The sequence below is a fragment of the Triticum aestivum genome, chromosome 5D (genome assembly GCF_018294505.1).
Source record: "Triticum aestivum cultivar Chinese Spring chromosome 5D, IWGSC CS RefSeq v2.1, whole genome shotgun sequence".
NCBI lineage: Eukaryota > Viridiplantae > Streptophyta > Magnoliopsida > Poales > Poaceae > Triticum > Triticum aestivum.
The window spans coordinates 236,845,337-236,917,425 of NC_057808.1; the positions used below are offsets into that span (position 1 = coordinate 236,845,337).

Below are 72,089 nucleotides of genomic sequence, written 5' to 3' on the forward strand. Positions count from 1 at the left end.
TTGATCACACTATCAAAGCGTATATTCCAACTCCGAGAGGCCTGCACCAGTCCATAAATGGATCGCTGGAGCTTGCACACTTTGTTAGCACCTTTAGGATCGACAAAACCTTCTGGTTGCATCATATACAACTCTTCTTTAAGATATCCATTAAGTAATGCAGTTTTGACATCCATTTGCCAAATTTCATAATCATAAAATGCGGCAATTGCTAACATGATTCGGACAGACTTAAGCATCGCTACGGGTGAGAAAGTCTCATCATAGTCAAGTCCTTGAACTTGTCGAAAACCTTTTGCAACAAGTCGAGCTTTGTAGACAGTAACATTACCGTCAGCGTCAGTCTTCTTCTTGAAGATCCATTTATTCTCTATGGCTTGCCGATCATCGGGCAAGTCAACTGAAGTCCATACTTTGTTCTCATACATGGATCCCATCTCAGATTTTATGACCTCAAACCATTTCGTGGAAGCTGGGCTCATCATCGCTTCCTCATAGTTCGTAGGTTCGTCATGGTCAAGTAACATGACCTCTAGAACATGATTACCGTACCACTCTGGTGCGGATCATACTCTGGTTAACCTACGAGGTTTGGTAGTAACTTGATCAGAAGTTTCATGATCATCATCATTAACTTCCTCACTGGTTGGTGTAGGAATCACTGGAACTGATTTCTGTGATGAACTACTTTCCAATAAGGGAGAATGTACAATTACCTCATCAAGTTCTACTTTCCTCCCACTCACTTCTTTCGAGAGAAACTCCTTCTCTAGAAAGGATCCATTCTTAGCAACAAATATCTTTCCTTCAGATCTGTGATAAAAGGTGTACCCAACAGTCTCTTTTGGGTATCCTATGAAGACACATTTCTTCGATTTGGGTTCGAGCTTATCAGGTTGAAGCTTTTTCACATCAGCATCGCAGCCCCAAACTTTAAGAAACGACAACTTAGGTTTCTTGCCAATCCACAGTTCATATGGTGTCGTCTCAACGGATTTAGATGGTGCCCTATTTAATGTGAATGCAGCCATCTCTAAAGCATAACCCCAAAACGATAGCGGTAAATCAGTAAGAGACATCATAGATCACACCATATCTAATAAATTATGATTACAATGTTCGGACACACCATTACGCTGTGGTGTTCCAGGTGGCGTGAGCTGCGAAACTATTCAGCACAGTTTTAAATGAATACCAAACTCATAACTCAAATATTCACCTCCACGATCAGATCGTAGAAACTTTATTTTCTTGTTACGATGATTTTCCACTTCACTCTGAAATTCTTTGAACTTTTCAAATGTTTCAGACTTATGTTTCATCAAGTAGATATACCCATATCTGCTCAAATCATATGTGAAGGTCAGAAAATAACGATACCCGCCGCGAGCCTCAACACTCATTGGAACGCATACATCAGTATGTATTATTTCCAACAAGTCAGTTGCTCGCTCCATTGTTCCGGAGAACGGAGTCTTAGTCATCTTGCCCATGAGGCATGGTTCGCAAGCATCAAGTGATTCATAATCAAGTGATTCCAAAAGCCCATCAGCATGGAGTTTCTTCATGCGCTTTACACAATATGACCTAAACGGCAGTGCCAAAAATAAGTTGCACTATCATTATTAACCTTGCATCTTTTGGCTTCAATATTATGAATATGTGTATCACTAGAATCAAGATTCAACAAAAATAGACCACTCGTCAAGGGTGCATGACCATAAAAGATATTACTCATATAAATAGAACAACAATTATTCTCTGATTTAAATGAATAACCGTCTCGCATCAAACAAGATCCAGATATAATGTTGATGCTTAACGTTGGCACCAAATAACAATTATTCAGGTCTAAAACTAATCCCGACGGTAGATGTAGAGGTAGCGTGCCGACCACGATCACATCGACTTTGGAACTATTTACCACGCGCATGGTCACCTCGTCCTTATCCAATCTTCATTTAATCCGTAGCCCATGTTTCGAGTTGCAAATATGAGCAACAGAACCGGTATCAAATACCCAGGCGCTACTACGAGCATTAGTAAGGTGCACATCAATAACATGTATATCAAATATACCTTTCACTTTGCCATCCTTCTTATCCGCCAAATACTTAGGGCAGTTCAGCTTCCAATGACCAGTCCCTTTGCAGTAGAAGCACTCAGTCTCAGGCTTAGGTCCAGACTTGGGCTTCTTCACTTGAGCAGCAACTTGCTTGCGTTCTTCTTGAAGTTCCCTTCTTCCCTTTGCCCTTTTTCTTGAAACTAGTGGTCTTGTTAACCATCAACACTTGATGCTCCTTCTTGATTTCTACCTCCGCAGCCTTTAGCATTGCGAAGAGCTCGGGAATTGTCTTATCCATCCCTTGCATATTATAGTTCATCACGAAGCTTTTGTAGCTTGGTGGCAGTGATTGAAGAAATCTGTCAATGACACTATCATCGGGAAGATTAACTCCCAGTTGAGTCAAGTGGTTGTGGTACCCAGACATTCTGAGTATATGTTCACTGACAGAACTATTCTCCTCCATCTTGCAGCTATAGAACTTATTGGAGACTTCATATCTCTCAATTCGGGCATTTGCTTGAAATATTAACTTCAACTCCTGGAACATCTCATATGCTCCATGACGTTCAAAATGTCGCTCAAGTCCCGATTCTATGCCGTAAAGCATGGCACACTGAACTATCGAGTAGTCATCAGCTTTGCTCTGCCAGACGTTCATAACGTCCGGAGTTGCTCCTGCAGCGGGTCTTGCACCTAGCGGTGCTTCCAGGACGTAATTCTTCTATGCAGCAATGAGGATAATCCTCAAGTTACGGACCCAGTCCGTGTAGTTGCTACCATCATCTTTCAACTTAGCTTTCTCTAGGAACGCATTAAAATTCAAGGGAACGGTAGCACGGGCCATTGATCTACAACAACATAGACATGCAAAATACTATCAGGTACTAAGTTCATGATAAATTAAAGTTCAATTAATCATATTACTAAGGACCACCCACTTAGATAGACATCCCTCTAGTCATCTAAATGATCACATGATCCATATCAACTAAACCATGTCCGATCATCACGTGAGATGGAGTAGTTTTCAATGGTGAACATCACTATGTTGATCATATCTACTATATGATTCACGTTCGACCTTTCGGTCTCAGTGTTCCGAGGCCATATCTGCATATGCTAGGCTCGTCAAGTTTAACCCGAGTATTCTGCGTGTGCAAAACTGGCTTGCACCCGTTGTATGTGAACGTAGAGCTTATCACACCCGATCATCACGTGGTGTCTCGGCACGACGAACTGTAGCAACAGTGCATACTCAGGGAGAACACTTATACCTTGAAATTTGGTGAGAGATCATCTTATAATGCTACCGTCGTACTAAGAAAAATAATATGCATAAAGGATAAACATCACATGCAATCAAAATAAGTGATATGATATGGCCATCATCATCTTGTGCCTTTGATCTCCATCTCTAAAGCACCGTCATGATCACCATCGTCACCGGCTTGACATCTTGATCTCCATCGTAGCATCGTTGTCGTCTCGCCAACTATTGCTTCTACGACTATCGCTACCGTCATACAATAAAGCGACAACCATATGGCTCCTGCCAGTTGCCGATAACTGTTACAAAACATGATCATCTCATACAACAATTTATATCTCATCATGTCTTGACCATATCACATCACAACATGCCCTGCAAAAACAAGTTAGACGTCCTCTACTTTGTTGTTGCAAGTTTTACGTGGCTGCTACAGGCTTCTAGCAAGAACCGTTCTTACCTACGCATCAAAACCACAATGATTTTTCGTCAAGTGTGCTGTTTTAACCTTCAACAAGGACTGGGCGTAGTCAAACTCGATTCAACTAAAGTTGGAGAAACAAACACCCGCTAGCCACCTGTGTGCAAAGCACGTCAGTAGAGACTGTCTCATGAATGCGGTCATGTAATGTTGGTTCGGGCCGCTTCATCCAACAATACCGCCGAATCAAAGTAAGACATTGCTGGTAAGCAGTATGACTATTATCGCCCACAACTCTTTGTGTTCTACTCGTGCATATAACATCTACGCATAGACCTAGCTCGGATGCCATTGTTGGGGAACGCAGTATTTCAAAAAAATTACCTACGATCATGCAAGATCTATCTACGAGATGCATAGCAACGAGACGGGAGAGTGTGTCCACGTACCCTCGTAGACCGAAAGCGGAAGCGTTTAGTAACGTGGTTGATGTAGTCGAACGTCTTCACGATCCAACCGATCCAAGTACCGAACGTACGGCACCTCCGTGTTCAGCACACGTTCAGCACGATGACGTCCCTCCAGCTCTTGATCCAGTTGAGGCCGAGGGAGAGTTCCGTCAGCACGACGGTGTGGCGACGGTGATGATGCAGTTACCAACGCAGGGCTTCGCCTGAGCACTACAACCATATGACCGAGGTGTGTAACTATGGAGGGGGGCACCGCACACGGCTAAGAGAAGACTTGGTGTGCCTTTGGGGTGCCCCCCTCCCACGTATATAAAGGAGGGGGGAGAGGAGGCCGACCCAAGGGGGGGAGTCCTACTTGGACTCCCGGTCCAAGTAGGATTCGCCCCCCCCCCCTTTCCTATTCCAACTAGGAGAAGGAGGGAAGGAGGAAGAGAGGAGAAGGAAAGAGGGGGGGGGCGCCCCCTCCTAGTCCAATTAGGACCAGCCATGCGGGGGCGCACGGCCTCCCTTGTGGCCCTCCTCTCCTTTCCACTAAAGCCCATTAAGGCCCAATAACTTCCCGGGGGGCGGGTTCCGGTAACCCCCGATACTCCGAAACATCCCGAACCATTCCGGTGTCCGAATGTAACCTTACAATATATGAATCTTTACCTCTCGACCATTTCGAGACTCCTCGTCATGTCCTTGATCTCATTCGGGACTCCGAGCAAACTTCGGTTCATCAAATCACATAAATCATAATACAAATCGTCATCGAACGTTAAGCGTGCAGACCCTACGGGTTCGAGAACTATGTAGACATGACCGAGACACATCTCCAGTCAATAACCAATAGCGGAACCTGGATGCTCATATTGGTTCCTACATATTCTACGAAGATCTTTATCGGTCAAACCGCATAACAACATATGTTGTTCCCTTTGTCATCGGTATGTTACTTGCCCGAGATTCGATCGTCGGTATCTTCATACCTAGCTCAATCTCCTTACCGGAAAGTCTCTTTACTCGTTCCGTAATGCATCATCCCATAACTAACTCATTAGTCACATTGCTTGCAAGGCTCATAGTGATGTGCATTACCGAGAGGGCCCAGAGATACCTCTCTAATACACGGAGTGACAAATCCTAATCTCGATCTATGCCAACTCAACAAACACCATCGGAGACACCTGTAGAGCATCTTTATAATCACCAAGTTACGTTGTGACGTTTGATAGCACACAAGGTGTTCCTCCGGTATTCGGGAGTTGCATAATCTCATAGTCATAGGAACATGTATAAGTTATGAAGAAAGCAATAGCAACAAAACTAAACAATCATTATGCTAAGCTAACGGATGGGTCTTGTCCATCAGATCATTCTCTAATGATGTGATCTCGTTCATCAAATGACAACACATGTCTATGGCTAGGAAACTTAACCATCTTTGATTAACGAGCTAGTCAAGTAGAGGCATGCTAGGGACACTCTGTTTGTCTATGTATTCACACATGTACTAAGTTTCTGGTTAATACAATTCTAGCACGAATAATAAACACTTATCATGATATAAGGAAATACAAATAACAACTTTATTATTGCCTATAGGGCTATTTCCTTCAGTTTTTGCATAAGTTCTTCAACAAGACTGACACACCTTGGGTAAGTATCATTTGGGAGAGGCATTATGAGAGCAGATTACCTAGAGAGCAAAAGGTGGGATCTTTCTGGTGGAGAGATGTGCTAAAGCTTCTCCCTATGTTCAAACATCATGCCATATGTAAAGCAGGCATAGGAGACTCAGTTTATTTCTGGTCTGATAATTGGCAAGAGTTACCACTATGTACCAAATACCCTGAATTGCACTCATTTGCAATCAATCATGACATCCCTCTGAATAAAGTGTTGGAGCACAATGATATCAGTTAGCTATTCCACAGGCCACTATCTCAGCTAGTCTATGAGCAATTCAACTCCTTGCAAGCTCTTCTTACTGTACAAGCCTTATCAGCAAACCAAGACAGATGGTTATATGCTTGGGCATCACCAAAATACTTATCCATGAAAATGTACAAAGCAATCAACGGGGAGGGCTTAGCACACAACATCTTCAGATATCTTTGGAAAACAGCATGTAGACTCAGACACAAGATCTTTTTCTGGCTGTTAATCTGTGACAGCCTCAGCACAAGGAACTTAATTCATGGGAGGAACATGTTTTTGCAAGACTATAATTTTGCTCTATGTGCAGACGCCACTGAAGAAACAGTTGTTCATCCTTTTTGGGATTGCTCTATGTGCAGACGCCACTTCACTCCCCTCCCGTCCACTCCCTCCACCACCCAAGCTCGTCTCTGGCTTCTTCCCGCTGTCTTCGGCATGGTAGGCAGCGGATCCGAGTCCTTCACCTCTAAATCCGTCGACCCCGAGCTCATCCCACGCGGCCTCGAGGAGGAGATGGTCGTCCGGCTTGCGCTCCCCCGCGCCCGGGAGGAGGCCCGTGCTTGGCTGAGCTCGGACTCCATCCATCGGAAATCCATTGTGTCCGCCCAAATGGCGCATGGATCCGACGCTAGGCCAGCCATAACTGCCTCGCTGGAGGCCGTGTGGTCCGTCTGGCATCCGAACGCGCTGGTGGACATGCAACCCCTCTGTTGGCACGCCAAGCATAGGGACGCACCATGGGCCTCTGTGACGCCTGGATAATTAAGCTACAGTGATCCCCTATTGATGATGCCACGTCACCACGATTACTATTGTTAAACTCATGTTGGTTCGAAACCGGTTCAAATTCAAATTTAAAACAAAGTCAAAGTTTAAAGTTTTCAAAATGTCAAAAATAAAATGTTAAAATTGTGGCCAATAATATTTTGTTAACAATGGTGGTGAACCCACATTTTATGAAGTGGTTAAATGCCCTAAAATATTTAATACAGTGATAAAACAACATATTTAAATGCTTTTCCAATTATGAGAAATTCAAACAAATTCATATGCCTCCCAAACTTTTTGTGGCAGTGCCAAATATTGCAATACTAATTATGTGGCCATCTACACTTTTTACAAAACTCTTTTGCTAACAAATTAATATGGAAAACAGAGTTATAAAAAATAGAAAACAGAAACGGGAGAGAGTTACTACTAGGCACTTTGGCCCAGCTAGCTACACCAAAGGGCCAGCCCACCCCCCACTTGTCCTGTTCCTCTCGCTACAGGGGACAGGGGGCCGTGGCGGCCATCCGCCGGCAATGGTCGTGCGTGGCGGCCATCCATCCCCTGCCCCCGCCTACAAATCCCCTCCCGGGCGTCCCCAAAACCCTAGCCTCTTTCCCACTCCTTTCCTCTCTCCCTCGCCATAGATCTCCCTCTGTCACTTGCGCCCGATGCCACCGTCATCGTGCCACCGTCATTCACGAGGACACCGGCTGCCCCACGCCGCACCACCGTGCGCTGGAGCTCCGTCATGGTCATATTTAACATCATTGCCCCTGGGTTGAGGTGGGGAAGCCACCTCAACGTTGCCCGCACATTCTTCCCCCGCGTCGGCCACCGGACGCCACCCGTCGATTCGGCGGCCTTCGGCCTTCCCCGGCTGCCTTGACCACCTCCCTGCACCCGTTGTGAGCCCCCGGTTCCCCTCGATCTCCAATCGTTTTCCCTGTGTCCCGTTGTCGTAGTCGCCGTAGGATGATGCTTGCCGCGCCCCGTGGATGCGCTCCTCACGCCCCTCGCCGCGCCCTGCGCTGCCGCCGCGCTCAGTCCTCGCCCGCACGCGTGCATGGCTGCTCGCCCCCTCCGGCTGCTACCTTCCCATGCCGCTCTCTCTGCTGCTTTGACCCGCTGCCGTGGCACGGCGCTCGCTTGGCCCCCCGCAGCCGCCTTGGCCTCGCCCTCACCGGCCACGCGACCGCTCCGCCCCTCGCTGGCTCTGCCCACTGCTGTTGCTGCCCTTTGCGCCCCCGGCCGCGCCGCTCCTCCCGCGCCGCCACCTGCTGCAGCTCCGTCGGCCGCGCCCGCCTCCTCCTGCTAGCTTCGCTCGCGCTCGTCACGCCCCGCTCGCCTACCGCAGCTCGCGCGGCCTGCCGCGCCCCCTGGCCCCCTTTCGCCCGCTCGCGCCGCCGCGGATGTCGGCCCCGCCGTCGACTCCGGCCACCCTACGGCCACCATGAGATGCGCCTTGCCGCGCTGTGAAGGAAATATGCCCTAGAGGCAATAATAAAGTTGTTATTTATATTTCCTTATATCATGATAAATGTTTATTATTCATGCTAGAATTGTATTAACCGGAAACTTAGTACATGTGTGAATACATAGACAACAGAGTGTCCCTAGTATGCATCTACTTGGCTAGCTCGTCAATCAAAGATGGTTAAGTTTCCTGACCATAGACATGTGTTGTCATTTCATGAACGGGATCACATCATTAGAGAATGATGTGATGGACAAGACCCGTCCGTTAGCTTAGCATTATGATCGTTTAGTTTTATTTATATTGCTTTCTTCATGACTTATACATATTCCTCTGACCATGAGATTATGCAACTCCCGAATACCGGAGGAACACTTTGTGTGCTATCAAACGTCACAATGTAACTGCATGATTATAAAGATGCTCTATAGGTGTCTCCGAAGGTGTTTGTTGAGTTGGCATAGATCAAGATTAGGATGTCACTCCGTGTATCGGAGAGGTATCTCTGGGCCCTCTCGGTAATACACGTCACTATAAACCTTGCAAGCAATGTGACTAATGAGTTAGTTGCGGGATGATGCATTACGGAACGAGTAAAGAGACTTGCCGGTAACGAGATTGAACTAGGTATGATGATACCGACGATCGAATCTCGGGCAAGTAACATACCGACGACAAAGGGAATGACGTATGTTGTTATGCGATTTGACCGATAAAGATCTTCGTAGAATATGTAGGAGCCAATATAAGCATCCAGGTTCCGCTATTAGTTATTGACCGGAGATGTGTCTCAGTCATGTCTACATAGTTCTCGAACCCGTAGGGTCCGCACGCTTAACGTTCGATGATGATTTGTATTATGAGTTATGTGTTTTGGTGACCGAAGTTTGTTCGGAGTCCCGGATGAGATCACGGACATGACGACGAGTCTCGAAATGGTCGAGAGGTAAAGATTGATATACTGGACAAAGGTATTCGGACACCGGAATGGTTTCGTGACGTTTCGGATATTTATCGTGGAACCGAGGGGTTACCGGAACCCCTCGGGGAAGTTATGGCCCTTAATGGGCCATAAGGGAGTAGGAGAGGGCAGCCCGCAGGGTGGCGCCCCCCTAAGAGAGTCCGAATTGGACTAGGGGGAGGGGGTGTGGCCCCCTCTTTCCTCTCCCTCTGCCTCTCCTTCCCTCTTTCCCCCTCTTGGAATAGGAAAGGGATTCCAACTAGGATTGGGAATCCTAGTTGCACTCCCCCTTGGCGCGCCCCCTCTAGGCCGCCGGCCTCCTCCTCCCCTCCTTTATATACGGGGGCGGGGGGCACCCCAAAGTCACATCAAATATTATCTTAGCCATGTGCGGTGCCCTCCTCCACAGTTTACTCCTCCGGTCATAGCGTCGTAGTGCTCAGGCGAAGTCCTGCACGGATCACATCACCAACACCGTCGCCATGTCGTCGTGCTGACGGAACTCTCCCTCGACCCTCTACTGGATCAAGAGCTCGAGGGACGTCATCGAGCTGAACGTGTGCTAAACACAGAGGTGATGTACGTTCGGTACTTGGATCAGTTGGATCGTGAAGACGTTCGACTACATCAACCGCGTTAACATAACGCTTCCACTTTCGGTCTACGAGGGTACGTGGACACACTCTCCCGTCTCGTTGCTATGCTTGTCCTAGATAGATCTTGCGTGATCGTAGGAAATTTTTTGAATTACTATGTTCCCCAACACGCTGAACACGTCGGGCCTAACCGGACCTCAAAAGGTGGCCGGAGTAGACTGGACGGGCATCGTCAATGCTCGGCCTCACCGTCGTTGACGCCGGTGACGTGGCACCATTAGCCACATGTTTAACCCACTAAACCGGCCACTAAACGCTCACTAACACTGGGCCCAGCCCTCCCTAATTAACTTTGTTTAAATAAATAAATAAGTGCAGACCAAATAAACAACTAGAGTATGACATATGGGTCCCACCTTACTATTCAAGCTTTGACCGGTCAATGGTCAACCGCTAACTCAGCCCCCTGGACCCCAATGTCATCCCCTATGTACCTTTTCTGGGTACACTTTTGGGTGCACATAGCTTTTAGCTATTTAATATTTCAAATTTAATTTAATTCCAGAATTCCAGAATATTAATAAACTTTGAAAAATCTTAGTAATTAAACCGTAGCTCGGATGAAAATAATTTATATATGAAAGTTGCTCAAAAAAATATGATGAATCCAAATATGCCCTCCGTTCGTCTATCACATGCCCCTAACATAGCGAACATGAAACTGCGCCCCCTTCGCTTCATCTGTCCGAAAAATGCAAACTTCGGGAAAACATTCCCGAATGTTTTCCCCCTTCACCGGTATCGTGTAGCACTGCGTTAGAACACCCCTAGCACTGCTTTTTTCTTGTCATGCATGGTTTTGCATTTGTTTGCTCTGTATTTATTGTTTCTTCCCCCCTTATCTCCGGTAGACCCTGAGACCGCTGATGATGCTGCCCCTGTGATCGACTACGTCGACGGCGACCCTTCTTCCTTTTCAGCAGAGCTTCCAGGCAAGCCAACCCCCTTGATCATTCCGATATCGCCCATTTCATTCTCTCTCATGCTTGCATTAGATTTTGCTACTGTAATTGTTTGCTCCTATTCTGATGCATAGCATGCTTTTGTAACCTGCTATTGTTACCTACCAGCTTAGTATAGGTTGGTTAGTGATCCATCAGTGACCCCCACCTTGTCCCTGTTGCCCCTGCTTTGTCTTCAATGACTCGATCAACGTGATCGACGTCCAGAGCCCGACACATCACCTCACACCCCTTTAGTTGTATGACTCTGCAAAGTTACTATCGAGTGCCGAGAGTGATACCTCGTACAACACTTCTGATGAGATCTCTGTACTGTAGCTATTCGGTCATGGTCATCGAGGGTGATTCCTCCTTCACCACTCCTGATACGACTCTGTCATGCAACACCTCAAGTGTGAACCTCGAGGGTGATTCCTCATATGTTCACCTTGAGGATTACATCAGGTGGGTTCCATAGAGGGTGGTTCCTCGGATTCCCCCTTGATGTTATGGCCACACGGTTACCTGGACTTTACTTGAGACCATTGTTAAAGTCGGGTCAGCCCTAAGGGGTACCCGCGAGTTGATGTGAAAGTCGTGCAGGCCCGGAGAGCACCCGCGAGATAATTACGAGGCACGGCCGGACTAGTAGACCGCCCTAATGAGAGGGTTTGGCCTGGCCCTTGCTGTATTTCCTCGAGACGGGGCGATGGGGTCACATTATCGTGAGTCTTTGCTCGTCTCCGCGAGCTCCTAATACACTAAGGGTTTGGGTATTAGTTCTAAGTTGGCCACTGGCCTTTACGCACTAACCACCACGCGGGAACAGATATGGGCACTCGGTGTCGTGGTATCAGCTGAAGCTTTGTCAGACTTCCAGTTCAGCATTGTGGGCCTGTCGGGCCAATGCCATCCAGGATGAGGTGGTGCTCTTCCCGGCTCGTCGCACAACGACACGGAGTGCAACGGGCGATGGGCCCAAGACCCCGGAGTGCTTAGGATGTAGACCAGCGAGGACCTCTCTGTTGAGCCTAGGTAGGGCTGCGACGTGTTGATCTTCTGAGGCCGGGCATTGACTCAGACAAGTGTGTCCCGCCAGAGTAATCAAGTGTGTTAGGTAATGTGGTGCACCCCTGCAGGGAAGTTATCTATTCGAATAGCCGTCTCCACGGTAATGGACGCTCGGAGTGGTATCCTGATCTATTACAACTAGAAATGGATACTTGAGATATGTGATGGATATGTTGGCTCCGGGATTGCTTTCTTGCAGGGAGTCGAGGAAGGATCTCTGGGCATAAATGTTACAACATGCTTGTTAAATATAAATTGCTATCCTTTACTCTTCTGAATGTTGCAAGATGCTTGGAGCTGCTTGAAGATGCTAGTCTTCGATAGGCTAGGCCTTCCCGTCTATTCTGGCATTCTGCAGCCCAGTCCACAGATACATACATTCCTTTGATACCAATGCATACTTAGTATACATCTGATGCTTGCGAGTACTTTGGATGAGTACTCACGGTTGCTTTGCTACCCCTTTTCCCCCTTCTTGCTTCTTTCTGGTTGTTGCAACTAGATGGCGGAGCCCAGGAGACAGATGCCACCGCCGACGAATACTACTACCCCAAAGGGTGCCTCCTACTACGTGGAGATCGCCGACAACCAGGAGTAGTTAGGAGGTCCCAGGCAGGAGGCCTTTCCTCTTCAATCGTTTTGCTTTTATGCTTGCCTTCTTAAGGCAGTCTTGCCTAACTTATGTTTGTACTCAGATATTGTTGCTTTCGCTGACGCTTATGTTTCAAGCTGATGTATTCGAGCCCTCGAGGCCCCTGGCTTGTAATATAAAGCTTGTATTATTTTATTTGTGTCTAGAGTTGTGTTGTGATATCTTCCCGTGAGTCCCTGATCTTGATCTTACACATTTGTGTGTATGATTAGTGTATGGTCGAATCGGGGGCGTCACAGCCTCGTCTGACGAGGCCATGGCACGGCATGCCCACCGTGCAAGGCACTGGGTGCGGGAGGTGGCGGCAGCCCTTACGGCGGGGGACGTCGGCGAGGCGGAGTCGCATTCTCCGGCGCCCCATATGGCGCATCAGTCCGGGCGCCGCAACCGCATCGTCGTGGACGTCGGCGGCTCGTCCCCGGACGGATCCGTCATCGATCTGAGGTCCATCGGCACCCAACGGGTTCCGAGCTCCGACGAGGAAGAGTAGGGCATGGGAGACGGCGGCGCCTTGAGTCCCGTGAGCCGGCTCGTGTCCCATGCCCTAATCTACCTTGCCGGTGACCGGGCCAACACTCTGAGGAGTGCAGCCGGCCGCCGGACATGGCCGCGGCGACCGAATGAGCTCCGGTTAAAGATCGCTACATTGCATGTAATAATATGCTTTTGAGGTCTCTAATTTGAGGTATCCAGATGTGGAATGCATTTTTTGAGGCGTGACCGGTAACTGTCTGCAGACGCGTCCGCGGGCTTTTCAGGGGTCGGATTTGCCAAGTCCGGCTGTAGATGCTCTTACACATTTTCTCTGCAGAAAATTTGGAGAAGACAACAAAGGACCTGCCCTTATTGCTTGGGATAGGTGTCTAAGCCTAAAAATAAGAGGGTGGGGGGGTAGGTGCGTAGTGCACAATAAAGTTGTTCTCATCAAGAATCTCCACAAAAAAGTTAACATGGAGGACTTCCATGGGTTAAGTTAATAGGGGAAATTTACTATTCCAGCAGCCTGCCTCAACAAATGAAAGAAAGCTCTTTTTAATGGAAATCTCACTTAAAATTGGTAGCAAGGATGGTACATCTTGTGTCGTGGGATCCGATAGCACCGTATTACTGTGGCATGATCCATGGCAAGACCAACCCCTCAGGAAAAAAATTCCAAAATCTCTCTCTTTTGAAAACAATGGTAAGATCTCTTTATCAATCATGTTCACACAGGGTGACTCGGGTGTGGCCAACGATCAATGCACCAGCGCCGCTCTTACCCCTCCTCTCGCCGCGCCGCCGCTGGAGGAAGCCCGCGCGGCCGGCGGCGGCGGCGGGGCGCTCTCCCGCGGCGGCTTTCGTCCTGTAGGGCAGCAGGTTGGGAGGTGCGTCAGCGCGCGCTGGGGCTCGGGATCACGGCGATCGGCGGCTGACCTCGCGTCCTCACATGGGTGTCGCGGCGGTTACCAGCGTCGTGGCCGTTTGGGGCTGCGTCGGGGGAGTTTGTTAGGCGTGGCACTACCCAGATCTGGCCGTCATGATCCAAGAGAGACTCGTGGTGGTTGGCCCTGCTATTCTTCGTGCTTCATAACTTCGATCTACTTCATGCCGGCCTCCTTGATCTGGACACCGACGGGTTCCGGTCTTCCTAATGGAGATCCCAGGTTTTGGCGCATGGCGTCACTGGATATCTAGATCGGAATTGATCCGGTCGGGCACATCCTCATCTTCGGCCAGAGAGGCTTCATGAGGGTGTGGCGCGAAGCTTTGCTGTCTTGTCGGTGCCGTGGGAGAGGTCTAAGTATAGATTTCCATGGCGTTGACGGTGGTGAAGGAAGTCATGATGGCTTCGATCGGAGACTTGTAATGGCGGAGAGGAGTTTTGGCTGCATTGAAGACTGGCGGCACAAGTTTTTTCCTGTGTGTCCGGTGTTGAGGACTTGCAGCAGCGGCCTTGGCAGGAGGGGGCAGCAACACAGGCGGAAAACATTTTTGGGGGTGCTTCTTGAGTACCGAGCCGAGATCTCCAGGGTGAAAACCCAAGGTCTGGCCTTCATTGGTTGTACCTGGCAATGGTCTTGCGAAGTCATTGTTTTGGGGATCTCGAACTCTCTCCAGGGTGAAAACTCAAGATCCTTGATCGGGCGACGACAACGCTTGTGCATTGTTTCTGTTAGAATACAACTTGTATTAGGATTAAGACTCCTACTCGGTTTGTAATAAGGCTAGGTCAGGTGCGGCTTGGCTCTTATATATACTTCTTGTACCGGCACAATATTGTATCAACAATTATTCAATACAATTATACATGGTATCAGCCTTTTGATCCTAGGGTATGGCTAACCCGCCAGCCCCGCTACCGCTGCCGCCGCCCGGCTACCTCGAGTGGCGCGCTGCTTCTCCTCGCCCACCCGCGTCGACGACGCCACCTTCACCTCCACCAACAGCACCTCAACCATCTAGCTGGCGTCCAAGTCCCAACTACCAGGGCAAAAACCCTAAGCCGCCGCAGTTTCGCATGGCGCCCGCTCCTGCTCCGCCCCCGGCTTCACCAACGGCACCACCACCGCCCCCGGCTTCCTCACCGCCCGGATGGCGCCCATCTCCTGATCCATGGACAGGGCTAGTCCTGGCGTGGCCTATGCCCTGGTCCGCCCCTACGTCATATGGTGCCCCGCCTGCCTGTACCGGTGGCTGGCAGCCCGGTGCTCGCCCTCACACCGGCGCGCCTCTCCTCGCGCCCTGACAGCTGACGGCCGCGTACCACGCTGCTCCGTCCTACGCGTCACCGATCTACAACACCAGTCCTTATGCATCTTATGGCGCTCCATCGTCCCCCTACATGTAGCAGTACAATGATGGTGTCTCTCTCTTTACACCGATGCCGGCCCTACCGCCGACGCCACCACACTCGCAAGCTCCCATGACTACACCGGCCTCTACTTCGACTCCGAGCTAGGACCAAGCTGCTTTCTACCAGCCATGAACAACTTTGCTGCACAAGGGAACTCAGGTACGGATTGGATTTTCGATTCTGGTGCTTCTCGCCATATGTCTGCATCGAGTAATTTGCTTTCTTCTTGCACACCTTCGTATTTTCCCTCTATTACTCTCGGTGATGGATCTTCTATTCCTATTTACTGTGTAGGTCAGGCTCAAATCCAATCCCCAACTAAGCCTTTGCTTCTTCGTGATGTTCTTGTAGCTCCTGCTCTTCTTAAAAATCTGATTTCTGTTCGCCAAATCACCACTGATAATCATGTTTCTGGTGAGTTTGACCCCTTTGGTTTGTCCGTGAAGGACTACCCGACTGAAGGAGTCCTGGATTAGGGGGTCCTCGGACACCCGGACTATATCCTTTGGCCGGATTGTTGGACTATGAAGATACAAGATTAAAGACTTCATCTCGTGTCCGGATGGGACTCTCCTTTGCATGGAAGGCAAGCTTGGCAATTCGGATATGTAGATCTCCTCCCTTGTAACCGACTCTTTGTAACCCTAGCCCCCTCCGGTGTCTATATAAACTGGAGGGTTTAGTCCGTAGGACGACAACAATCATAATCATAGGCTAGCTTCTAGGGTTTAGCCTCTATGATCTCGTGGTAGATCAACTCTTGTAATACTCATATCATCAAGATCAATCAAGCAGGAAGTAGGGTATTACCTCCATCGAGAGGGACCGAACCTGGGTAAACATTGTGTCCCCCGCCTCCTGTTACCATCCGCCTTAGACGCACAGTTCGGGACCCCCTACCCGAGATCCGCCGGTTTTGACACCGACATTGGTGCTTTCATTGAGAGTTCCACTGTGCCGCCACGATAAGGCTTGATGGCTCGTCTTGTTGTCAAGGACAACATTACCTCGGCGGGAGCCCTAGCTGTAGGCCAAACTCTCCGACTAGGTGGCTTCGTCATGGTCGCCCGTTCGGCCGTCGCGCCGACGATGACTTCTCGGGTCATCAAAAACAGCCTCCACGTCGGCTCGGGATTCACCTAGCAGATGGATCCAATAGAGCTCTCTTCCTTGAACGAGCTCTTGGATCGCATCACCGCCCTGGGAGTCGCTACGGACTATGATCGGATCGGACTTAAACCCGACCAAAGGGAGATTAACTCTCCGCCGGTCACCCATCAGATAGCGGTGGTGGAGGAGCAATGTAGCAATTCTTCCTCTATTTTGAGGACAAACTATGTCTGGATTCCCGAGCTCTCCGAGCCGGATACCCGTCCACGGGAGGACATGGCCCAAACTTCGAACCTAGAATCAGGCAGCGGGCCAGAACTATTGGGCAACGTCCCGGAGCCCGAACTGCCAAGCTCGGAAACTCCTCTGCCCCTGGGTCTCAGATCGGGTCAGGGTTTGGACCTAAATCTACCCACCCACCCAGACTCATGCGATCTTTCCCACATTAGACAAGAGCCCCATGAGACAGTACATCACTATTGGGCCAGATTCCTCCTTGTAATGAGCAAGGTCAAGGACTGTCGCGAGAAAGACGCAATTTCATTCTTTTGCAAAAATTGCACGGACAAGGGAATCCTCAACGCCATAAGTCGCCGTGACATAGCACACTTTGTGACTTGGCGGCCATAGTACGGAAGTACTGTGCGATGGAAAGCGCCTGGAAAACCCAAACAAAATTCTGGGACCCTCCAGCTCTCACTAAACCCCCCGTCTGAATTAAAAGGGTGTACTCTCGTAAGTCACCCGATACAACTACAAAGAAACAAAAACCCACTACAGGTCGTGGAACCGTATTGGAGGGATGGCTCAATGGGCCATGCAAAATTCACAGTACAGCGGATACCATGCCAACACACAGCCTTAGAGCATGTTGGATACTCCGGCAGGTGGCCAAGAGCAGCAAGGATCTCCTCATCAACAACACCACAGAGCACCATCCCGTGGAAAATAACAATACAGTATTGACAGTCTTCAAGACCTTCGCCTCAAATAACAGGCGCAAGCGAGCACTCCGCAGCCTTGCCGAAGTCTGCCACGTGGCAGCAATAAATCCATGGAGCGATACGGCTATAACCTCTAATGCCAGTGACGAACCTAAATTCCGAACAGCCCGAGCACCAGCTGCCTTGGTCCTTAGTCCAATTGTGGATGGCTTCTGGCATACTAAAGTGCTCATGGACGGTGGCAGCAGATTAAACCTCATCTATGAGGAGACTCTTCGAAAAATGGAAATAGACAAGAGCCGCATTGAGCGAAGCAGCACGACCTTCAGAGGAATCATCCCTAGTCGGGAGGCACGATGTGCGGGAAAAATCACACTAGATGTGGTATTCGGCACGCCGGAGAACTATAGGTCCGAAGAAATCACATTCCAAGTGGCCCCGTTCAGTAGCGGATACCACGCCCTTTTAGGGCGGGAGGCATTCATGATCTTCCAAGCTATACCCCATTACGGGTACATGAAGCTCAAAATGCCCGGGCCCAATGGAATCATCACTCTAGCTAGTGATCCGGACATAGCACTCCGCGCCGAAAATAAAACCGCCGCACTAGCCCTCGAGGCGTTATCCGAAGCCCTTGCAGCCGAAGAACTAACTGCGCTGCGCTCCACAGTGGACAGGGACGACGTGATACTCGACAAAAGACCCAAGTCCACCTCTTTTAAACCAGCGGACGAAATAGTCAAATTCCAGGTCCACCCAACGGACCCTACAAAAACAGCATCCATCGGGGCACAGCTGAACCCCACAACAGACACCGCACTCTGGGAGTTCTTGCGCGAGAATTGGGACATCTTCGCTTGGCATCCTTCAGACATGCCAGGAATCCCACGCAGGCTGGCCGACCATAGCCTTAACATTCTAAAGGGGTTCAAGCCGGTCAAGCAGACTCTTCGGCGTTTCTCTGAGCCTAAGCGACAAGCCATGGGAGAAGAGCTGGCCAAGTTACTCGAGGCTGGATTCATTAGAGAAATAAAACATCCGGACTGGCTAGCAAACCTGGTAATGGTACCAAAGAAGGACAAATCCTGGCGCCTATGTGTCGATTTCAAGGACCTTAACAAGGCTTGCCCCAAGGATCCCTTCCCCCTCCCCCGCATTGATCAAATTATCGACGCTACCGCAGGTCACGACTCATTGTGTTTCCTCGACGCATATTCTGGATACCATCAAATTAAGATGGCGGAGTCCGATCAAGCCGCAACGGCATTCATAACTCCATACGGTCCTTTCTGTTTTAACACCATGCCTTTCGGGCTCAAAAATGCCGGTGCAACCTATCAACGCATGATTCAAACATGCCTGGAGACACAAATCGGCAAAACAGTGGAGGCATACGTAGACGATGTGGTCATTAAAACCAGACACGTCAAATCCTTAATAGGCGACTTGAGGCTCACGTTCGACAATCTCCGAACATATGACATCAAGCTCAATCCAGAAAAATGTGTTTTCGGCATGCCCGCCAGAAAGCTCTTGGGCTTCATCGTCTCCAATAGAGGAATTGAAGCAAATCCAGCTAAAATCCGAGCTCTGTCACAGTTGGCTATCCCAACAGACCTCAAGCAAATCCAGAAATTAACTGGATGTGTGGCTGCCTTAAGCCGCTTTATCTCCTGATTGGGAGAAAAGGCACTACCCCTTTATCGCCTTCTTCGGCGCACCGAACACTTCGAGTGGACGGATGCGGCCACGGCCGGATTGGAAGAAATAAAAGCCGTCTTGGCCAGCAACCCAATCTTGTCGCGCCAAATATCAGCGAACCAATGCTGTTATATATAGCGGCAACTCACCAAGTTGTAAGCGCAGTGCTCGTCGTCAAACGAGAGACGGGCGGACATAAGTTCCCGCTTCAAAAGTCGGTATACTACGTATCCACTGTCCTCACTCCATGCAAATCATGGTACCCACAATATCAAAAGATAGCATACGCGGTCTTCATGGCATCCCAGAAACTACGACACTACTTTCAAGAGTGTTCAATTACGGTGGCCTCTGAAGTACCACTCAATGACATAATAAATAACCGCGATGCCACGGGCCGGATTGCTAAATGGGCTATTGAGCTCCTCCCGTTCTACATAACATAAAAACCACGGCGAGCCATTAAGTCACAAGTGTTGGCTGATTTCGTCGCCGAATGGACAGAAGCCGAACTACCTAAAGAGTACGGCGCGTACTCCAATTGGGTCATGCACTTTGACGGCTCTAAAATGCTGTCTGGTCTGGGGGCAGGCGTCGTCCTGACCTCCCCCACCGGAGATACAGTCAATACGTACTACAAATATTATACACAGAGTCCAACAACGCAGCAGAATACGAGGCCTTGTTACATGGTCTCCGGATGGCAGTCTCCATGGGCATTCAACGCCTAGAGGTGTGTGGGGATTCGAACCTCGCAATATCTCAAATAAATGGAGACTTCGACGCCAAGGATCCGAAAATGGCGGCTTACCGCAACGCCGTCCTCAAAATGTCAGCTCGGTTCGAGGGGCTCGAATTCCACCATGTGGTCCGAGAAAACAATCAAGCGGCGGATTTCCTCGCCCGCATCGGTGCTAAGCGCGACCCTATCCCACCTAATATCTTCCTGGGAAGGCTGTTTAAGCCATCCGTGGCATGGGAAGGAGAGACTGGCAACAACAGTCCGGACCTGGCCACAACACCAGATACCGAACACTCTGGCGTAATCGGAGGCTCTGCCACCGAGAAAACGCCTTCGGCCCACGTGATTATGGTTGTCATCGCCCCGTGGACAGAACCCTTCTTGGCCTACCTAACTAGGCAAGAACTCCCTGAGGACCCAAACGAGGCACGTTGCATTGTGCGGCGGTCTAAATCCTACAAGGTCCACGAGGGAGAGCTTTATAAGAAAAGCGCTACCGGAGTACTTCAAAGGTGCATCTCCGAAGAGGAAGGACGGCAACTTTTGGCAGAAATCCATGCTAGACTTGGCGGCCACCATGCCACAGCTCGGGCCCTTGTAAGCAAGGCCTTCCGTACAGGTTTTTACTGGCCGACGGCCCGAGCAGACGCACAGGACCTCGTTCAACGTTGCGTCGGTTGCCAGCTTTTTGCAAACCAAAGCCATATGCCACCTACTGCTCTCCAAACAATCCCCATTACTTGGCCCTTTGCGGTCTGGGGACTTGATATGGCCGGACCCCTTAAAGGGGGAGGCCATAAGAAAAAATACCTATTGGTCATGGTGGATAAATTCACCAAATGGATAGAAGCCAAACCAGTTAAAACGGCCGAGTCCGGACCAGTGATAGACTTCATATCTGGGGTTGTACACCATTACGGCGTCCCCCACAGCATCATCACCGATAACGGCTCGAACTTTACAGCCGATGAGGTAAAAGCTTGGTGTAGCAACATGGGCATTAAGCTCGATTATGCCTCTGTCTATCACCCGCAAACTAACGGTCAAGTTGAGCGAGCAAATGGTCTTATCATGAGCGGAATTAAACCCAGATTAGTGCGATCCTTGAAGGAATCAGATACGCACTGGGTCGAGGAGCTCGACTCTGTACTATGGGGGCTGCGGACCACGCCGAATCGCACTACCGGATACACACCGTTCTTTATGGTGTACGGCGCAGAGGCGGTACTGCCCTGCGACATAATTCATGACTCACCTCGAGTGCGCATGTACGAAGAGAAAGAAGCCGAGCTTGATCGACAGGACAGTTTGGACGCCCTGGAGGAGGAGCGTGACGTGGCAAAAGCATGCTCCGCATTCTATCAGCAACAGGCTCGACGGTATCAAAGCAGAGAAGTACGGGCCAAAACCTATAACGTTCGCGAACTCATTCTACGCCTACCAGAGAAGAAAAAGAACAAGCTCAAGCCCAAATGGGAAGGTCCCTTCGTTATTGACAAAGTTCTGACCGGTGGAGCGTATCGTCTGCGGGATGCATCGGACAATCGACTCGAGCCAAACCCATGGGACGCAGCCAGACTCCGAAGGTTCTATGCCTAGTGCCGGACTCTGTGTTCGTCTCCTTACCTCCGTCAATTTTTTATATATATCCATTATCTGTCTTTTCTTTCTTTCTTCCCTTTTTCTTTATGGCCTTAAAAGATTAAAATGTGTCTTGACTACACAATCTTGACGCGCTAGGCATGCTCATTATACCTGGGGGCTTCTTATACAGAAGCTTAATATAACTATGTTCCGGGCTCTATGCCCCCCGCACATGTGTTACTTTTCCACATGTACCTTTTCTTCACCATTATATGCATCGATATGACTTAAGTTTTGGCCAAGCTGGGTTGCCTGGCTCTTGTGTTTATGCCCTACGTTCCCGTTAATTCGGCTAGGGCATAAGGGGAGCACCTCTGCGATTGTTACTGCCGGGTCAGCCGGATGTGTACCTCAGACTGGGTGAAGCCGAAAGCTAGCGTTCTTAAGGGAATATTCGGTCGGTGAACAAAAGATGACTTTTATTTATTGTAATACATGCCCCCAGATGTTTATATCTTGCGTCTCTTTTCGCAGTTCGAACATGCACATTAATGCATGCGTACCCAGGGAAAGGAACCCTTAACGGAACTATTCTCCCTGGAAGATGTTTCTTACTATCAATGTAATATAACATAGCTAGTTGGGTACTTGTCTGTTCAAGAAATTATGACCCCTACGCCTGGTTTCCACGCGTACCCCGGTTTTTACATAACTGAGCGGGTATTCGGATACACTCCGGACTGTCGGGTCCGGGGGTCGAAGCGAAAAGGTCCGCCATGACAAATAATTTACAATCTGGCTAGGGACAGCATATGTCATTTGAAGTATACATTCATTTAGACTGACTAAATTCTTTTTCTATACCATCCAACAGGCTGTCTAGCCTACAATCCTGTTGGAAATACTTTGCGGCTAATTTCACCTGGTCATACACCAAACTGACAGGGATCTCTTTCCCGTCAGACCCCACAGGTCCGACTTCGGCCATATGGTTCGAGTCAGCCTTGGTTTATCGAGTCTTCACCATGGCCCAGGCTTCCCTTGCACCTTGTCGGCAGGCAGATATCTTCCATAATCGGAAGTGCCGCCGCGCTCCCCTGAGCATCTCTACGAGCTCCCCCATGCCTCCTGGCAGGGAGGCGGATGGCCACAAGGCTTGGGCAATGCCCTGCATCACCTGTCGAACTTGTTCGTGCAGTTGTGAGAGCTATGGCAGAAGATCACCCGTAGACCCGGGCATCTCCTCTGCGGGACGACCCGTCAGCATACCTACAGATATAACTCTGTTAGCCGGTTTCTTCGTCGAACTCTATAAAAGTTCGTTCAAGCACTTACTAAAAATGCCGCGTCGAAGCCTCTTATTCTCCTTTACGGAGTTAGCAAGCTAGGCCCGAACATCTTTCAGTTCAACGCCCAGCCGGGTATTGGCATCTTGGAGATCATTTTTCTCCCGCCTAACCTGTGTAAGCACGCGCTCGCCAGCCTTTAGCTATCGTTGAGCATGTTGCTCATCCCCTTGCACGACCTCCGGATTCACTCCGGGACCATCAGCAGAATCTATCGTTAGATTTGCATGCATGACGAATACTAACTGGTACATGTCATTCTCTTCAATAGAAACAAGTGTTACCAGATGGGGCCTTCTCGGACTCCTTCACTGCGGCAACTGCGGCCCGTAGCTGGGCTTTGCACTCCTCCAGCTCTTGAGACAACTGGGTATTCTTCTCCGTAAGAACCTACGCAAACAATGATCCTTAAATCAGTTGTACCAACTGTTTCAAGTCTCAGGGGCTACTGATATACATAATTATTAGATTTTCTTACCCGTATATCCTCTACATACTGGTCCGTGGCTCTGGCAAGACCATTTTGAGCAGCTCGGATGTACGTGTCTCCTGAGTTGAAGGCATCAAACGCCTCTTGAGAGAAACAAGCGTCGCGGAGTACGGCCCGGCGACGCATGTGATTCATGGCACTCTCCACTTCGGAATTCGTAGCGGACAGCCTATCCGCATCCTCTGTAGGAGGAACATCCGGTGTTGGCCCCACGTTAGCGTCTGCCTCTAAGTCCGGCTCTGGAGCCCGGACGGTGGAGGCGTGGCCGGTAGGCTCTCCGGATATGGTCCGGCGAGCGTTTTCCCTACCAGGAACCATGGACGTTATTATATTTTAAAAGACGATAACCACGGAGCGGGGTTCTTTTTCATACCTCTGCGACGGCGTCTCAGTCCTGACCGCCTTCCTTTTAAGCCTACCCGGTTTCGGTGCCCCTTGTTGGTGAGTCACTGCGGGTTCGGCATGGCATCCCGAGGACCTTCCCTGTAAGACACCATATGTGTGCGGTAGGTGAAGTGCAAAAAAAGGGATCCTTCTCGGAAGTTGGGACTCCGGTTTTACTTACATGCGATGCAGGGAGCAGTCCAGGATAATCGGCTATGATGGCCACCAAGGCACCGTCGCAGCTTAACTGATAGAATGTCCTGTCGATGAGCTCCACAAATGTGTCCGGATCTTCTTCGAGTCCGGGGTCGAGGGCCCGGTCAGGGTCCTCTGGTTGTGGAGACGGGCTGTGGACCTCCCTCACAGCTTTTCGCAGTTCCTGCTATGAAATAGCAAGGTAAATACTTATGACGAAGAATGCGGGAAGGTCTGGAGTAAAAAGTAGCAGCTCACCCAGTTTGGGGGGTTGTACATGGAGAATCCATCCCGTGGCTTAATGCAGATGAACTCCTCTTCCTCTCCTTTATATAAATCGGACAGTATTTTCGCTAGAGCAGCGACGGAGTCCGGTCCCTTACGACCGCAGCGGGTGGCATCGTCTTCTCCATTGAAGTGCCACATGGGTTGTCCCCGATATTGAAGTGGCTGCACCCCCCGCATTATACATATTGACATAACCTCGATTATTGTCAATCCTGATTTGGCCAGCGTTTTTATCCGGCCCATCAGGTAAAGGACCTCTCTGTTATCTTCCTCCTGGGGGCTCCGAGGGCGCCAGCTGCGGCGTTTCTTCAAAGGGGCATTATTGAACTCAGGAAGGCCCATCCGAATAGGGTCCGGAAGGGGGACGTCCTCCATATAAAACCACTCCGAAGGCCAGTCTTCGGATGTCTTCTTCGGAGTACCGGACAGGTATCCGGTCCCGGCGATGCGCCATATCTCGGCTCCGCCCACTTGATATATTGACCCCTCCTGTGTACGGGGTACGAGGCAGAATAGGCTCTTCCATAGCTCGAAATGAGCTTCGCAGCCCAAAAACAGCTCGCAAAGGGCGACGTAGCCAGCGATGTGTAATATGGAGGCGGGAGTAAAGTTATGCAGCTGGAGGCCGTAGAACTCCAGGAGCCCGCGGAGGAACGGATGGATTGGAAATCCAAGCCCCCTTAATAAGTAAGGGACAAAGCATACCCACTCCCCCATGGATGGGTTGGGAAAGCTCTCCGCTTGCTCCCCGCCGTTGTAAGTGGCTAGTCCAGCTCGAACGGGGACCATATACGCTGGAGGGAGAAACCCCTGGGTCTGTAACTCTACTAATTGGCTCTGGGGGACGGAACACTTCTTCCAATTGCTTGGCTTAGGGCTACGGGAGCGAGAGGAGGAGCTGCGATGGCCGGCCATGATGGGATGGACTTTTTCCGGGCGCGCTCCGATGGATACTCGCTGTGGGAGGATGGTGTGATCTGGATCTGAGGATCCCCGTCTCTTTAAATAGACGATTTACTCACATGGTTAGGGTGGCAAGTGTAAAAATGCCCCGACTTCTCGCATTCGCTCGACACGTGGAGGACAGCCATTATTAGGCGCAGAAGCCAAGGAGTGCAACATTCATGGGAAGCCGGACACTACTCGACAGGTACTCAGAATTTGGAGAAGAACTCGCCTTGCAATGCCGAAGACAATTTTGGCGCCGGACTCATCATCATTGAAGCCTGGTTCAGGGGCTACTGAGGAAGTCCTGGATTAGGGGGTCCTCGGACAGCCGGACTATATCCTTTGGTCGGACTGTTGGACTATGAAGATACAAGATTGAAGACTTCGTCCCGTGTCCAGCTGGGACTCTCCTTTGCGTGGAAGGCAAGCTTGGCAATTCGGATATCTAGATCTCCTCCCTTGTAACCAACTCTGTGTAACCCTAGCCCCCTCCGGTGTCTATATAAACCGGAGGGTTTAGTCCGTAGGATGACAACAATCATAATCATAGGCTAGCTTCTAGGGTTTAGCCTCTACGATCTCGTGGTAGATCAACTCTTGTAATACTCATATCATCAAGATCAATCAAGCAGGAAGTAGGGTATTACCTCCAACCAGAGGGCCCAAACCTGGGTAAACATTGTGTACCCCGCCTCCTGTTACCATCCGCCTTAGACGCACAGTTCGGGACCCCCTACCCGAGATCTGCCGGTTTTGACACCGACACCGACCAAGGCCGAGATCGCTCGATTCAATAGCTCCGGTGATTTATATTCTCTCCATGGTGTTCCGGTCGCTGCTCCTCCAACATCTATGGTGGCCTCTGTTGATCTGTGGCACCAACGTCTTGGCCATCCCAATAAAAATGGGTTATCCACACTTCTTAGTGAATTTTCAATACCTTGTAATAGAGACTCTCATAATTCTTCTATGTGCCAGTCATGTCAATTAGGAAAACATGTTCGCCTTCCCTTTAGTTCCTCTCAATCTTCTATTACTTTTCCTTTTGAATTACTTCATTGTGATATCTCGACATCACCAATAGAAAGTGTATCTGGTTTTAAGTATTATCTCATGATTCTTGATGATTTTACCCATTATGTTTGGACTTTTCCTTTACGCAACAAATCCGACGTTCATAATATATTTCATAACTTTCAGCGCTATATCTCGGTCCACTTTTTCCTCCCTATAAGATTCATCCAATGTGATAATGGTCGTGAATTTGACAACTTTAAAATCGAAATTTCTTTCTACAATATGGAATTCTCTTGCGTTTCTCTTGTCCTTATACCTCCCCTCAAAACGGCAATGCCGAGCGTTCTCTGCGTACTCTTAGTGACATCATTCACACTCTGCTTGTTCAATCTTTTATGCCTCCGAAGTTCTGGGCTAAGGCCCTCCACACGGCCACATATTTACTCAATATTTGTCCATCCAAAGTTAACCCACAAACTACTCCTTACTTCTCTTTATTTCTCTCTCATCCAAATTACTCCGACGTTCACGTCTTCGGTTGTCTTTGTTTCCCAAACTCCTACTCCACTTCTCCTAACAAACTTTCCCCGCGCTCTACCCCGTGTGTCCATCTAGGTTTTTCTGACGAGCACAAGGGGTATCGTTGTCTAGATCTTGTTAGTGGTCATGTTCATGTGTCTCGTCATGTAACATTCGCTGAAAACATTTTTCCCTTTTCCGAGCGTCAACAATTAGATCCCAACTCACCCACGCCGTCCACTAGTCCCCCTCGTCGCAATCATCTTTCCTTCTTTCACCCGCCGACCTATTCAGCGAAACCAGCCGAATCCTCTACCGCGGTAGCAGATCCTGCCACGACCACTTCTGTCATCACCTCTGTTCCGGCAGAGGCAAACCCATTACACTCTGTCGCGGCAGACCTCCTGCCGCCGCAGTCTTCACCGCCATCTCCCGCGTCCGCTTCCTCCACTGCGCCGGACGTGTCCACCACATCTTCCCCCACCCCTCCTGCTCATGCTATTCCCGTTCCAGCTCCTACTAACGATCTACCATGCGCACACGTGCCAAGTCCGGGTTTCGTTTACCTGCAAAAGATTGTCTCAATCTTCATGCATCTCTATCTCCTTCCTCTCTACCCAAATCTTACAAATCAGCTCTCCTAGATCCTAATTGGGCAGTAGCTATGAAAGATGAATATGATGCCCTTCTGCAGAATAACACATGGCAGTTAGTTCCTCGTCCTTCCAATACAAATATCGTTTCGGGCAAATGGGTTTTTCGCCATAAATTTAATTCTGATGGGAGTCTTGCACGTTATAAGGCTCGATGGGTATGCCGTGGTTACTCTCAGCAACACGACATCGATTATGATGAGACTTTCTCTCTAGTTGTCAAGCCCAGCACTATTCGCACTATCCTTAGCATCGCCGTCTCTTCTTCCTGGCCAATTCATCAACTAGATGTCAAAAATGCTTTTCTTCATGGCTCTCTTCAAGAAACAGTCTATTGTCAACAACCTCTTGGCTTCGAACATTCCTCCTATCCTAATCATGTTTGTCTTCTTCAAAAATCTCTTTATGGTCTTAAACAAGCACCACATGCCTGGTTCCAACGCTTTTCTACTTATGCTCAAACCATCGGTTTTACCCCTTCCCGTTCAGACACTTCACTCTTCACCTTTAATCACAACAACAACACTGCTTACCTTCTTTTATATGTTGATGATATTATCCTCACAGGTTCCTCACAACAATTTTTAGATCATATTATCTCTCTTCTTCGCCACGAATTCTCTATGACAGATTTAGGTCTTCTTCACCACTTCTTAGGTATTGTTGTTATTCGTGGCTCCTCTGGTCTTTTCTTGTCTCAACGTCAGTACACTCTGGATCTTCTTTCTCGTGCTGGTATGCTTGATTGTCAAACTTCCCGTACCCCTGTTGATACAGGTTCCAAACTCTCTGTCGATGGTGATTCTTTCTCTGATCCTTCTCTTTATCGTAGTCTTACCGGTGCACTTCAGTATCTTACTCTCACTCGTCCTGAAATTTCTTTTGTTGTCCAACAAGCTTGTTTATACATGCATGATCCTCGTATTCCACACTACAATCATGTCAAACATATTCTTCGGTATCTTAAAGGCACACTAGACTTAGGTCTTCATATCAACAACTCCTCTCCCACCTCCTTGACAGCTTACTCTGATGCAGACTGGGCTGGTTGTCCAGATACTCATAGGTCCACATCTGGATTTTGTGTTTTTCTTGGTAACAATTTGATTTCTTGGTCTTCAAAAAGGCAGGTTACGGTCTCCCGCTCGTCTGCTGAAGCTGAGTACCGCGTTGTGGCTCATGCGGTTGCTGAGACTGTTTGGTTGCGCCAGTTGCTGTCAGAGCTGCACCGTCCTATTGAGCAAGCTACCATTGTTTACTGTGATAATATTTCAGCTGTCTACATGTCAGGGAATCAGGTTCAACACCGTCGCACCAAGCATATTGAGATCGACATTCATTTTGTTCGAGACAAGGTGGCTCTCGGTCAAGTTCGCGTTCTCCACGTGCCTACTTCTGCTCAGTTTGCTGATATCTTTACTAAAGGCCTGGCGACTACTCCATTTCAAGACATTCGTTTCAGTCTCAACGTCGTCGAGCCTACCGTTGACACTGCGGGGGGATGTTAGAATACAACTTGTATTAGGATTAAGACTCCTACTCGGTTTGTAATAAGGCTAGGTCAGGTGCGGCTTGGCTCTTATATATACTTCTTGTACCAGCACAATATTGTATCAACAATTATTCAATACAATTCTACAGTTTCCTTCTTGGAGGCGTCGCTTTTGAAGAACCTCTTATGTAGTCAGTGTGTTGTCTTTGGTGGTGGTTAGAGTGTTGCTGTTGCAGTGTTTCATCATTGCAACGGGTTCTTTCTTTCTATATTTATCTCTCTTTTATTTTTGTTATTGGTTGTGTGCATCCTTGATGTCTTTTGATGTCTTGCTGATGCAAAGGATGGGTGTAATTGGTATTTTCGCGATATTAATATATTCCTTTTATCGAAAAATCAATCATGTTCACCTCTTTAGAATTTTCAGATGATTTTCAAACCCCTGGTTTCCGCTCAAGTACTTGAGCAAGACAATGAGATGAAAGATTTAGTTCTTCAAACATACAATCCTCATGCCAAGGATAAATGGAACTATAAGTGGGTTGTAACTGGGTACTCCTCAACAATGTACGACTCTACGAAAGGGAAATATGTTGCCAACATTATTTTCTTGGAAAAGTGACAACAGAATTAGGCATAAAATATACGTATTTTTTTGGCTGCTTCTGGATGACAGAGTCAACACTAGAAATATGCTGAAAAGGAAGACATTCTACTTTGAGTGCTATGATTGTGTTTTCTGCAATGAACAAGCTGAAGAGACCTCAATGCACCTCTTTTGGGATTGCACATTCACTCGGGACAGCTGGCTGGGACCCTATTGCCCAATAAAAGAAGAGGGATATCCATCTTTGAAGAAGTAATTTAATCCTCTCTTGATTTCCCTAAAACAGTTAGCCATGGATATAACAATTTTGGGATGCTGGAATATTTGGAATCAGAGAAATGGAAAAACAAATAGAAATGAAGTACCAAGTGTTAAACACCCAGAAACATTTACACAAACAAGATCTAATGCTTCTGAGACATAGAGTAAAAAGCAAGAATGCAGGGTGTTTGCATGGCTGGATTGACACCCATATGTGATGCTGGTGTCTCCTTTTGTGATCTCTTAATCTGATTCCTATGTTTCCTAGAGCTGGTATTTTCTTCGAGGGGTCCTAGAGCCGGTATAGGATAGGCCATTTGTTTGGTTTTTCTTTTTGCTTGTAAATATGTAGTAGTTTATTTAATTAATGTATGAAAATACCTAGAACAATTTCTACACTTCTAGGCTTCAAAAGAAAAAGATAGATGGATGGATAGATAATGTCTATCCACTGTTATGCTTGAATAGATACATCACTTTCGTTTGCCAGAGCTTATCTGGCTTGATCCACGTCACACACGACGATCATGTAAATGTAATGGGAGCGATGATGGTGACAACGACCACGGATCCATGGCACCACACCAATTTACTAATTTACACTTGAATTGATTGAGAATGACCGGCCACTTGAACAAGATTCTTTTTAGTTTCCCCTTTTATCGATCAACAAAGCAGCTCAAGCCATCTGCATAACCAAGTACTAGTAGATCACGTTGATTGCTCTTACGCACCCGGAGGGGGGGGGGGGGGGGGGGGGTAATGCTACACATACATAGGTTTACGAGGGGTTTAGATGCAGGTGGATTTCGATTGAAGATTGAAGAGGGAGGGAGGGCACCCCGGTGAAAATCGAGGGGAGAGAGGTTAGTTAGAAAGAAAAAATCTTAGTCAGTGCGTAATTGCGTGTAACTCTTTGTACGTTTAGCATTATTGGGGTGGGAGGAGGGGGGTATGTTTCGAAATTCCAAATGACCCAGGACTGTTTACAGAGTTGATGATGCTGAAGGATTATTATGGTGATGCTAGTTCGACAGCCATCGCCAGACAATCAGAAACCATGCAACATACTCTAATTCTTAGAAAGGAAATGACCAACTCTAATTCTTCGTAGCAGCTTAGGCCCTCCACTATGTAGCGGTGCCAAAACTCTGCAAAAGTATACCAAGCCCATGTCGATGCCAGATGAAGAAGTTTTAGCACCGCCCACACTATGTGAAAGAATTTGGCATTCAATGAAGCTAGGGCCCATGTACATAAACTACTATATATCAGCCCATCTCACCCTACTAGCAGCGTCCTGGTTCCTAGCTCGTTGCCAGCTCTTTGCGTTAGAAGGACGGCCGGCGCGCTTAATTTACTCTGCAGATGGATTTGGCACCGGAGCAAGTAGATGCTCCGGTTCTCTAAAATTTTGTTATGGCACCTGCTAGGCAATGGAGGGCACCGGTGCCAAATGAAGTAAAAGTGATTTTGGCACCGATTTTAGCCTACATAGTGGAAGGCCTTATCATATGAAACATATGAAGCAATCCAGGACTGATATAACCGGGGAAAGAAAAGGCTACAACATGTGACATAACTTCCATAGTTCCATACCATTTGCCAACCAACCACTCTTGGTTCGGCATTTCATTTCCAGGGATTCAAACCCGTCGGTTTCGGCGGGGATCGCTCTGTTCAAGGATACCTTAAGGCCACCCCCGCGAAAATTAGAGGGGCCTTACAAGCAGCAGAAACGAAAAACGACAGTGGCACGCGGATCAAATCTACACATCGGAAAAGCTTGCAATGTACAACTGGGCCTATTGCAGCAGTGGGTATGATGAACCTGAAACTGCAGAAGCTGTTATCACCTCACCCTGCATGCTGGCACGGCAGGGGAGCACTTGGGGTTGGGAATGGCCCTGCAGTGGACGCTGTTTCCGGTCAGGCCGCGGCGAACTCTATAGTCAGGGAGGCCGCCGGCTTGAACAACGGCTCCATCGCTCCCACCGCCACTCTGCAATGGCTCGAGCGTCTCTACGACATCGCTCATCAGGGGCCTGGCCTTGGGGTTCTGGCTCAGACAGTAGTATGCAAGGCTGCAGGCCTTGTGAGCTGCTCTCACTGAATACTGTCCCTCCAGTTTTGGGTCGATGATTTGGTGAAGCCGCCTCTTGTCGCTCAGCTTGGGGCGAACCCAGTCAACTAGGCTGTGCTCCCTGCTTGCCCTGGATTTGTCGATGGACTTCCGCCCTGTCAGGAGCTCCAGAAGGACCACACCAAAGCTGTAGACATCACTTCTAGCTGTCAAGTGACCTGTCCAGTAGGTATATTCATGAGGTTGCCAGGAGAGACAAAAAAGTTACATGCATTTTTCCTATCGCATCAAAAAATATTTTTTACAAGGTAAAAAAATTATTCCACACCAAATAAAACCAATACATGGTATATTTGTGTGTGATCTCAGATCATGTAGTTGCTCTGGTGACTGGCTAATATGACACCAAGAAGCTCATATCCAAACAGTTTGCCAGTAATGGCATGATGGCATCATTAAGCGAATTTATTTACCAAAGAAATTGTTGGAAAATGAGGGTAATACCAGTCATCACATATTCAGGGGCGGCATAACCATATGTTCCCATCACCCGTGTTGATACATGGGTCTCATCACCTTCTGGGCCAGCTTTTGCCAGGCCAAAGTCTGACAGTTTAGCAGTATAATCCTGTGGCAATGTAAATAAGAGGCAAATGTCATTATCACAAACAATTAGGTATTTCTGATGGATATGCAAAGAACTGAGAAGAAAAAAAGAAGCATAGGCAAGTAGCCAAGTATGAACACTCAACAGAGTCCAGCAGAATATTTGAGGTCTTGAAATCCCTGTAGATAACAGGCCTTTCAGCATTGTGGAGACAAGCCAACCCTTTGGCAGCTCCCAGTGCAATAGACATCCTAGTTGCCCAGGGTAACGGAGTAGCTGTCTCTGAGGGGGGAAACAAGAGAAGGAGTCAGCAAAACTTTTTTCGCTGTTTCATATACAAGTTTAATCCAAAATATAAATATAGCTCATACAATAGGAGAAAGAATAAACTAATAGGCAATTTTTGCAATTTGGATATAGCTCGTAAATAAATTTTCAACAGATACACAACAAACAGACCAGATTCAGGCTTCAGCTGCAGAAGTGAAGCACTGGCAGTTACATGTGGAAATTACTAGTTTACTGGATAATCTCTAACACAAATGCTGATGATTAAGTTCAAATCCTGAACTGAGTCTACCAGTATCTGTTTCCAACAAGCCGAAGCTGATTTTATATGCCAAGCAGAACTTATTAAGCTATTCTAGATCAGGGAAGATACAGAGAACTGGGCATTGCTCACTTGGCTACATGAGTGAGTGTATAAAAATGCCTAATGCTACATGGCAATGAAAAGTTACATCACACCGGTATACTGACAAGAAAATAATATACTTCTATTATCCACGTTGTGGTCATCATGACGATGGTATTGATGGCATTAGAGAAAGAATCGGGGGAATATATGTAAAGATATGGCGCCACAGAAATTCTTTTATGATATCATGTGAGCTGCCAAGAGTAGTAGAGTATTACTTCGAAACAAGTGGTTTTCCAGACTTCCTCGAAACATGAACTCATAGACAAGCAGCCTGTGGTCATCTTCACAGCAATATCCAATCAACTTTACTAGGTTTGGATGTTTTAGCTGCCCCAAGAAATTAACCTCAGTCTGACAAAGAAATAAAAAATGAGTAACACATTGAGAACTTTTTAGCAAAAGAAAAACAAAGAAATTACTTAACAGGGTAATAATATGACCAAAGCCATTGAACACGGTTGCTAAAAAATAATATGATAACCCTGGCATCGTTCTTCATAGTTACATAGGAAATCAGTCTCTCTGGTTGGTGTTGTTGCTTGTGCTGACCATAGCACTATTATGTTTCCAAATGCAATACACGACAATGAATGCATGATTTTAGTAACTACAAGCATGACTCAGGGGCTACGCTTATATCATTCACATGCACGATAAAAATAACCTTTCTCAACTTACGAATTTTCCAGTTTCCACATTCTGAGTAAATTAGTTAACAGTAATACATCAACTACTCTCAATTAAATGTATACTAAATAAAATGTGTTTTTGTCATTATTTTCATTTTAGCTTATAGAGAATTATCCTGACCAGGCATGCTAATTTGCATGATATTAAGAAAATTAAATGTGCACGGAGTTCTCAATAAGGTTTCTTATTATGTGCTGGTGCTGCAACACATAACATGCATAACTAAATATATCATAGTTCTTGTAATAATCATTAATTTTCAGCATGTCAATGTACATCGTAAACACTATCAGGCATGACAAAACGGAATAACTTGGTTACTCACGAGCCATTCTCTGTGCCCTTGATGTCCATCTTTGTTGAGCACCTTGACGGCAACAGGCAGTGATTTCAGGCCAACCCTGACATTCTCATCTATGTAACCCTTGTAAACAGTCCCAAAGCCTCCTTCTCCAAGAACATAATCGGCCCGAAAGCTCTTTGTGATTGTTTCAAGCTCAAACAACGTGAATGCAATCACATTGTTGTATATGGAAATGTTCTTGGCATCTTCGATTTTCCTAGGTGTTGGAGGGTCACTCACATCTGATGAGGTGCGGGTGTGCTTCCTATCTGCAAGAGCATTCTTGTCGGACTGTTGTAACAAGTGGACTTGCTGAACTGAAAACATAGCATTGCAATGACAGAAAAATAAGTTCATGTTAGTGCCATTTATGCATCAGTCGGATAAACTAAAAACAGACTATCACATTAAAAAGGGTAAAGCATTACAGATCTAATACTTAGTTTCATAAAGAAATCATAAACCATGGAATTCAAGAAAAAAATCTTGAACTCACTCATGTAGTACATAGAGCTGAGTCAAGGTGATTAGTTTGAAAATTACAGAGGGATTGGATTATCAGCAATATTATTATTTTGACAGGCATAATTAAAGAGAGAAGAAAGACAGTTAAGTCTCATTCCCAAGCGCATCAACTTTCTACATTAGCAACTCTGTAAATTGTAAAAGTAACATGAAGACAAGTGAAATGAGAGCAGGCCATTGAATGCTGGCTTGGACTATGTTTCTGAGTATAATAAGAGAGAGAGAGAAAAGATTGCACACGCGCAAATTAGTTACAGCAAGGGGTAAACAGGACCACCAGATCTACCACACAGTTGCAGATTGCTTTTTAAAAAGGCAACTTGGTACTAGAAGAGATTATGTTAACCCAACGTGCAGGATCATGGCTTTCTTTTTTCTGAAAATCTGAAAGTCAACAGTACAGAGTTAGGGAGGGAGCACAGAGATTGCTGCAGCCTCCAGTTCCACTGGGGCAAGGGCCTGTAAATATTTTTTTCCCAATAAGCTCAATGAAGCAGGATTTATGATGCAAGAACCAAGAAGATGAGGAAGGAGAGATGGATGGCAACTTGGGCAGCAAATGCAGGAGGCAAGAAGCCACGGTTGAACAAAAGTTGATACTCATATCAGAGGAGAGAAATCAAATGGGGATTCAAGACACCACAGTTCAACAAAAAAGAAGATAAAATTGGAGCAAAAAATGCAGATTCTATACCAAAGTCCCCCGTTCGAATACAGAAGAAATATTTAGTCAGGCCGAAAGTTTAGATTTCAATCAATCAAAACCCTCATCCGCAGTGCCGATTCGGGCAAGCCCTAGAAGAAAGAAAGTCCGAACTGGCCACACAAGTCACCAGGCGGAAGATCCTAATAAACCGTACGCCGTCACAAAAATCGAAGCAAAGAACGTTCTTCCGGCGATTCCACCAGGAATTCCATAACGCGGACCTCAGCACCCACCGGCCCCAAAGCAAGCATCGGCGAGAAATCCCCAACCCGGCGTCGGGAAGGGTGGCTAAGGAGGAACAAGCAAGGACCTTGCGCGTGCGCGGCGACGACGGCATTCTCCTCCCGCGTGCCGCAGTTCCCCATCTCCCCCCTCCTCGTCTCGCTTGCGGTGTGGCGGTTGGCGGGGCTCTTGTTCCTCTGCCGGCGGTGGCCCAGCCTCTCATCTCATCCTCGGCGGGCGAGCGAGCTTCATCCTTGAGGAGAGGAGAGGAGAGAAGAGAGGAAGCGGAGAGGTGTGTCCTCTGGGGAGCAGCGGAGCGGATGACTGTGCGAAACAGGAGCCGGCAGGAAGGGGAGGCACCGGCGGCAGAGCCTTAACCGTTACTCACTTGTGACGAGTGACAGACAGGACTGATGAGTGATGGGAGAGGGGTGCTGGCCGTGGCCGTGCCTGTGCCTGTGCCTGTGGCTGTCCTCAAAAAGTACCACCGCCATTTCACTTCATTTCCATCTTGACATTTTTCCAGAGAACCTCATAATTAGTTGGCGGTAGCTCGCTTTTCATATTGCTGAACTTTTTTTACAGCCAATGTGGCACCGGTATGGAGAAAAAACTTCAAAAATTAATACCGGGGGATGCAAAATTAGTCTCCATCGTAGAAACAGGGTCCGTAAACAGTTGACTTCGTGGATTTGTTTGGGAATCCGGCACCGTGTGGTACAAATGTACGAACCATGAACAGGCGGATCCACCGCCTGCCAAAGATTCCTCTTGCTACGGAACAATTCTTTCACGAGTGAACAATGCTCATGGACTTGGACTAAAAAAGAGAGAGAAGAGATTTGATGGTTTACCGTTCTTTGCGAGTTAACAATGATGATTTACCTACCATTTCAACACACAATCTTATCTGTTTCCCGTCTCAAAACAAAAGGTGCTGCGCTGGAATCACATTACGTGGCTTTGGGGAATCCAGCTACAGGAGAAACAGGGAAGGCAGAGCTCTTCCCCTTTTCACGCGACGCTTTGATCTTACATAAGTAAATTGTAAATTGTAAGAATGTTGGTTTTAGAAACGAGTGGTTATCCTTTTCCAACCTTATCTACAACCGAAGAGCGGATGGCTAAACCACTTATTGAGCATGATTTATCAATCTATGATCCTTGGATTATGCGCAAAAAAAAAATTCTATGATCCTTGGACACCGAGGGTATTTTGAGGGTCCTTGGGATGATGTCTTACTTCTTATAGGGTGTTGAGAATGGGCTCCGACTATAGATTTTTCTACTTTTGCTACTATAAAAAGATCAATTTTATGAGTGACATGTCCACAAATTCTCAATAAATAAGACAGTTTGTGCAAAACCATGAATTCTGTTTTTTGGCCCTCTTCAAAAATTATTTTTACACAAGATTTTTTTTCCAATTTGTGGGATATATGCCTCGTTTGTTGTTCTGAAATACCAAATTATTATACATTTCAATCGCATTCCTCCACACGTATGCTTTGCAGGGACGAACAACAAAGCTCTTTGTCATGTCATCCACATGATGATCTCAATTAATTTTAGTATAAGAAATTTGTTGATGTGTTTAGTAAATTAGCAATTTTTTGATTAGTCGAATCCAGAAGTAAATCATAAACATGGCATTGACAATATTAATCTCATGCTGATATCTAACCATGCAATGAGCACATTCATCTACGCAAGTAGCAAGCAAGGTGAAAACAATAATGAACGGGAGAGGAATAAACAAGTTATACCCTCCAGTTGGCCAGCTCGAATTCGCGGCGGCAGCCTTCTCGGCGCTCTTCTTCTCAGCAGCAACAACACTGTTCCTATCGGCCTCAGTAGATATGACGATGGCGAAGGCGACGAGGATGTAGCTAACAGAGCGAACAAAGATGAACAACAATGAGCAGTCGTGTCCGAGAGACGCTTCCCAAAAACCTAATCACCCTTCTCCCGGTGCAGGATCGCAAAATGGTGGGGTTCCGGAGGTCTGCTCCCCCGTACAACCGTGCACGCAGTAGACGGGATGGAGTCGCCGGAGGCAGCAACAGTCAGCAGAACGACGGTAAGTTGTGAGCGTGAGGAGGCAGATGTGATCTGATCCGGGTTGCAGCTAGGGTTGTTGACGCCCCCATTATATGGGCGGGGTTGGGTAGGGAGGCGTGGGTTGGGCCGGGAATGACTGATAATTAATGGCCAATTAATCATCGCTACTTGACCGGCAAAACTTAAGCGCGCAGATGAGGTCGGCTCGATCACGAGACACAACGCGTGCGGGGGCGATGCATGTCGAGGCGGGCGGCGAAGGAGTAGTGCGCGGGGACCACTCCTCTTCTCAAGATCTAAGAGCATGTGGAAGAGAAACCCCCTTAGGGCATGTACAATGCATAGCCCTAGGGTGATGCCTCATACGCCATGTAAAATCGGATGTCAGAAAAAGTAGGTTCGGATGGAACAGTGGGATCCTCTGCAGGAGGCGGGTGCTTGGGGAGAAAAAATGTGGTCCGATGCATAAAGCTGAAAAAGTTGAAGTAAAGAGTAGGGATGCATGTGTAGTGGGAGTCTACTTTTTATTATTTGGTGAGGCCCACTAGTAGTAGCTTGCATTGGGGGAGAATCAATTTAGATGCCTCATGCTACTTTTTGTCATGGGGCATCTGTATCCATATGACACCATTGTACATGTCCTCATAATGGGGTCTCAAATCTCCTCCACTTGTGAGGTGGGACTAAACTTCCCACCACTTTGTCATGACACCTATATGGGCTCACCCTATATTTCAACAATACCCCACCAGATCTCGAAGGCCCATAGTGTTGTTCTATGTTCCAAACACTATTTTGATATACCGGTATTTTTAGGGAAGACCAGTTAAACTGAAAATCAACCTAGAGCAAATAACTACACTTCTTCACAACCGAACAAATGGAAGATGCCTTGAATTGTCGGTTTGGTGTAAAGAAGTTTCGCCAAATTTCTTACAGGTACTAGGCCGTCGAAGATTAACCACTTGGGTGGCGCATATTGTTGGGGAACGTAGTAATTTAAAAAAAAAACCTACGCACACGCAAGATCATGGTGATGCATAGCAACGAGAGGGGAGAGTGCCGTCCACGTACCCTCGTAGACCGTTAAGCGGAAGCGTTATAACAACGCGGTTCATGTAGTCGTACGTCTTCACGATCGACCGATCCTCAGTACCGAACGTACGGCACCTCCGCGTTCAGCACACGTTCAGCTCGATGACGTCTCGCGAACTCACGATCCAGTAGAGCTTGAGGGAGAGTTTCGTCAGCACGACGGCGTGGTGACAATGTTGATGAAGCTACCGACGCAGGGCTTCGCCTAAGCACCGCTACGATATGACCGAGGTGGATTATGGTGGAGGGGGGCACCGCACGTGGCTAAAAGATCAATGATCAATTGTTGTGTTCCTTGGGGTGCCCCCCCCCACACCCGTATATAAAGGAGCTAGGGGGGAGGCGGCCGGCCAAGGAGGAGGGCGCGCCAAGGGGGGAGTCCTACTCCCACCGGGAATAGGACTCCTCCTTTCCTAGTAGGAGTAGGAGAAGGGGGAAGGAGGAGAGAGAGGGAAAGGAAAGGGGGGCGCCCCCCTCCTTGTCCAATTCGGACTAGAGGGGGAGGGGGGCGCGGCCTGCCCTGGCCGCCCCTCTTCTTCTCCACTAAGGCCCATTAGGCCCAATATACTCCCCGGGGGGTTCCGGTAAACCCCCGGTACTTCGGTATATGTCCGAAACCTCCCGAAACACTTCCGGTGTCCGAACATAGTCATCCAATATATCGTTCTTTACGTCTCGACCATTTCGAGACCCCTCCTCATGTCCGTGATCATATCCGGGACTCCGAACTACCTTCGGTACATCAAAACACAAAAACTTATAATACCGATAGCCACAGAACTTTAAGCGTGCGGACCCTACGGATTCGAGAACTATGTAGACATGACCAGGACACGTCTCCGGTCAATAACCAATAGCGGAACCTAGATGCTCATATTGGTTCATACATATTCTACGAAGATCTTTATCGGTCAAACCGCATAACAACATATGTTGTTCCCTTTGTCATCGGTATGTTACTTGCTCGAGATTCGATCGTCGGTATCTTAATACCTAGCTCAATCTCGTTACTGGCAAGTCTCTTTACTCGTTCCGTAGTGCATCATCCCATAACTCACTCATTAGTCACATTGCTTGCAAGGCTTATAGTGATGTGCATTACCGAGAGGGCCCAGAGACACCTCTCCGACAATCGGAGTGACAAATCCTAATCTCGATCTATGCCAACTCAACAAGTACCATCGGAGACACCTGTAGAGCACCTTTATAATCACCCAGTTACGTTGTGACGTTTGGTAGCACACAAAGTGTTCTCCGGTAATCGGGAGTTGCATAATCTCATAGTCATAGGAACATGTATAAGTCATGAAGAAAGCAATAGCAGTAAACTAAACGATCAAGTGCTAAGCTAACGGAATGGGTCAAGTCAATCACATCATTCTCCTAATGATGTGATCCAGTTAATCAAATGACAACTCATGTCTATGGCTAGGAAACTCAACCATCTTTGATCAACGAGCTAGTCAAGTAGAGGCATACTAGTGACACTCTGTTTGTCTATGTATTCACACATGTATTATGTTTCCGGTTAATACAATTCTAGCATGAATAATAAACATTTATCACGATATGAGGAAATAAATAATAACTTTATTATTGCCTCTAGGTCATATTTCCTTCAGTCTCCCAATTGCACTAGAGTCAATAATCTATATTACAGAGTAATGATTCTAACACCCATGGAGTGTTGGTGCTGATCATGTTTTGCTCGTGGAAGAGGCTTAGTCAACGGGTCTGCAACATTCAGATCCGTATGTATCTTGCAAATCTCTATGTCTCCCACCTGGACTTGATCCCGGATGGAATTGAAGCGTCTCTTGATGTGCTTGGTTCTCTTGTGAAATCTGGATTCCTTTGCCAAGGCAATTGCACCAGTATTGTCACAAAAGATTTTCATCGGACCCGATGCACTAGGTATGATACCTAGATCAGATATGAACTCCTTCATCCAGACTCCTTCATTTGCTGCTTCCGAAGCAGCTATGTACTCCGCTTCACACGTAGATCCTGCCACGACACTTTGTTTAGAACTGCACCAACTAACAGCTCCACCGTTCAATGTAAACACGTATCCGGTTTGCGATTTAGAATCGTCTGGATCAGTGTCAAAGCTTGCATCGACGTAACCATTTACGACAAGCTCTTTGTCACCCCCATAAACGAGAAACATATCCTTAGTCCTTTTCAGGTATTTCAGGATGTTCTTGACCGCTGTCCAGTGATCCATTCCTGGATTACTTTGGTACCTCCCTGCTAAGCTAATAGCAAGGCACACATTAGGTCTGGTACACAGCATTGCATACATGATAGAGCCTATGGCTGAAGCATAGGGAACACTTTTCATTTTCTCTCTATCTTCTGCAGTGGTCGGGCATTGAGTCTCACTCAACTTCACACCTTGTAACATAGGCAAGAACCCTTTCTTTGCTTGATCCATTTTGAACTTCTTCAAAACTTTGTCAAGGTACGTGCTTTGTAAAAGTCCAATTAAGCATCTTGATCTATCTCTATAGATCTTGATGCCCAATATGTAAGCAGGTTCACCAAGGTCTTTCATTGAAAAACTCTTATTCAAGTATCCTTTTATGCTATCCAGAAATTCTATATCATTTCCAATTAGCAATATGTCATCCACATATAATATTAGAAATGCTACAGAGCTCCCACTCACTTTCTTGTAAATACATGCTTCTCCAAAAGTCTGTATAAAACCATAAGCTTTGATCACACTATCAAAACGTTTATTCCAACTCCGAGAGGCTTGCACCAGTCCATAAATGGATCGCTGGAGCTTGCACACTTTGTTAGCTCCCTTTGGATCGACAAAACCTTCCGGTTGCATCATATACAACTCTTCTTCCAGAAATCCATTCAGGAATGCAGTTTTGACATCCATTTGCCAAACTTCATAATGATAAAATGCGGCAATTGCTAACATGATTCGGACAGACTTAAGCATCGCTACGGGTGAGAAAGTCTCATCATAGTCAACTCCTTGAACTTGTCGAAAACCTGTCGCAACAAGTCGAGCTTTGTAGAAAGTAACATTACCGTCGGCGTCAGTCTTCTTCTTGATGATCCATTTATTTTATATGGCTTGCCGATCATCGGGCAAGTCAACCAAAGTCCACACTTTGTTCTCATACATGGATCCCATCTCAGATTTCATGGCCTGTGACGCCCCCGATTTGACCATACACTAATCATGCACGCAAATGTGTACGATCAAGATCAGGGACTCACGGGAAGATATCACAACACAACTCTAAAACATAAATAAGTCATACAAGCATCATAATACAAGCCAGGGGCCTCGAGGGCTCGAATACAAGTGCTCGATCATAGACGAGTCAGCGGAAGCAACAATATCTGAGTACAGACATAAGTTAAACAAGTTTGCCTTAAGAAGGCTAGCACAAAAGTAGCAACGATCGAAAAGGCAAGGCCTCCTGCCTGGGACCTCCTAACTACTCCTCGAAGCCAAACTCCACGTAGAATCATCCTCGGGATCTCTAGCTCCTGGACTCCAGCATCTGGTTGCGACCATCCGGTATAGAAAGGGGAAAAGAGAGAGAAAAGCAACCGTGAGTACTCATCCAAAGTACTCGCAGGCAAGGAGCTACACTACATATGCATGGGTATATGTGTAAAGGGCCATATCGGTGGACTGAACTGCAGAATGCCAGAATAAGAGGGGGAGAGCTAATCCTGTCGAAGACTACGCTTCTGACAGCCTCCATCTTGCAGCATGTAGAAGAGAGTAGATTGAAGTCCTCCAAGTAGCATCGTATAGCATAATCCTACCCGGCGATCCCCTCCTCATCGCCCTGTTAGAGAGCGATCACCGGGTTATATCTGGCACTTGGAAGGGTGTGTTTTATTAAGTATCCAGTTCTAGTTGTCATAAGGTCAAGGTACAACTCCGGGTCGTCCTTTTACCGAGGGACACGGCTATTCGAATAGATAAACTTCCCTGCAGGGGTGCACCACATAACCCAACACGCTCGATCCCATTTGGCCGGACACACTTTCCTGGGTCATGCCCGGCCTCGGAAGATCAACACGTCGCAGCCCCACCTAGGCTCAACAGAGAGGTCAACACGCAGGTCTAAATCCTATGCGCGCAGGGGTCTGGGCCCATCGCCCATTGCACACCTGCACGTTGCGAGGGCGGCCGGAAGCAGACCTAGCCTAGCAGGCGTTCCAGTCCAATCCGGCGCGCGCCCCTCCGTCGCTGACGTCAAGAAGAGCTTCGGCTGATACCACGACGTCGAGTGCCCATAACTGTTCCCGCGTAGCTGGTTAGTGCGTATAGACCAAATGGCCAGACTCAGATCAAATACCAAGATCTCGTTAAGCGTGTTAAGTATCTGCGAACGCCGACCAGGGCCAGGCCCACCTCTCTCCTAGGTGGTCTCAACCTGCCCTGTCGCTCCGCCACAAAGTAACAGTCGGGGGCCGTCAGGAACCCAGGCCCACCTCTACCGGGATGGAGCCACCTGTCCTTTCAGCCCCCTCATCAGAATCACTTGCGGGTACTCAACGAGCCGACCCGACTTTAATCACCACATGTGTCATGTATATAAAGTATATAGTATATACCCGTGATCACCTCCCGAAGTGATCACGGCCCAGTAGTATAGCATGGCAGACGGACAAGAGTGTAGGGCCACTGATGGAACACTAGCATCCTATACTAAGCAGTAGGATAGCAGGTAAGGGTAACAACTGTAGCAACAATGACAGGCTATGCATCAGGATAGGATTAACGGAAAGCAGTAACATGCTACACTACTCTAATGCAAGCAGTATAGAGAAGAATAGGCGATATCTGATGATCAAGGGGGGGCTTGCCTGGTTGTTCTGGCAAGTAGGAGGGGTCGTCTTCGATGTAGTCGAACACACGAACATCGGCAGCGGTCTCGGAGTCTACCGGAAAGAAGTAACGGAGGGGGAACACAATAAATAATAGAGCAATCAAATGTAACACAAAGCAAGACGCGGCGATACGTTGTGCTAGGGGTGACCTAACGTAGGGATAGGTGCTACTGGCGAAGGGGGGAAACATCCGGGAAAGTATTCCCGATGTTTCGCGTTTTCGGACAGATGGACCGGAGGTGAAATGTTGCAGGTTCACTATGCTAGGGACGTGTGGTGAACGAACGGACTGCGTATTCGGATTCATCTCGTCGTTCTCAGCAACTTTCATGTACAAAGTATTTTCATCCGAGGTACCGTTTATTTTATATTAATTTTCAAAGCTTAAAATCATTTTTAGAATTAATCAGAATTAATTTAATTCGAAACTGGATTTATGACATCAGCATGATGTCATGCTGACGTCAGCAGTCAACAGGGGTTGACTGGTCAACCTGACGCGTGGGTCCTACATGCCATAGGCTTAGGTTAACTAAATTGGTTTAGTTAATTAAATAGGTGTTTAGGTTAACTAATTATGCTTAAATTAACTTAATTAATTAAGTAATTAATTATTTATTTATTTATTTTTAATTATTTTTTTATCTTTCATTTTTTTTAAACATTCTGGAGGTGGGGCCCTCCTGTCATTGACCCCAGGGGGCCTAGCGGATCGGCGCTTGGGCACACGCGCAGGGGCGCGGCAGCGGCCACAGCAGAGGCTGGCGGCGCTAGCCGGCGGCCAGGGGCTAGCTAGGACGGCCGTTGGCGCGGGGCAAACGGCGGACGGGCGCAATCGGTGATGTGCATGCGCGCGACGCAGTGCGTGGGGCGGAGCGGCAGGCGACTGTGCAGCGTGAGAGGGCGCAGGCGGCGCGGGGATGCATGGGAGCACGGGTCGGGCGACGGGGATCGTGAGCGCACGAGGGGAGGGCGCGGGTGACCGCGGCGAGCGGCGACAGCCAGGTCCGCGGGCGCGCACGGCGATGATAGGAGGAAGGGGGAGACGGCGGGGGTCCTCACGTTCGGTGCTGGGAAGAGGGGCGGCGTGGCTCGGGGTGGTCCGGCGAGGGAGAGGACGAGGTAGATGACGGCGACGGGGACGAGGAAGTCCGGCGACGGGGGGTTCCACGCGGCGACGTCGGCCTCAGGGCGCCGCGGGTGTCGGGGGCGAGGCGGGGAGACGACGGCGATGAGGCCCGGCGTGTCGAGGCCGTGAGCCGCAGCGGCGGCGGGGCAGCGCCAGGAACGGGCGTCGGCGTCTTGGGGGGGCGCGGCGGGGCTCAGTGGAGCCGGTGATGGAGAGGTGGGGGCGGTGCAGTCCGGCGCGAGGGCGAGGAGGCGACGGCGTTGACGGAGTCGGGCGGCGCTGGGGATGGGCGCAGGTGGCGGGGGCGCGAGGCGGCGCGGAATCGGGCTCCTCCTCGAGCCAGATCCAGACGAGTGGGGAGAAGGGACGAGGGAGAGAGTGGGGGTCGTGGGGGAGGGGTGACCGGGCTAGGGTTCGATGGGGAGTGGGGGTTAGGCGCAGCTGGTGTGCTGGCCTGGTGGGCTGGTGGCTTGCTGGGCCGTGGCCCAGTGGGCCAGGGGGTTTGTTTTTATTCCTTTATTTTTATTTATTCTTTCCTATTTTATTTTAGTTACATTTTATTTTAGTTTTAGTAAAAATTATCACTAACACCTAATTTGGTACTTTTAAATAAACTACTGCCACATTAATTCTTACCCCAACTAAAATAGTTTAATATTTTATAAAATTCAAAAGGCATTTATTTTATTATTTAACCTACAGTTTTAATTATTTTGAACACTTAATTATTTAATTAAATTTAGGTTTCTTCACCACTATTACCCAGTATCTATTTAACACATTTACAGCATTTTAGTTTTCACTTTTGAAAACTTTAACCGTTCGACTTGATCTTAAATTTCAATTTGGATCGGTTCTAAACTAGCACGAGATTAGCAACAATAATTGTGGTGACGTGGCATCATTACCAGAGGGTTACTGTAGCTGGATTACCCGGGCGTCACATGGCCTCAAGCCATTTTGCGGAATCTGGGCTCACCATCGCTTCTTCATAGTTCGTAGGTTCGCCTTGGTCAAGTAACTTGACCTCCAGAATAGGATTACCGTACCACTCTGGTGCGGATCTTACTCTGGTTGACCTACGAGGTTCGGTAGTAACTTGATCTGAAGATTCATGATCAACATCATCAGCTTCCTCACTAATTGGTGTAGGTGTCATAGAAACCGGTTTCTGTGATGAACTACTTTCCAATAAGGGAGCAGGTATAGTTACTTCATCAAGTTCTACTTTCCTCCCACTCACTCCTTTCGAGAGAAACTCCTTCTCTAGAAAGGATCCATTTTTAGCAACAACTGTCTTGCCTTCGGATCTGTGATAGAAGGTGTACCCAACAGTTTCCTTTGGGTATCCTATGAAGACACATTTCTCCGATTTGGGTTTGAGCTTATCAGGTTGAAGTTTTTTCACATAAGTATCGCAGCCCCAAACTTTAAGAAACGACAACTTTGGTTTCTTGCCAAACCACAGTTCATAAGGCGTCGTCTCAACGGATTTTGATGGTGCCCTATTTAACGTGAATGCAGCCGTCTCTAAAGCATAACCCCAAAACGATAGCGGTAAATTAGTAAGAGACATCATAGATCGCACCATGTCTAGTAAACTACGATTACGACGTTCGGACACACCATTTCTCTGTGGTGTTCCGGGTGGCGTGAGTTCGAAACTATTCCGCATTGTTTCAAATGTAGACCAAACTCGTAACTCAAATATTCTCCTCCACGATCAGATTGTAGAAATTTTATTTTCTTGTTACGATGATTTTTCACATCACTCTGAAATTCTTTGAACTTTTCAAATGTTTCACACTTATGTTTCATTAAGTAGATATACCCATATCTTCTCAAATCATCTGTGAAGGTGAGAAAATAACTATACCCGCCGCGAGCCTCAATATTCATCGGTCCGCATACATCTGTATGTATGATCTCCAACAAATCTGTTGCTCGCTCCATTGTTCCGGAGAACGGCGTTTTAGTCATCTTGCCCATGAGGCATGGTTCGCAAGTACCAAGTGATTCCAAAATTCCATCAGTATGGAGTTTCTTCATGCGCTTTACACCAATATGACCTAAACGGCAGTGCCACAAATAAGTTGCACTATCATTATCAACTCTGCATCTTTTGGCTTCAATATTATGAATATGTGTATCACTACTATCGAGATTTAATAAAAATAGACCACTCTTCAAGGGTGCATGACCATAAAAGATATTACTCATATAAATAGAACAACCATTATTTTCTGATTAAAATGAATAACCGTCTCGCATCAAACAAGATCCAGATATAATGTTCATGCTTAACGCTGGCACCAAATAACAATTATTCAGGTCTAAAACTAATCCCGAAGGTAGATGTAGAGGTAGCGTGCCGACCGCGATCACATCGACTTTAGAGCCATTTCCCACGCGCATCGTCACCTCGTCCTTAGCCAATCTTCGCTTAATCCGTAGTCCCTGTTTCGAGTTGCAAATATTAGCAACAGAACCAGGATCAAATACGCAGGTGCTACTGCGAGCATTAGTAAGGTACACATCAATAACATGTATATCACATATACCTTTGTTCACCTTGCCATCCTTCTTATCCGCCAAATACTTGGGGCAGTTCCGCTTCTAGTGACCAGTCTGTTTGCAGTAGAAGCACTCAGTCTCAGGCTTAGGTCCAGACTTGGGTTTCTTCTCCTGAGCAGCAACTTTTTTGCCGTTCTTCTTGAAGTTCCCTTCTTCTTCCCTTTACCCTTTTTCTTGGAACTGGTGGTCTTGTTGACCATCAACACTTGATGCTCCTTCTTGATTTCTACCTCCGCAGCCTTTAGCATTGCGAAGAGCTCGGGAATTGTCTTATCCATCCCTTGCATATTATAGTTCATCACGAAGCTCTTGTAGCTTGGTGGCAGTGATTGAAGAATTCTGTCAATGATACTATCATCCGGGAGATTAACTCCCAGTTGAATCAAGTGATTGTTATACCCAGACATTTTGAGTATATGTTCACTGACAGAACTATTCTCCTCCATTTTGCAGCTGTAGAGCTTATTGGAGACTTCATATCTCTCAATCCGGGCATTTGCTTGAAATATTAACTTCAACTCCTGGAACATCTCATATGCTTGATGACCCACAAGTATAGGGGATCTATCGTAGTCCTTTCGATAAGTAAGAGTGTCGAACCCAACGAGGAGCAGAAGGAAATGATAAGCGGTTTTCAGCAAGGTATTCTCTGCAAGCACTGAAATTATAGGTAACAGATAGTTTTGTGGTAAGATAATTTATAACGAGCAACAAGTAACAAAAGTAAATAAAGTGCAGCAAGGTGGCCCAATCCTTTTTGTAGCAAAGGACAAGCCTGGACAAACTCTTATATAGAGAAAAGCGCTCCCGAGGACACATGGGAATTATCGTCAAGCTAGTTTTCATCACGTTCATATGATTCGCGTTCGGTACTTTGATAATTTGATATGTGGGTGGACCGGTGCTTGGGTGCTGCCCTTACTTGGGAAAACATCCCACTTATGATTAACTCCTATTGCAAGCATCCGCAACTACAAAATAAGTAATAAGGTAAACCTAACCATAGCATGAAACATATGGATCCAAATCAGCCCCTTACGAAGCAACGCATAAACTAGGGTTTAAGCTTCTGTCACTCTAGCAACCCATCATCTACTTATTACTTCCCAATTCCTTTCTCGAGGCCCAAATAATGGTGAAGTGTCATGTAGTCGACGTTCACATAACACCACTAGAGGAGAGACAACATACATCTCATCAGAATATCGAACGAATACCAAATTCACATGACTACTAATAGCAAGACTTCTCCCATGTCCTCAGGAACAAACGTAACTACTCACAAAGCATATTCATGTTCATAATCAGAGGAGTATTAATATGCATATAGGATCTGAACATATGATCTTCCACCAAATAAACCAACTAGCATCAACTACAAGGAGTAATCAACACTACTAGCAACCTACAGGTACCAATCCGAGACTTAGAGACAAGAATTGGATACAAGAGATGAACTAGGGTTTGAGAGGAGATGGTGCTGGTGAAGATGTTGATGAATATTGGCCCCATCCCGATGATAGGAGCATTGGTGATGACGATGGCGATGATTTCCCCCTCCCGGAGGGAAGTGTCCCCAGCAGAACAGCTCCGCCGGAGCCCTAGATTGGTTCCGCCAAGGTTCCGCCTCGTGGCGGCGGAGTCTCGTCCCGAAAGCTTGCTTCTTAGTTTTCTTCAGACGAAAGACTTCATATAGCAGAGGATGGGCACCGGAGGTCAAATAGGGGGCCCACGAGGTAGGAGGCGCGCCCAGGGGGTAGGGCGCGCCCCCCACCCTCGTGGCCAGGGTGTGGGCCCCCTCTGGTATTTCTTCCGCTCAGTATTTTTCATTATTTCCAAAAACAACTTCCGTGGAGTTTCAGGACTTTTGGAGTTGTGCAGAATAGGTCTCTAATATTTGATCCTTTTCCAGCCCAGAATTCCAGCTGCCGGCATTCTCCCTCCTTATGTAAACCTTGTAAAATAAGAGAGAATAGGCGTAAGTATTGTGACATAATGTGTAATAACATCCCATAATGCAATAAATAGCGATATAAAAGCATGATGCAAAATGGACGTATCAACTCCTCCAAGCTTAGACCTCGCTTGTCCTCAAGCGGAAGCCGATAACGATAAATATGACCACATGTTTAGAGGTAGAGGTGTCGATAAAATAAAATACGGACATGAGGGCATCATGATTATTCTTATAACAGCAACATATATAGATATTGTCATATGATTTCTTATGCTCAAGTAATAATCTATTCACAATGTCAAGTATGAATCAGAAACTTCATTGAGAACCAACAAACTATAGTCTCAGTCACTGAGGCAATTGCAATTTATCATAACATCGGAAAGAGTCTATGTAAGAGCTGATAACCCACAAGTATAGGGGATCGCAACAGTTTTCGAGGGTAGAGTATTCAACCCAAATTTATTGATTCGACACAAGGGGAGCCAAAGAATATTCTCAGGTATTCGCAGTTGAGTTGTCAATTCAACCACACCTGGATAACTTAGTATCTGCAGCAAAGTATTTAGTAGCAAAGTAATATGGAAGTAACGGTAACGGTAGCAAAAGTAATATTTTTGGGTTTTGTAGTGATTGTAACAGTAGCAACGGAAAAGTAAAGCGAAGAACAATATGTGAAAAGCTCATAGGCATTGGATCGGTGATGGAGAATTATGCCGGATGCGGTTCATCATGTAACAGTCATAACATAGGGTGACACAGAACTAGCTCCAATTCATCAATGTAATGTAGGCATGTATTCCGAATATAGTCATACGTGCTTATGGAAAGGAACTTGCATGACATCTTTTGTCCTACCCTCCCATGGCAGCGGGGTCCTAATGGAAACTAAGGGATATTAAGGCCTCCTTTTAATAGAGTACCGGACCAAAGCATTAACACATAGTGAATACATGAACTCCTCAAACTACGGTCATCACCGGGAGTGGTCCCGATTATTGTCACTTCGGGGTTGCCGGATCATAACACATAGTAGGTGACTATAGACTTGCAAGATAGGATCAAGAACTCACATATATTCATGAAAACATAATAGGTTCAGATCTGAAATCATGGCACTCGGGCCCTAGTGACAAGCATTAAGCATAGAAAAGTCATAGCAACATCAATCTCATAACATAGTGGATACTAGGGATCAAACCCTAACAAAACTAACTCGATTACATGATAAATCTCATCCAACCCATCACCGTCCAGCAAGCCTACGATGGAATTACTCACTCACGGCGGTGAGCATCATGAAATTGGTGATGGAGGATGCTTGATGATGATGACGGCGACGGATTCCCCTCTCCGGAGCCCCGAACGGACTCCAGATCAGCCCTCCCGAGAGGTTTTAGGGCTTGGCGGCGGCTCCGTATCGTAAAACGTGATGAATCCTTCTTCCTGATTTTTTCTCTCCCCGAAAGTGAATATATGGAGTTGGAGTTGAGGTCGGTGGAGCGTCAGGGGGCCCACGAGGCAGGGGGCGCGCTCCCACCCTCGTGGACAGGGTGTGGGCCCCCTGACGTGGATTCTTCTTCCAGTATTTTTAATATTTTCCAAAAATATGTTCTGTGGAGTTTCAGGTCATTCCAAGAACTTTTGTTTCTGCACATAAATAACACCACGGAAAGTCTGCTGAAAACAGCGTCAGTCCGGGTTAGTTCCATTCAAATCATGCAAGTTAGAGTCCAAAACAAGGGCAAAAGTGTTTGGAAAAGTAGATATGACGGAGATGTATCAATAGCTTTTCAACAAGTCAACATACTCAACTATCATTTAGTCTTTCACAATTGCTAACACTCACGCAATACTTGTGGTTACGGAGTTTTAATCAGACACAGAGAAAGATAGGGGCTTATTGTTTCGCCTCCCAACCTTTTACCTCAAGGGTAATGTCAACAATAATAGTTCATGCTAACTTACATCCAATTGGATATATATATCAGGATCTTTACAACACACTGTGCTTGCCAAAGGATAAAATGTAAAAAGGAAAGGTGAAAATCACCATGACTCTTGCATAAAGTTAAGAGATAAAAGTAAAAGATAGGCCCTTCACAGAGGGAAGTAGAGGTTGTCATGCGCTTTCATGGTTGGATGCACAAAATCTTAATGCGAAAGAACGTCACTTTATATTGCCACTTGTGATATGGACCTTTATTATGCAGTCCGTCGCTTTTATTTCTTCCACATCACAAGATCGTATAAAGCTTATTTTCTCCCACACTAATAAGTCATACATATTTAGAGAGCAATTTTTATTGCTTGCACCGATGACAACTTACTTGAAGGATCTTACTCAATCCATAGGTAGATATAGTGGACTCTCATGGCAAAACTGGGTTTAAGGGTATTTGGAAGCACAAGTAGTATCTCTACTTGGTGCTAAGAATTGGCTATCATGAGGGGGAAAGGCAAGCTCAACATGTTGGATGATCCATGACAATATACTTTATCTCAGATATAAGAAAACATAACCCATTACGTTGTCTTCCTTGTCCAACATCAACTCTTTAGCATGTCATATTTTAATGAGTGCTCACAATCATAAAAGATGTCCAAGATAGTATATTTATATGTGAAACCTCTCTTTCTTTATTACTTCCTATTAATTTCAACGATGACCAAAGCTATGTTTGTCAACTCTCAACAATTTTTAATCATCATACTCTTTCTATGTGAAGCCATTACTCTCCATAAGATCAATATGATCTCTTTATTTCCTTTTATTCTTTCTTTTTCTTTTATTCCTTCAAGATCAAAATAATCAAGCCCTTGACTCAACACTAATCTTTATTATATAGCTCACGGACTCGATTACATAAAGGGATCATAAAGCAAAACTCAAAACTAAATCATACCAAAAACTTTATTCTATTAGATCAAGATACTACTAAAAGGATCGAACTAAGAAAAATGGTAAAGATAGAGATGTGATGGTGATACGATACCGGGGCACCTCCCCCAAGCTTGGCAGTTGCCAAGGGGAGTGCCCATACCAGATACTTAGTTTTCCTTTTTCGGAGGAGGTGATGATGGAGTTGTTGATGATGACAGTTGTGTCTTTAGCTTCTTCATACTGCAATTGAGAAGGGCAATTTCCTCCTTTAAATCATCGACCTCCAATTCCAGCTTCAAGATCTTGTCACATAAATCTCCTTTGCTTTTCTGCCGAAAACGAGAAGGAATAGATCGGTTGTTAGATAGTTTAGCCTTCTTAGGGAGACTAGATTTCTTGAACTTCACGTGCATATCCCCAGGTTCAGGTAGAGGGACATCCTCCTCCTCCGAACTTGAATCATTGATCCTCATCAAATGAGCACCCTCCTCCTCATCCGTAGTTCGAACACAAGGAGATAGATCCCCATAGGTCTTTGGGTCAGCAATGAGGTGTGAGACATAGCTCTCTCCATCGGAATCCTGAGATGACATCTTGCTCCAAATCTGCTACAGAAACAACTCGAAACAAAAACAGAGGATAATTGCGTGATACGGTGGTCAAAACCTTTGGGAGATTATATAATGCATTTTTACCGACCAAAATACGTATCATGCAAGAAAACGGAGTCCGGAGAGCGTACGAGGTGCCCACGAGGCAGGGGGCGCGCCCAGGGGGTAGGGCGCGCCCTCCTCCCTCGTGGAGGCCTCGTGTCCTTCCCGGACTGCTTCTTATTTCTCTATTTTTCTAAATTTTCCAAAACGGAGAAAAATTGCCATTAGAACTGTTTTGGAGTCGGTTTACTTACCGTACCACATACCTATTCCTTTTCGGAGTCTGAAACGTTCTGGAAAGTGTCCCTTATGTATTCCTCCGGGGTTACGGTTTCAATAACATTGGTTTCAACATTTATAGGGTTACCTGAGATATAATGTTTGATTCTTTGACCGTTCACCACCTTCGGATTTGTGCCTTCGAAGTTGTTGATTTTTATGGCACCGGAACGATAGACCTCCTCGATAACGTAAGGACCTTCCCATTTAGAGAGAAGTTTTCCTGCAAAAAATCTTAAACGAGAGTTGTATAATAATGCATAATCACCTACATTAAACTCACGCTTTTGTATTCTTTTGTCATGCCATCTTTTAACTTTTTCTTTAAACAACTTGGCATTCTCATAGGCTTGGGTTCTCCATTCATCAAGTGAGCTAATGTCAAATAACCTCTTCTCACCGGCAAGTTTGAAATCATAGTTGAGCTCTTTAATGGCCCAGTATGCCTTATGTTCTAGTTCGAGAGGTAAGTGACATGCTTTTCCATAAACCATTTTATACGGAGACATACCCATAGGATTTTTATATGCAGTTCTATAGGCCCATAATGCATCATCAAGTTTCTTGGACCAGTTCTTTCTAGATCTATTAACAGTCTTTTGCAAAATTAATTTGAGTTATCTATTACTCAATTCTACTTGACCACTAGACTGTGGGTGATAAGGAGATGCAATTCTATGATTAACATCATACTTGGCAAGCATTTTACGGAAAGGCACCATGAATAAAATGTGAACCACCATCAGTCATTAAATATCTAGGGACTCCAAACCTCGGAAAAATAACTTCTTTAAGCATCTTAATAGAGGTGTTATGATCAGCACTACTAGTTGGAATAGCTTCTACCCACTTAGTAACGTAATCAATAGCAACTAAAATATGTGTATATCCATTAGAGGCAGGAAACGGTCCCATATAATCAAAGCCCCAAACATCAAATGGTTCAATAACAAGTGAATAATTCATAGGCATTTCTGACGTCTACTAATATTACCAATCTTTGACATTCATCACAAGATAAGACAAACTTACGGGCATCCTTGAAGAGAGTAGGCCAATAAAAACCGGATTGCAATACCTTATGTGCAGTTCTATCTCCAGCGTGGTGTCCTCCATAGGCCTCGGAGTGACACTTGCATAGGATCTGTTCCTGTTCATGCTCCGGTACACAACATCTAATAACACCATCTACTCCTTCTTTATAAAGATGTGGGTCATCCCAAAAGTAATGTCTCAAATCATAGAAAAACTTTTTCTTTTGCTGGTATGTGAAACTAGGTGGTATAAATTTAGCAACAATGTAATTAGCATAATCAGCATACCATGGAGCAGTACGAGAAGCATTTATGACATTTAGTTGTTCATCAGGAAAGCTATCATCAATAGGTAGTGGGTCATCAAGAACATTTTCTAACCTAGACAAGTTGTTTGCAACGGGGTTCTCAGCTCCCTTTCTATCAATAATATGCAAATCAAATTATTGTAGCAAGAGAACCCATCTAATAAGTCTAGGTTTAGCATCTTTCTTTTCCATAGGATATTTAATAGCAGCATGATCAGTGTGAATAGTTACTTTAGAATCAACAATATAAGGTCTGAACTTATCACAAGCAAATACAACTGCTAAGAATTCTTTTTCAGTAGTGGCATAATTTCTCTGGGCATTGTCTAGAGTTTTACTAGCATATTGAATAACACTTAATTTCTTACCAACTCTTTGCCCTAAAACAGCACCTACAGCATAATCGCTAGCATCACACATAATTTGAAAAGGTAAATTCCAATCAGGTGGCTGGACAATAGGTGCAGAGATTAATGCTTTCTTCAGTATTTCAAATGCTTCTACACAATCATCATCAAAGACAAAAGGAATATATTTTTGTAATAGATTCGTCAGAGGCCGAGAAATTTTTGAGAAGTCCTTAATGAACCTCCTATAAAAACCGGTATGACCAAGAAAACTTCTTATACCTTTGATGTCCTTGGGACATGGCATCTTTTCAATAGCATCAACTTTAGCTTTATCAGCTTCAATACCTCTTTCAGAAATTTTATGCCCCAAGACAATACCTTCATTGACCATAAAGTGGCACTTTTCCCAATTCAAGACAAGATTAGTTTCTTCACATCTCTGCAAAACTCGATCAAGGTTGCTCAAGCAATCATCATAAGAGGATCCATAAACGGAGAAATCGTCCATGAAAACCTCACAAATCTTTTCACAAAAGTCAGAGAATATAGCCATCATGCATCTTTGAAAGGTAGCAGGTGCATTACATAAACCAAAAGGCATGCGTCTATAAGCAAAAGTATCGAAAGGGCAAGTAAAAGTGGTCTTAGCTTGATCATCAGCTGACACAGGTATTTGAGAGAAACCAGAATAACCATCTAGAAAGCAAAAATGTGTATGTTTGGATAATCTTTCTAGCATTTGATCAATAAAAGGTAAGGGGTAATGATCTTTTTTAGTAGCTTTATATAATTTGCGGAAATAAATTACCATCCTATAACCTGTAATAATTCTTCGAGGAATCAATTCATCTTTATCATTAGGAACGAAAGTAATACCTCCCTTCTTAGGGACACAATGGACAGGACTTACCCACTGATTATCAGCAACGGGATAAATTATACCTGCCTCAAGGAGCTTTAGTATTTCCTTTCTTACCACTTCTTTCATCTTAGGATTCAGCCGTCGTTGATGATCAATAACTGGTTTGGCATCTTTCTCCAAATTTATTTTATGTTGACATAGAGTGGGAATAATGCCCTTAAGATCATCAAGAGTATATCCAATAGCAGCACGGTGCTTCTTCAGAGTTTTCAATAATTTTTCTTCCTCCTTCTCTAAAAGGTTAGCACTAATAATAACAGGATATATCTTCTTTTCATCGAGATAAGCATATTTAAAAGTATCAGGCAATGGTTTAAGCTCAAACACGGGATCACCCTTGGGTGGAGGAGGATCCCCTAGGATTTCAACAGGCAAGTTGTGTTTCAGAATAGGCCCCTATTTAAATAACACTTCATCTATTTCCCTTCTTTCATTCATAAACATATCATTTTCACGGTCTAGCAAATATTGTTCTAAAGGATCACTAGGAGGCACGGCAATAGAAGCAAGACCAATAATTTCACCTTTACTAGGCAATTCCTCTTCACGGTGTTGTCTATGAAATTTAGAAAAGTTAAACTCATGAGACATATCACCTAAACCAATAGTAACAACATCCTTTTCGCAGTCTATCTTAGCATTAACAGTGTTTAAGAAGGGTCTACCAAATATAATGGGACAAAAACTATCTTGTGGAGAACCAAGAACAAGAAAATCAGCAGGATATTTAGTTTTCCCACACAAGACTTCAACATCTCTAACAATTCCGATTGGTGATATAGTATCCCTATTGGCAAGCTTAATGCTAATATCAATTTCCTCTAACTCAGCGGGTGCAATATCATGCATAATTTCTTTGTATAAATCAATAGGTATTGCACTAGCACTAGCACCCATATCACACAAGCCATGATAACAATGATCTCCTATTTTAACAGAAATAACAGACATGCCTACCACAGGTCTATGTTTATCTTTAGCACAAGGTTTAGCAATTCTAGCAGTCTCATCACAGAAATAAATAACATGCCCATCAATATTATCAGCCAAGAGATCCTTAACAATAGCAATATTAGGTTCAACTTTAACTTGCTCAGGAGGTGTATAGGTTCTAATATTCCTCTTACGAACCACAGTTGATGCTTTAGCATGATCCTTTATTCTAACAGGGAAAGGTGGTTTCTCAACATAAGCAGTAGGAACAATAGGATCATTATAAGTGATAGTCTTTTCTTCAACTTTAATAGGTGAAACTACTTTTACTTCTATGGGAGGATGATATTTAAACCACTTCTCCTTAGGGATATCAACGTGAGCAGCAAAAGATTCACAAAAAGAAGCTACTATCTCAGAGTCAAGTCCATATTTAGTGCTAAATTTACGGAAAACATCGGTATCCAAAAAAGATTTAACATAATCAAACTTAGGTGTTATACCTGACTCCTTTTCCTTCGTCGAGGTCCCAATCTTCAGAGTTGCGTTTAATTCTTTCCAATAAATCCCATTTGAATTCAATAGTCTTCAGAATAAAAGAACCAGTACAAGAAGTATCGAGCATGGTGCGATTGTTGTCAGAAAGCCGAGCATAAGAATTTTGAATAATCATTTCTCTTGAGAGCTCATGGTTGGGGCATGAATATAACATTAACTTAAGCCTCCCCCAAGCTTGAGCGATGCTATCTCCTTCGCGAGGCCAAAAATTATATATGTAATTGCGATCACGATGAACAAGATGCATAGGATAAAACTTCTGATGAAATTCCAATTTCAATCGTTTGTAGTTCCATGATCCCATATCATCACATAGCCTATACCATGTCAATGCATCTCCCTTCAAAGCTAAAGGGAAGACCTTCTTCTTGATAACATCATCGGGCATACATGCAAGCTTAAATAATCCACAAACTTCATCCACATATATTAGGTGCTCATTAGGATGTAATGTTTCGTCTCCTGCAAAAGGATTAGCTAGCAGTTTTTCTATCATACCCAAAGGAATTTCAAAGTAGACATTTTCATTTTCAGTAGGCTCAGTAGGTTGAGGAGCAACTCTTTGCTCTACTGGTCGGGGTGAAGATACCCCGAACAAGCCCCTCAGAGGATTACTTTCCATAGTAACAAGTGACAGTAAATTTCAGCACACTATATAAATTTTTTCTTACCAAATTTCACCTACCAAAGGCGCTTCACTCCCCGGCAACGGCGCCAGAAAAGAGTCTTGATGACCCACAAGTATAGGGCATCTATCGTAGTCCTTTCGATAAGTAAGAGTGTCGAACCCAACGAGGAGCAGAAGGAAATGATAAGCGGTTTTCAGCAAAGTATTCTGTGCAAGCACTGAAATTATAGGTAAGAGATAGTTTTGTGATAAGATAATTTATAACGAGCAACAAGTAAAAAAGTAAATAAAGTGCAGCAAGGTGGCCCAATCCTTTTTGTAGCAAAGGACAAGCCTGGACAAACTCTTATATAGAGAAAAGCGCTCCCGAGGACACATGGGAATTATCGTCAAGCTAGTTTTCACCACGTTCATATGATTCGCGTTCGGTACTTTGATAATTTGATATGTGGGTGGAATGGTGCTTGGGTGCTGCCCTTACTTGGACAAACATCCCACTTATGATTAACTCCTATTGCAAGCATCCTCAACTACAAAAGAAGTATTAAGGTAAACCTAACCATAGCATGAAACATATGGATCCAAATCAGCCCCTTACGAAGCAACGCATAAACTAGGGTTTAAGCTTCTGTCACTCTAGCAACCCATCATCTACTTATTACTTCCCAATGCCTTCCTCTAGGCCCAAATAATGGTGAAGTGTTATGTAGTCGACGTTCACATAACACCACTAGAGGAGAGACAACATACATCTCATCAAAATATCGAACGAATACCAAATTCACATGACTACTAATAGCAAGACTTCTCCCATGTCCTCAGGAACAAACGTAACTACTCACAAAGCATATTCATGTTCATAATCAGAGGAGTATTAATATGCATATAGGATCTGAACATATGATCTTCCACCAAATAAACCAACTAGCATCAACTACAAGGAGTAATCAACACTACTAGCAACCTACAGGTACCAATCCCAGACTTAGAGACAAGAATTGGATACAAGAGATGAACTAGGGTTTGAGAGGAGATGGTGCTGGTGAAGATGTTGATGGAGATTGGCCCCCTCCCGATGAGAGGAGCGTTGGTGATGACGATGGCGATGATTTCCCCCTCCCGAAGGGAAGTGTCCCCAGCAGAACAGCTCCGCCGGAGCCCTAGATTGGTTCCGCCAAGGTTCCGCCTCGTGGCGTCGGAGTCTCGTCCCGAATGCTTGCTTCTTATTTTTCTTCGGACGAAAGACTTCATATAGCAGAGGATGGGCATCGGAGGGCCAACAGGGGGCCCACGAGGCAGGGGGCGCGCCCAGGGGGGTAGGGCGCGCCCCCACCCTCGTGGCCAAGGTGTGGGCCCCCTCTGGTATTTCTTCCGCTCAGTATTTTTCATTATTTCCAAAAACAACTTCCGTGGAGTTTCAGGACTTTTGGAGTTGTGCAGAATAGGTCTCTAATATTTGCTCCTTTTCCAGCCCAGAATTCTAGCTGCCAGCATTCTCCCTCCTTATGTAAACCTTGTTAAATAAGAGAGAATAGGCGTAAGTATTGTGATATAATGTGTAATAACAACCCATAATGCAATAAATATCGATATAAAAGCATGATGCAAAATGGACGTATCAATGCTCCATGACGTTCAGAACGTCGTTGAAGTCCCGGTTTTAAGCCGTAAAGCATGGCACACTGAACTATCGAGTAGTCATCAGCTTTGCTCTGCCAGACGTTCTTAACATCGTCAGGTGCATCTGCAGTAGGCCTGGCACCCAGCGGTGCTTCCAGGACATAATTCTTATGTGCAACAATGAGGATAATCCTCAAGTTACGGACCCAGTCCGTGTAATTGCTACCATCATCTTTCAACTTTGCTTTCTCAAGGAACGCATTAAAATTCAACGGAATAACAACACGGGCCATCTATCTACAACAACATAGACAAGCAAAATACTATCAGGGACTAAGTTTATGATAAATTAAAGTTCAATTAATCATATTACTTAAGAACTCCCACTTAGATTGACATCCCTCTAATCATCTAAGTGATCACGTGATCCAAATCAACTAAACCATGTCCGATCATCATGTGGGATGGAGTAGTTTTCAATGGTGAACATCACTATGTTGATCATATCTACTATATGATTCACGCTCGACCTTTCGGTCTCAGTGTTCCGAGGCCATATCTGCATATGCTAGGCTCGTCAAGTTTAACCCGAGTATTCTGCGTGTGTAAAACTGTCTTACACCCATTGTATTTGAATGTAGAGCTTATCACACCCGATCATCACGTGGTGTCTCGGCACGACGAACTTTCGCAACGGTGCATACTCAGGGAGAACACTTATACCTTGAAATTTAGTGAGAGATCATCTTATAATGGTACCGTCAATCAAAGCAGAATAAGATGCATAAAGGATAAACATCACATGTGATCAATATAAGTGATATGATATGGTCATCGTCATCTTGTGCCTTTGATCTCCATCTCCAAAGCACCGTCATGATCACCATCGTCACCGGCGCGACACCTTGATCTCCATCGTAGCATCGTTGTCGTCTCGCCAACTATTGCTTCTACGACTATCGCTACCGCTTAGTGATAAAGTAAAGCAATTACAGGGCGATTGCATTGCATACAATAAAGCGACAACCATATGGCTCCTGCCAGTTGCCGATAACTCCGTTACAAAACATGATCATCTCATACAATAAATGTAGCATCATGTCTTGACCATATCACATCACAACATGCCCTGCAAAAACAAGTTAGACGTCCTCTACTTTGTTGTTGCAAGTTTTACGTGGCTGCTACAGGCTGAGCAAGAACCGTTCTTACCTACGCATCAAAACCACAACGATAGTTCGTCAAGTTAATGTTGTTTTAACCTTCTCAAGGACCGGGCGTAGCCACACTCGGTTCAACTAAAGTTGGAGAAACTGACGCCACCTGTGTGCAAAGCACGTCGGTAGAACCAGTCTCGCGTAAGCGTACGCGTAATGTCGGTCCGGGCCGCTTCATCCAACAATACCGCCGAACCAAAGTATAACATGCTGGTAAGCAGTATGACTTGTATCGCCCACAACTCACTTGTGTTCTACTCGTGCATATAACATCTACGCATAAACCTGGTTCAGATGCCACTGTTGGGGAACGTAGTAATTTCAAAAAAAAATCATACGAACACGCAAGATCATGGTGATCCATAGCAACGAGAGGGGAGAGTGTCATCCACGTACCCTCATAGACCGTTAAGCGGAAGCGTTATGACAACGCGGTTGATGTAGTCGTACGTCTTCACGATCGACTGATCCTCAGTACCGAACGTACGGCACCTCCGCGTTCAGCACACGTTCAGCTCGGTGACGTCCCGCGAACTCACGATCCAGTAGAGCTCGAGGGAGAGTTTCGTCAGCACGACGGCGTGGTGACGATGTTGATGAAGCTACCGACGCAGGGCTTCGCCTAAGCACCGCTACAATATGACCGAGGTGGATTATGGTAGAGGGGGGCACCGCACATGGCTAAAAGATCAATGATCAATTGTTGTGTCCTTGGGGTGCCCCCCCCCCCCCCCGCCCCCGTATATAAAGGAGCTAGGGGAAGGCGGCCGGCCAAGGAGGAGGGCGCGCCAAGGGGGGAGTCCTACTCCCACCGGGAGTAGGACTCCTCCGTTCCTAGTAGGAGTAGGAGAAGGGAGAAGGAGGAGAGAGAGGGGAAGGAAAGGGGGCGCCGCCCCCCCCCCTCCTTGTCCAATTCGGACTAGAGGGGGAGGGGGCGCGCGGCCTGCCCTGGCCGCCCCTCTTCTTCTCCACTAAGGCCCATTAGGCCCAATATACTCCCCGGGGGGTTCCGGTAACCCCCCGGTACTCCGGTATATGTCCGAAACCTCCCGAAACACTTCCGGTGTCCGAACATAGTCATCCAATATATCGATCTTTACGTCTCGACCATTTCGAGACTCCTCGTCATGTCCATGATCATATCCGGAACTCCGAACTACCTTCGGTACATCAAAACATATAAACTCATAATACCGATCGTCACAGAACTTTAAGCGTGTGGACCCTATGGGTTCGAGAACTATATATATAGACATGACCGAGACACATTTCCGGTCAATAACCAATGGCGGAACCTGGATGCTCATATTGGTTCCCACATATTCTAAGAAGATCTTTTTCGGTCAAACCGCATAACAACATACGTTGTTCCTTTTGTCATTGGTATGTTACTTGCCCGAGATTCGATCGTCGGTATCTCAATACCTAGCTCAATCTCGTTACCGGCAAGTGCTACCTCTTGAGCACTGCGTTGGTTTTCCCTTGAAGAGGAAAGGGTGATGCAGTAAAGTAGCGTAAGTATTTCCCTCAGTTTTTGAGAACCAAGGTATCAATCCAGTAGGAGACCACGCTCGAGCCCCACGCACCTACACAAAAAAATAAGAACCTCGCAACCAACGTGATAAAGGGGTTATCAATCCCTTCACGGTCACTTACGAGAGTGAGATCTGATAGATATGATAAGATAATATTTTTGGTATTTTTAGGATAAAGAGTAATAAAGATGCAAAGTAAAATAAACGACAATAGAAATAGCTAAGTGTTGGAAGATTAATATGATGGAAAATAGACCCGGGGGCCATAGGTTTCACTAGTGCCTTCTCTCAAGACAGCATAAGTATTATGGTGGGTAAACGAATTACTGTCGAGCAATTGATAGAACTGAGCATGGTTATGAGAATATCTAGGTATGATCATGTATATAGGCATCACGTCCGTGACAAGTAGACCGAAACGATTCTATATCTACTACTATTACTCCACACATCGACTGCTATCCAGCATGCATCTAGAGTATTAAGTTCATAAGAATAGAGTAATGCTTTAAGCAAGATGACATGATGTAGAGGGATAAACTCATGCAATATGATATAAACCCCATCTTTTTATCCTCGATGGCAACAATACAATACGTGCCTTGCTGCCCCTGTTGTCACTGGGAAAGGACATCGCAAGATTGAACCCAAAGCTAAGCACTTCTCCCATTGCAAGAAAGATCAATCTAGTAGGCCAAACCAAACTGATAATTCGAAGAGACTTGCAAAGATAACCAATCATAAATAAAAGAATTCAGAGGAGATTCAAATATTGTTCATAGATAAACTTGATCATAAACCCACAATTCATCGGATCTCGACAAACACACCGCAAAAGAAGATTACATCGAATAGATCTCCAAGAAGATCGAGGAGAACTTTGTATTGAGATCCAAAGAGAGAGAAGAAGCCATCTAGCTAATAACTATGGACCCGAAGGTCTGAGGTAAACTACTCACACATCATCGGAGAGGCTATGGTGTTGATGTAGAAGCCCTCCATGATCAATGCCCCCTCCGGTGGAGCGCCGGAAAAGGCCCCAAGATGGGATCTCATGGGTACAGAAGGTTGCGGCGGTGGAAATAGGGTTTTGGCTCCGTATATGATGTTTCTAGGGTATATGGGTATATATAGGAGGAAGAAGTACGTCGGTGGAGCAACGAGGGGCCCACGAGGGTGGAGGGCGTGCCCAGGGGGTAGGCGCCCCCTACCTCGTGGCTTCCTCGTCTGTTGCTTGACGTCCACTCCAAGTCCTCTGGATCACGTTTGTTCCGAAAATCATGTTCCCGAAGGTTTCATTCCGTTTGATATTCTTTTTCTGCAAAACACTGAAATAGGCAAAAAAAACAGCAATTTGGGGCTGGGCCTCCAGTTATAGGTTAGTCCCAAAAATAATATAAAATTGCATAAATAAGCCCATTAAACATCCAAAACAGAATATATAATAGCATGGAACAATCAAAAGTTATAGATACGTTGGAGACGTATCAAGCATCCCCAAGCTTAATTCCTGCTCGTCCTCGAGTAGGTAAATGATAAAAACAGAATTTTTGATGTGGAATGCTACTTAGCATAATTTTCAATGTAACCCTCTTAATTGTGGTATGAATATTTAGATCCAAAAGATTCAAGATAAAAGTTTAATATTGACATAAAAGTAATAACACTTCAAGCATACTAACTTAGCAATTATGTCTTCTCAAAATAACATGGCCAAAAGAAAGTTCATCCCTACAAAATCATATAGTTTGGTCATGCTCCATTTTCGTCACACAAGAATGCTCTCATCATGCACAACCCCGATGACAAGCCAAGCAATTGTTTCATACTTTAGTAATCTCAAACTTTTTTCAACTTTCGCGCAATACATGAGCGTGAGCCATGGATATAGCACTATGGGTGGAATATAATATAATGATGGGGGTTATGTGGAGAAGACAAAAAAGGAGAAAGTCTCACATCAACGCGGCTAATCAACGGGCTATGGAGATGCCCATCAATTGATGTTAATGTGAGGAGTAGGGATTGCCATGCAACGGATGCACTAGAGCTATAAATGTATGAAAGCTCAACAAAAGAAACTAAGTGGGTGTGCATCCATCTTGCTTGCTCATGAAGACCTAGGGCATTTGAGGAAGCCCATTGTTGGAATATACAAGCCAAGTTCTATAACGAAAAATTCCCACTACTATATGAAAGTGACAAAACAAGAGACTATCTATCATAAGGATCATGGTGCTACTTTGAAGCACAAGTATGGAAAAAGATAGTAGCATTGCCCCTTTTTTTTGGCCTTTTTTTTTTCTTTTTGGCCTTTCTCTTTTTTTGGGACAATGCTCTATGAATGATGATCATCACACTTCTATTTATTTACAACTCAATGATTACAACTCGATACTAGAACAAAGTATGACTCTATATGAATGCCTCCGGCGGTGTACCGGGTAGGGCAATGAATCAAGAGTGACATGTATGAAATAATATGCATGGTGGCTTTGCCACAAATACGATGTCAACTAAATGATCATGCAAGGCAATATGACAATGATGAGCATGTCATGATAAACGGAACAGTGGAAAGTTGCATGGCAATATATCTCGGAATGGCTATGGAAATGCCATATTAGGTAGGTATGGTGGCTGTTTTGAGGAAGATATAAGGAGGCTTATGTGTGATAGAGCGTATCGTATCACGGGGTTTGGATGCACCGGCGAAGTTTGCACCAACTCTCAAGGTGAGAAAGGGCAATGCACGGTACCAAAGAGGCTAGCAATGATGGAAGGGTAAGAGTGCGTATAATCCATGGACTCAACATTAGTCATAAAGAACTCACATACTTATTGCAAAAATCTACAAGTCATCAAAAACCAAGCACTACGCGCATGCTCCTAGGGGGTAGATTGGTAGGAAAAGACCATTGCTCGTCCCCGACCGCCACTCATAAGGAGGACAATCAAAGAACACCTCATGTTTCAAATTTGTTACACAACGTTTACCATACGTGCATGCTACGGGATTTGCAAACTTCAACACAAGTATTTCTCAAATTCACAACTACTCAACTAGCACAACTTTAATATCACTACCTCCATATCTCAAAACAATCATCAAGCATCAAACTTCTCTTAGTATTCAACACACCCATAAGAAAGTTTTTACTAATCTTGAATACCTAGCATATTAGGACTAATTTCTCAATTAAAGCAAATTACCATTCTGTTTTGTAGGACTCTCAAAATAATATAAGTGAAGCATGAGAGAACAATAATTTCTATAAAACAAAACCACCGCCATGCTCTAAAAGATATAAGTGAAGCACTAGAGCAAAAACTATATAGCTCAAAAGATACAAGTGAAGCACATAGAGTATTCTAATAAATTCCGAATCATGTGTGTCTCTCTCAAAAGGTGTGTACAGCAAGGATGATTGTGGTAAACTAAAAACCAGAGACTCGAATCATACAAGAAGCTCCAAGCAAAACACTTATCATGTGGTGAATAAAAATATAGCTCCAAGTAAAGTTATCGATGGACGAAGACGAAAGAGGGGATACCTTCCGGGGCATCCCCAAGCTTTGGCTTTTTGGTGTCCTTGGATTTACCTTGGGGTGCCATGGGCATCCCCAAGCTTAGGCTCTTGCCACTCCTTGTTCCATAATCCATCAAATCTTTACCCAAAACTTGAAAACTTCACAACACAAAACTTAACAGAAAATCTCATGAGCTCCGTTAGCGAAAGAAAACAAACACCACTTCAAGGTACTGTATTGAACTCATTCTTTATTTATATTGGTGTTAAACCTACTGTATTCCAACTTCTCTATGGTTTATAAACTATTTTACTAGCCATAGATTCATCAAAATAAGCAAACAACACGCGAAAAACAGAATCTGTCAAAAACAGAACAGTCTGTAGTAATCTGTAACTAACGCAAACTTCTGGAACTCAGAAAAATCTACCAAAATAGGACGACCTAAATAATTTGTTTATTGATCTGCTGCAATTGGAATCAGTATTTTATGGTGATTTTTAACAATTGTTTTCGTGAACAAAAAGTTTCTGGAATTTTCAGCAAGATCAAATAACTATCATCCAAGAAGATCCTATAGGTTTCACTTGGCACAAACACTAATTAAAACACAAAAAACACATCTAACCAGAAGCTAGATGGATTATTTATTCCTAAACAGAACCAAAAAGCAAGAAAAAAAATAAAATTGGGTTGCCTCCCAACAAGCGCTATCGTTTAACGCCCCTAGCTAGGCATCGAGATTTCGATGATGCTCACATGAAAGACAAGACTTGAAGCGCAAAGAGAGCATCATGAAACACGTGACAAACACATCTAAGTCTAACATACTTCCTATGCATAGGCATCTTATAGGCAAACAAATTATCATAGCAACCAAAAACTAGCATATTGATAACCCAAGTATAGGGGATCAATTGTAGCCTCTTTCGATAAGTAAGAGTGTCGAACCCAACGAGGAGCTAAAGGTAGAACAAATATTCCCTCAAGTTCTATCGACCACCGATACAACTCTACGCACGCTTGACGTTCGCTTTACCTAGAACAAGTATGAAACTAGAAGTACTTTGTAGGTGTTTTTGGATAGGTTTGTAAGAAAATAAAGAGAGCGTAAATAAAAAGTAGGGGCTGTTTAGATGAAGACACAACTAAATTAGTTTTAGTAGAGAGCTTTTTGTTACGAGAAAGTTATTTGTCCCTAGGCAATCGATAACTAGACCGGTAATCATTATTGCAATTTTATTTGAGGGAGAGGCATAAGCTAACATACTTTCTCTACTTGGATCATATGCACTTATGATTGGAACTCTAGCAAGCATCCGCAACTACTAAAGATCATTAAGGTAAAACCCAACCATAGCATTAAAGCATCAAGTCCTCTTTATCCCATACGCAACAACCCCCTTACTTGGGTTTGTGTTTCAGTCACTCATGCAACCCACTATAAGAGAATCATGAACGTATTGCAACACCCTACAGCGGGAATCCCTCACGCTTGCGCGACACGGAGAGCATCATAGGACAGCACCAATAATAAAACATGCAACTCAAACCAATCTTGATCATCAAATAACCCATAGGACAAAACGGATCTACTCAAACATCATAGGATAGCCATACATCATTGGGAAATAATATATAGCGTTGAGCACCATGTTTAAGTAGAGATTACAGCGGGTAAGAGAGAGGTTACACCACTGCATAGAGGGGGGAAGAGTTGGTGATGATGGCGGTGAAGTTGTTGGTGAAGATTGCGATGATGATGATGGCTCTAGCGACGTTCCCGCGCCACCGGAAGAGAGGGGGAGAGGGCTCCTTTGTCTTCTTCTTCCTTGACCTCCTCCCTAGATGGGAGAAGGGTTTCCCCTCTGGTCCTTGGCCTCCATGGCGTGGGAGGGGCGAGAGCCCCTCCGAGATTGGATCTGTCTCTCTATCTCTCTGTCTCTCTCTGTTTCTGCCTTCTATTCTGGTGCCCTTTCAGTGTTTCGTATATATATGGAGATCCGTAACTCCGATTGGACTGAAACCTTCGCCGTGATTTTTTACCAAAAATTAGCTTTCTTGCGGCCGAAGAAGGGCATCAACCGCCTTACGCGTGGCACACGAGGGTCAGGGGTGCGCCCAGGGGGCGCAGGCGCGCCCCTGCCTCGTGGCCACCTCGGGCACCGCGTTGATCTTTCTCCTAGATTTTCCAAATATTCCAAAAATAAGCTCCGTCTGTTTTTATCCCGTTTGGACTACGTTTGATATGGATATTCTGCGAAACAAAAACATGCAACAAACAGGAACTCGCACTGGGCACTGGATCAATATGTTAGTCCCCAAAAATAGTATAAAAAGTTGCCAAAAGTATATGAAAGTTGAATAATATTGGCATGAAACAATCAAAAATTATAGATACGATGGAGACGTGTCAGCATCCCCAAGCTTAATTCCTGCTCGTCCTCGAGTAGGTAAATGATAAAAAAGATAATTTTTGATGTGAAATGCTACCTAGCATAATCTTGATCATATGTCTAATCATGGCATGAATATTAAGATACGAGTGATTCAAAGCAATAGTCTATCATTTGACATAAAAACAATAATACTTCAAGCCTACTAATAAAGCAATCATGTCTTTTCAAAATAACAAGGCCAAAGAAAGTTATCCCTACAAAATCATATAGTCTGGCTATGCTCCATCTTCACCACACAAAATATTCACATCATGCACAACCCCGATGACAGGCCAAGCAATTGTTTCATACTTTTGACGTTCTCAAACCTTTTCAACTTTCACGCAATACATGAGCGTGAGCCATGGACATAGCACTATAGGTGGAATAGAATATGATGGTGGGGGTTATGTGGAGAAGACAAAAAAGGAGAAAGTCTCACATCGACGCGGCTAATCAACGGGCTATGGGGATGCCCATCAATTGATGTCAATGTGAGGAGTAGGGATCGCCATGCAACGGATGCACTAGAGCTATAAGTATATGAAAGCTCAACCTGAAACTAAGTGGGTGTGCATCCAACTTGCTTGCTCATGAAGACCTAGGGCATTTGAGGAAACCCATCGTTGGAATATACAAGCCAAGTTCTATAATGAAAATTCCCACTAGTATATGAAAGTGATAACTCAAGAGACTCTTTATATGAAGAACATGGTGCTACTTTGAAGCACAAGTGTGGTAAAAGGATAGTAACATTGCCCCTTCTCTCTTTTTCTCTCATTTTTTTGTTTTCTTTTTTTTCTCTTTTTTTGGGCCTTCTCTTTTTTTGGCCTCTTTTTTTTATTTGGGCTTCTTTGGCCTCTTTTATTTTTTTTGTAAAGTCTGGAGCCTCATCCTGACTTATGGGGGAATCATAGTCTCCATCATCCTTTCCTCACTGGGGCAATGCTCTAATAATGATGATCATCACACTTTTATTTACTTACAACTCAATATTACAACTCGATATCTAGAACAAAGATATGACTCTATATGAATGCCTCCGGTGGTGTACCGGGATGTGCAATGATCTAGCATAGCATTGACATCAAAAAATGGACAAGCCATGAAAATATCATGCTAGCTATCTTACGATCATGCAAAGCAATATGACAATGAATGCTCGAGTCATGTATATGTGATGATAGAAGTTGCATGGCAATATATCTCGGAATGTCTATGGAAATGCCATGATAGGTAGGTATGGTGGCTGTTTTGAGGAAGATATAATGAGGCTTATGTGTGATAGAGCATATCGTATCACGGGGTTTGGATGCACCGGCGAAGTTTGCACCAACTCTCGAGGTGAGAAAGGGCAATGCACGGTACCGAAGAGGCTAGCAATGATGGAAGGGTGAGAGTGCGTATAATCCATGGACTCAACATTAGTCATAAAGAACTCACATACTTATTGCAAAAATCTATTAGTCATCGAAACAAAGTACTACGTGCATGCTCCTAGGGGGATAGATTGGTAGGAAAAGACCATCGCTCGTTCCCGACCGCCACTCATAAGGAAGACAATCAATAAATAAATCATGCTCCGACTTCATCACATAACGGTTCACCATACGTGCATGCTACGGGAATCACAAACTTCAACACAAGTATTTCTACAATCCACAACTACCCACTAGCATGACTCTAATATCACCATCTTTATATCGCAAACTATTGCAAGGAATCAAACATATCATATTCAGTGATCTACAAGTTTTATGTAGGATTTTATGACTAACCATGTGAATGACCAGTTCCTGTCATCTCTCTAAATAGATATAAGTGAAGCAAGAGAGTTTAATTCTTTCTACAAAATATATGCCCACGCTCTAACAAATATAAGTGAATCAAAAGAGCATTCTACAAATGGCAGTTTTCTATGTGAAGAGAAACAGGCAATCCAAACTTCAAATGATATAAGTGAAGCACATGAAGCATTCTATAAAGCCATACTCAAAGAATATAAGTGAAGTGAAAAGAGCATTCTATAAATCAACCAAGGACCATCTCATACCAGCATGGTGCATAAAAGAAAAATGAAAACTAAAAGCAAAAGACGCTCCAAGATTTGCACATATCGCATGAACGAAACGAATCCGAAAACATACCGATACTTGTTGAAGAAAGAGGGGATGCCTTCCGGGGCATCCCCAAGCTTAGACGCTTGAGTCTTCTTGAATATTTACTTGGGGTGCCTTGGGCATCCCCAAGCTTGAGCTCTTGCCTCTCCTCCTTTTCCTCATGTCGAGACCTTCTCGATCATCGAACACTTCATCCACACAAAACTTCAACAGAAAACTCGGCAAGATCCGTTAGTATAATAAAGTAAATCACTACTCTAAGTACTGTTGCAAACCAATTCATATTTTGTTTTTGCATTGTGTCTACTGTAATATAACTTTTTCATGGCTTAATCCACTGATATAAATTGTTAGTTTCATCAAAACAAGCAAACTATGCCTCAAAAACAGAATCTGTCTAAAACAGAACAGTCTGTAAGAATCTGAACATTCACCATACTTCTGATACTTGAAAAATGCTTACAAAATTATGAAAAATAAACAATTTGTATAGAAATATAGTGCAAAAAGAATCAGAACTATTTGATGTTCCAGTAAAAAATTAAAAATCATGCACTACAGCCAAAGTTTCTGTCCTGCACCGCACAAACCAACAAGCATTGTAAACATCCTAAAGGCAAACCTTGGCACATTATTTTTATAATACAACGGAATTGTACAAGGGGATAATTATTTTTATTGAAAAGTTTCTGTAATCAAGATTCACAAAGTTTCCGTGAGCATGAACAAAGTTCAAGGCTAGCTCCCACTTTAACAATGCTCGTCTTTCTCACTTTCGCTTTTCTTTTTGAAAAAGTTTTTAGGTTCCCCTCTTTATTTTTTGTTTTGTTTTTAAACTATATGAAAGCACTCAACAGAAATAAATGACTCTCTAAAACTTTCGGCATGTCAAAGCCAATTTTAATTAGCAATGATTTGTAATTTAGTAGTGAGCACAAAGTAACATATATCATGCAACAACGAAGTCTAACTCTCTTCCTATGCATCGGCATGTCATAAAAGAACAATTCATGCACACATAGTAAAGACCAATGCATAGTATAAACAGTTTCTTGCAATTTTATCATGTTGGAAACATAGAGAGGTGGAGATATAGTTCCTCTCTCATAATAATTGCAAGTAGGAGCAGCGAGCACATGCATATTATATCTATCAAAATCATCATGTGTAGAAGTAAGACGCAACCCATCAATATAATCCTTAATAAGTGCAAACTTCTCCGATATAGTATAATCGGGAGAATTCAAAAATATAATAGGACTATCATGCGTGGGTGCAATAGCAACAATTTCATTCATAACATAAGGAACTATAGCAAGTTCATCTCCATAAGCATAATTCATATTGGCATCTTGGCCACAAGCATAGCAAGCATCATCAAAAAGGGATATTTCAAAAGAATCAACGGGATCATAGTAGTCATCATAGCAATCATCCTTCGATAAGCACGAAGGGACATTAAACAATGTATGAGTTGAAGAGTTACTCTCATTAGAAGGTGGGCACGGGTAGCTAATCCGCTCTTCCTACTTTTGTTCTTCGCTCTCCTCATCACCTTTTTCATCCAATGAGCTCACAGTTTCAGTAATTTCTTCTTCCATAGACTCCTGCAAAATATTAGTCTCTTCTTGGACAGCGGAGACTTTCTCAATAGGTGCATTAATATCGTAATTGTATTCATAATTCTCATAACAATATTTAAGGATAGCTAAATTTTCAG

At 45.2% G+C, this 72,089-nt stretch overlaps 1 protein-coding gene across 1 annotated transcript; it reads right to left on the reverse strand.

Moving 5' to 3' along the window:
- Nucleotides 1-31,363: 31,363 nt before the first annotated feature.
- LOC123120388 (probable serine/threonine-protein kinase PBL8) lies at nt 31,364-36,096 on the reverse strand. Its single transcript, XM_044540365.1, has 6 exons — nt 35,754-36,096; nt 34,195-34,529; nt 33,395-33,530; nt 32,625-32,761; nt 32,377-32,500; nt 31,364-32,090 (listed from the first exon to the last, which is right to left on the reverse strand). The coding sequence occupies exons 1-6, from the start codon at nt 35,806-35,808 to the stop codon at nt 31,642-31,644; spliced, it is 1,236 nt and encodes a 411-aa protein (XP_044396300.1). The 5' UTR covers nt 35,809-36,096; the 3' UTR covers nt 31,364-31,641.
- Nucleotides 36,097-72,089: the final 35,993 nt, after the last annotated feature.

Excerpts from the sequence above, each read along its gene's own strand:
- LOC123120388 (XM_044540365.1), bottom strand. The coding sequence starts at position 35,808 with ATGGGGAACTGCGGCACGCGGGAGGAGAATGCCGTCGTCGCCGCGCAC. Across the intron at positions 33,531-34,194 it reads AAGGGCACAGAGAATGGCTC|ACTGAGGTTAATTTCTTGGG; the intron begins GTGAGTAACCAA and ends TTTCTTTGTCAG. Across the intron at positions 32,091-32,376 it reads CCCTGAATATGTGATGACTG|GTCACTTGACAGCTAGAAGT; the intron begins GTATTACCCTCA and ends CCTACTGGACAG.